Source organism: Gopherus evgoodei, chromosome 6 (assembly GCF_007399415.2).
Source record: "Gopherus evgoodei ecotype Sinaloan lineage chromosome 6, rGopEvg1_v1.p, whole genome shotgun sequence".
In the NCBI taxonomy this organism is placed as follows: Eukaryota; Metazoa; Chordata; order Testudines; family Testudinidae; genus Gopherus; species Gopherus evgoodei.
The window spans coordinates 21,333,551-21,405,639 of record NC_044327.1 but is presented as its reverse complement, the minus strand read 5'-3'; the positions used below and the strand labels follow the sequence as shown (position 1 = coordinate 21,405,639).

The following is a 72,089-nucleotide window of genomic DNA, read 5'->3' as shown; positions in this document are numbered from 1 at the left end:
ATGCAGCAGTGCTTAATTTAACTGTTTTGCATTTGTTAATACATTCCCCTTTTTTTATATTCTTCTGCAGTGAATAGTTTCCTATGAGCATCTGATTTAGTTTTGTCTGCTTGGATGCCCTTTAGGTAAAGGACACCGTTCAGTACTGGAATTAGAAGCATTCTATTCATTTCCCCCCCTCTCCCCAGCAGCCCAAGGAGAAAGAGAAAGAAGAGAGCAAAGAGGCAGAGACTCAAACAAATCTAGATGCAGCAAATTCTCCAGTCGCTGAGCAATGAGGTTTCATACTCTGCTGGAGGACCCATTCATCTTAATCCATCTGGAAATAGGTCTACTTGCAATAGTTCACAATCTAAGTACTTTCTGACAAATCTATTAATTATGCACTCAAACAAATTATTTTCTGCCTGTGGAGAATTGCTACTGGATTTTCTCTTGAGCCAGAATCCTTGTTCTTTTCTCTCCTTTTAACTCATTGCTGTCATCACTGCAGTCAGATTACCATCATCATTTTTTTTCTTAACCTTTAGTTGTTTCAAGTCCAGACTCACGCAGGGGGAGCTAAGCAGATATAATTGCTAGAGCAACACTGGTCCTAGCAAAGGGGAATAAAGGTCTGTTCCCACCAGACGCCACTCTCCTCAATTCAGGGGCTGCTGAGTGCCATTTAAAGTGGGAGAGGGGCCTTAGTGCCACCCTTCCCAGCTATTCTGCTGATGCCCTGCCCCCCATCTGACCCTCCCCCCTCATCATTAGCCTGATCCCAATCCCATGATCCCCCAAACTTACCCTATCCCAGGAGCCTCAGCCCTCAAGGGAGACCCCTCCCATCTCTTCCTAACAGTACCTGACTCCCTACCATGCTCCTTACCTTACCCCTCCCTGATGGTGAACTTTGCCCTTGGGTGTAGGACCTGTCTTGCTTTGCAGCTCATCCCTGAAAGGAGATGCCTCAATTTTGGCAGCCAGTAGGTAAGGGCCCAGCCTGCTGCCCGCTGGGGCCACTTTACCTAAAGCTGTGACCGCATGTGCCAGGTTGCAATGCCACTCACTCAAATTTGCCCCCCCCACAACATCGTTGTGACAATGGAGCACCCAGGCCAAATCTGAGCAGTAATGCAACTCCATGCATCTAGGGTTGCCAAACCCTTTAGGATTGTCCTGGAGTCTCCAGGAATTAAAGATTCATATTGAATTAATGATTGTCATGTGATGAAACCTCCAGGAATACGTCCAACCAAAACTAGGAAACCTACGTGCATCAGCTCCACAATCAGCTGAGCATTTCCACATGGAGCCCTAAGCCAAATTCTGCTCCAATTAATATCTCATGGAATACCCCTGGTTTCAGTGGGACTGCATGAGGTGTATGTCGAGACAGAATCTCATGCCCTATTCCTCTGTTTTCATTGTCCCCTTGAGACTATTCCTCCTCCACAGCTTGAGTAAGATCCTGATCCCACTGAAGTCAAAGCAAAACAGCCACAGGTTCAGGATTTGACCCCTTCTGAATAATTATTTTACATAAAGGGTTTAAAAATGTAATTATTATTGAGATCTCACTGGACCAATGATCCCCCAAGAGCTGGATCTGGTTCTTGATAGACTGAACAGTTCAGTTTGTCTTACATTACTTCAAGTACAACTATCTCCTTAGCTGTCGGGATATCAGAATGTCTCCTGACATGTCAGAATAGATTGAATGCCAAGCTGTAACAGTAGTAACCTGACCTGGGCAGATAGTGGGGTAAATTTTCAATATGATCAGGGATTTATCAATGTGACAGTCTTGGACCTTACTGAGAATTGTTCAGCTAAATCTCCATTCAATGCATTGAAAATTTTACCCTGTATCACCAGATTTTAGCAACAATGCAGTCCTCTGTGGTCATTCTGTTCACTCTCTCTTTTGCACAGCAGCACAACACATGGTATCTAAGCGACAGAGCTATCTTGTCAAGGGCTATTTTATAAGGCAATAGTATTTTGGCATGAAAGTAGAATTGGAAAGCTGCTGTACAGCTAGCACATGATACTTCTTAAGTTTATGGCGCATAGATAAAAATTATCTCAGCACAAACTTCACAATCATCATTCTGCTTCCGGCCCTGCTTACTGTGGAGAGATGATGCCCCCTTTGTACCAGGTAATACTTGAGACTGTAAATATATGATTAAAATTAATACCAGTGTCAACCTACTTGCCCCATCCTCATCCTGTTTGCAACACTCAAAGTATAACTGATGGCATGTGATACTTTCAAATACACTTCAGCAGCAACACCATACACTATGCACAATTGACCTTCATTTAGCTAAAACAGATACAGTACTTGATAATTTGTCACCAAATAAATAAATGAGAACATTAAGTGCATGGATCTATCGTGCTGCTCAGTAGAAAAGGGGATGAATATTCGGTGCTTTTTCCATCATTTATCTGAACTATATAAAACCACATCAATTCTATTTGGACAGCAGTTGGTAATGTCATTTCTTCTTACAAGTTTAATAGGCTTTAGGTAAACTATGTAAGATCAGATCTCACTCTGCAGATTATATCTTATTTGCAACAAGCCAGTGAAAATTAAACATCGGGGCAGGGAGGGGGGAAACAAATGCATAATCTCACTTTCTCAAACCTAGTTTATTCTAAATTTCCATGTTTTCTCATAAATGATGGTAGATATTAATATACTTGGCTATGCTGTGTGGAATCTCCTTTTACAGAATGTTTCATTACTATTGCTATTGATTGTCTATTTGATGATAAAGTAGTAGCTCCCAGAGGCCAAATGCAGGATGTTTGGTGGCCTAGGTGAAATGAGATGGTAGGTTCAGCACAGTTCTCAGTGGACTGATATAAAATCCATTGCAGTTGAACTCATTGTGGTGATGTCAGCAGGTTGAATGAGCATACAGGGTAAGCTATATGTACTTTCTCATTCTAATGATGGTCCTTTCAGGTACGAGAATGAAAATGGGTACTTTCTTCTTTTTAACACCAGATTGACAGTGCTGGAAACTGACATCCTCTATATGTCCAAAAAAACGGAACAGCATGGCAAGCGGAGGAGATCTTTAGAGGTGAAACTCTGCAGAGAGAGACAGAAGGAACTCCAGTGGTGGAAAATCATTTCCATTCTGTTAATGTCACATGGCTCTTCCACAGAAAGCAGGGTCCAAGGTGGGTTATGGAGTATGCCTACATTTTTAGCAGCTGTCAGATCTGCTATAGACTTTGAGGAAAAAGCTTTATGTTGTGAGTGCTTCTATTCCCATGCTCTATAGCAACTCTGTTTGACACAGTTATTGCCTTGTTAAAATGCCCAATGAAGATAGAGAACTTCGATATAATCTGCTATGGTGCTCAGCACAGACTGCTGATGTTGAATGATCTCTCACCTCTGATCACTGCTCTTTGTAAATGCAAAGGATTGCCAGTTGCATGACAGGCACAGGAAAATATCTCTCTTTCACATATGTCCTTATTGTCTGGCTTTCTGCAGGCTTGTCTACTTCCACAAAATATGTAAAGACGATTAGTAGTAACATCAATATCAGGTTTGTCAGTATTTTAATATAAAGTGAGTATTCTACCTCCACAGTTGGAATAAGAAATTTCGCTGTGTTTTCAAAAAGTCATTCACCACTCATTGTGTCAGCATTATCCACAAGCCATGCAAAATCACTAGTACAGATGGATAAACCTCAAGAGGCCATGAAGTTCTAAAAGATTTGGTTTCATTTTTACTTTTCTATACTGCACACTCCTCCTCGCACCTTCACTGGCATCTCTACACTTCTCCATGATTCTCTCCTAAGTCTCTGATTCACCCAAATTCCATATCTTGCCTTCTCCCAGCTGTTCTTCATCTGTATCCCTCCCTGGTAATCATTTCCCTGTCATGGTGTACATCTAGGAGGAGAAACACGGCACATTAGAGCTCCAGAGGATACAGGCTAAGCCAGAGGCAACAGAGGACAGAAGCAGCAACTGAGCATAATTAAAGATAAAGATCAAGAGAAGATCTACAGATAGAAACTTGAGAGAGTCAACTGAGGATCTTTTGGGGAGGCATTGTCACTGGGGTTGCAACCCCGGGTGTGTGGTACAGGATGGAGTCTGAAGGCGTTCGTTGTTCAAAGGATGGTGGATTTTGGGGTCAGTAGCCAAGGTCTGGGAGAGTAGGAAAAGTCATTTAGGGACGAATGTTCACAAAGCAATGCCTGAGTGAGGTCTGTGTGCATTTCTGTGCCCATTTTTATACTCCATTACAGCAGTGAGGGCACACAAACAACATGCATATGTCAACTAAACCCCTTCAACAGCATTTCTAACATAGGCCCATTCTTCTCCAACCCCATTGCAAAACTCCTGGTTCATGGCACAGCTGCGTCTTTCCAGACCGGCTGTAATTTTCCCTCTCCAGATTCTCACTTCTCCCCTCTTCCCTGTTGTGAGGATGCACTATCCCTTCCGAAATACAGAAAGAAAAATTAAGGAAAAATATAACAGGAATTGAAAACACTTACCAGCTGAATGAGAAAGATGCTGCAAACAACAGCCAGTTGCAGAATGATCATGTTAAGGCTGGTTGTCTTTGCCAAATTTAAAGGGCCACACCAGAAAATAATTTGAGCGAAAGTTCCCACAAAGGGGAAAGCCCATAGGCAATCACAAATAGAGATGTGCGACTCCTGAATCCATGCTTATTATACACCTAAACAGAAGTGGCCTGATTTTCAGAAGTGTGGACTATTTGCAGATTCCACTTACACCAATAGAATTTGTGGGTGTCCAGCACTTCTGAAAATCAGACCATTTTATACATGTCTGGGAACCTGCTTGGAACATTTTGGCCCTAATCTTTTCTTGCCTTACTTCTCTGGAAGACAGAGTCCAAATCCAGTTCAAAGACATGTATCTTTCCGGCAAGCATGGCCAAATTCTGTTCACAGTGCTGTCAATAACCACATTCCCATGCTCTTCAATGGAAGCAGGATTAGGTTCAAATTTTGAAAAGCTGATTTTTTTTTTAAAGTCACTGAGTTTAACAAAGGGGAAAACAGAGCCTCCAAATTTGAGTCACCGAATTGGGACAGCAGAAGGGAACTGCTGGGCAACTGTATAAAGCATCTCTACATAGAAGCTCTTTTTATTTAAATGAGGCCCCGTAATCTGTCCAAAGGTCCATTGTTCAGAGATTTCCTTTCCTTAACAATGAAGCAGAATTTTTGATTCTGAAATAGAGATAATTTTTGAATTATCCACACCATTTAGACACGAAAGGGTCCTTGACTTATTAAGAGGACATTGGAAGCAGCAAACACACGAGTATGCATTACGTTCTTTTTACTGCTGAAAGTTTTTTTGTTTGTTTGCTTGTTTTTAAAGCAAAACCCCAAACAAATTACAATATTTTAAAGGAAGAGTCTTCCAACAGGGACACTGAAATAAAAATTGTGCCTAGTAATATTTAAAGCAGAATATGAGGCAAGATCTAAAGTCCTATGAATGCTCCATCTGATTCAACTGCTCCTCTCACATGATTGCTGTGTGACTGGTGTGATGAACTCCCCCTCACTCTTGTTTGTTAGTGCTTTGCCTGCTTGGTAGAGTAACTGGACAACCTGCAAAATCCAGTGGGAATCAGTGAGCCAACACAGCTTTAATTCAATAATCTGCCTGCCATCTAACTCATACTAGGGAGGGGGTAAGAGTAACTGCCTTGTAATGTCAGTACACACTCTAGGCAGACAGCCAGAACAGCGGATTTCAGTGAAGGGGAATCAAATATTTTAATATTTTGCCATAAGCAGTAACAAACAACGGTAACAAGTAACGGTCCGTGCATGGAGGAAAAATGGATTTAGGTGTGGAATTCAATAACACCAAGATCAACCCTCTATAAGACACTCGCATGCTTGTGATTTATGTGACACACAAAACTTACATGGAAATCTCCATATCCAACCTAGTGAGGGTGTGACACAGACAGCCCATTGCATTCCCTGTTCTTTGCAAACAACTCTCACCTCAGACCTGAAAAATTCGTTACACTAAACGCATGTCTTGCAGGATACTTTTTCATAAAGAGTAACATGTGAGGTATTCACAAAAGCTCATAACTTGTCAAGATTCATAATCATTGTGAGATGTATGGATAACATTTAAGGAACAGTATATTTGTGTTGAAAATATGCTTTATGGACTTGGAGTTAAAAGTAAAGATTAGTCTCTGTAATGCCCTATCTGGCCAAGAGGGAGTTGTCACCCCATCCTGTCAGGCCAATGATGCAATGCAAGTCTCAGTTGTTTGGCCTAGTGCACCTAGTGCAATACTAAGGGCTTGTCTACACTTAAAATGCTGCAGCAGAAGAGCTGTACACTTCAGTGCGGACACTACCTAAGCCGACCAGAGGGATTCTACCAATGGCCTAGCTAATCCACCTCCTCAATAGGCAGTAGCGAGGATGGAAGAATTCTTCCACTAAACTAACACTGTCTGCACAGAGACTTAGGGTATGTCTACACTACTCACCGGATTGGTGGGTAGTGATCGGGGATCGATGTATCACGTCTTGTCTAGACGTGATACATCGATCCCCAAATGCGCTCCCCATCAACTCCAGAACTCCACCAGGGTGAGAGGCAGAAGTGGAGTCAACGGGGGAGTGGCGGCCATTGATCCCGCGCCACGAGGACGTGAAGTAAGTCAATCTAAGTCAATCTAAGGAGATGCGTCAACTTCAGCTTCGCTATTCTTGTAGCTGAAGTTGCATATCTTAGATCGATTCCCCCCCACCACACACACACACACAGCGTAGACCAGACCTTAGATCAGTTTAATTACATTGCTCAGGGGTGTGGATTTTTCACACCCCTGAGTGAGGTCATTAACCCAACCTAATTTTCCAGAGTAGACTAGGCCTAAGACTTTGAATTGGAAATTATCATAGGGAATGACAAACAGTTGAAACCACTTAGAAGTGTAAAAGGAACATTATAAAAATGGAGTTTCGCCCTGGCTGTGATTAGAAACAAAAGACCATTTTCAGTATGCAGCGTAGTTGTAACCGTATCAGTCCTTGGGTCTTTTTTCAGCATGACAGAGGCCAGAGAAAGACACTCTTCATCTATTCACTGATGAAATCCCTTGAGGACCTAGGGGCATTCATGAACAGTCAGATCCTGGTTTGTCCAAAACCACCAGCTCTGCAAAAGACTGAGTTTGGTGGAAAATCTACTTTATTATATTGGAAAGGCAATCATTGATTAAGTGTAGACCCCGGTTCCTATTTTATGATTATGTGTTGTATTGTGACCACTTTTTTCCACCACTCCCTCATTTCTAATTAAGTCTTTATTCATACTTAAATAAAACTTCTCTTGTTTTATTATTAATCCTCACAAGTGCTGTAAGGTAAAACTGGGGTAGACTGTTCCATTGGGGGCAGAGGATCTGGAAGTTCTGTAAGTAGCCAGAGTCAGGGGCTGGATATCATAGGGGATGGATGCAAAGGGACTTAGGGATTGAACTGTTCACCTACAAGGTCAAGGAAGAGCAAGCATAAGCCCAGAGGAGAATGGTTGAAAATTTGGCAATGCAAAGGCGCTAACACCCAGCTACCGCAAGAAAGATTCCCTCCCACAGGAGGCAGGAGGTAACTACAGTCCTGGGTACGCTGAGAAGCATCCCTGGGGGCCTTACAGGTCTAAGCCCAAAATATATACACAGTAAAAAAAATGCCATGGGAGACCTAGGATCACCTTTTTCCCAGCTTTTACAAACACCCAGACCCAGTCCTTCCTCGATGTATCCAGTCCCATATCTGTAGTCTGCCTGGGATGGGGTTACAAGGGAATCCAGATCTAATGATCAATACGGGCACTTCCTTTTTTTGTTATTTCCATGCCAATGACAACTGCAACCAGATCCATAACAGTGGGAACTTCCCAAACTAAAAAGATGTGCAGTGAGGCAAAATGTCCACCTTGCCAAGATAGCGCAAATCCAGGAAGACATTTTAAAACCACTACAGGTTAGAGAGGTAACTGGCTCTAGGTGATTTTACCTTCCACCTGCATATGACAGTGCAAGTTCCCATGGTGGTGGGGAACCTTCTACTCTCTTCTTTAAGAGGGTGCAGGAGGGGAAGGCGCGTGATAGAGCTCCATAGGTGGAACTATGCCACTAATATTCACAAAAGGATGTACAGAGTGGACTTCAGGTAATATGCTTCCCATGTTACCAAGGAGATCTGGAAATTTGCAGTGAAGGAAATGGAGATTCCCGATGAACAAAGTGGCCAAGCTTAAAGAAGTAGCAACTTTTTCCTACTGCCTCCAGGTGTTATTATCAAGGAAATGCAGTGAAGGCAAAGAGTCACCCACCAAACTACATACTGGTAGCCTATATACTAATCGTCACTTTCAGACAACAACAAACAATATGAATTAAAACTAAAATTATTTATTGTTACAAACAAGTTTTAACAAGCTGGGACAAAGCCAATCAAAGAAGCTAATGCCAGTCAAATCCCTGATTGGCAGAGGGACAAATGAAACTGCAAATAGCTTTTGGAAAAGAGTTTTTGATCCATTGAGCTGAATAATCCCCACAAGCACTGATCTCTAAAACTGAATTCTACCACAACTACAATTCCCAGGAGTAACTGGGAAATGACATCAGCACTATTCACATTTATTTAAAAGACAATGAAGGCGGGAGGCTGCCAAATTGCAAAGCTGCAAAGATGGCATATAAACACCTCTCAAGACTCACTTATTGCCAATTTCTATACTAGGATGGCAGTTCACAGGCTGTGCTCTGAGGACACCACACCACATGGCAGAAACTTGCCCATAGTGATTACAAACGTGCCAGCCTTTAAAGAGACTTGTGAAAAAGCTGACGAAAGACTGTAATAGGAATAATTTAATTTTGAACCAGTTTGCAGGATTTGGCTATTGGATTAATCATGTGGGCTTTTTGCAGTTTTGTCAAAAGATGATGCTGGAATTTCTGCTGCTGAAGTACTTGCTCTTTTAGCTAATGGGGAACAATAATCACAAGGGAACATTTCCTATTGATAGTCTCACACTCTAAGGGCAGGTCTACACTGTTTTCTTTTGTTTTGGTACTAGAACAGTTACTCCCAGTGGGACCCCTTAGGCAGACATGCTGCATTGATAGATTTACTCTGGATAGAGACCAGTTCAGAGCATCTTCACTCTAATCTTGATACAGCAAGTACTTTGCCACATGCCTAATTAGCAAGACAGGGTTAGTTCTATTGACTTCAGTGTTACTACTCATGTCATAGAATCATAGAATATCAGGGTTGGAAGGGACTTCAGGAGGTCATCTAGTCCAACCCCCTGCTCAAAGCAGGACCAACCCCAACTAAATCATCCCAGCCAGGGCTTGTCAAGCCTGACCTTAAAACGCTCTAAGGATGGAGATTTCACCAACTCCCTGGGTAACCCATTCCAGTGCTTCACCAGCCTCCTAGTGAAATAGTTTTTCCTAATATCCAACCTAGACCTCCCCCACTGCAACTTGAGACCATTGCTCCTTGTCATCTGCCACCACTGAGAACAGCCTACCTCCATCCTCTTTGGATGCCCCCAACCGCTTTAGGTAGTTGAAGGCTGCTATCAAATCCTCCCTCACTCTTCTCTTCTGCAGACTAAACAAGCCCAGTTCCCTCAGCCTTTCCTCATAAGTCATGTGCCTCACTCTCCTAATAATTTTGTTGCTATCCGCTGGACTCTCTCCAATTTGTCCACATCCTTTTGTGGGGGAGGGGGTGCAAAACTGAACACAATGTTTCAGATGTGGCCTCACCAGTGCCGAACAGAGAGGAATAATCACTTCCCTCTATCTGCTAGCAATGCTCCTACTAATGCAGCCCAATATGCCATTAGCCTTCTTGGCAACAAGGGCACAGTGCTGACTCATATCTAGCTTCTCATCCACTGTAATCCCCAGGTCCTCTCCTGAAAAACTGTCGCTTAGCCAGTCAGTCCCCAGCCTGTAGCAGTGCATGGGATTCTTCCGTCCTAAGTGCAGGACTCTATACTTGTCCTTGTTGAATCTCATCAGATTTATTTTGGCCCAATCCTCTAATTTGTCTAGATCACTCTGGACCCTATCCCTACTCTCCAGCGTATCTACCACTCCCCTCAGCTTACTGTCATCTGCAAACTTGTCTTTAAAACCAAACATGTACTTAAGTTCCTTGGTGGACTGGGTGTAGGGGTTTGCACCATACAATTTATATCAGCACAGCCCTACTGCTGAAAAAAAAAGTGTAGAAAAGGCTAGTTCTCGTCTCTCTTCGTTTTTAGAGGGGGCTCCAAATATGAAAATTCTAACTAATGGTTGGGAGAACCAGTTGAAAATAGGAATATTAGACCATTTTGTAAAGGTATTTAAGCACCTAGAGATAGAGATAGGCACCTAGTGGGATTTTTAAAGGCACCAAGACACATTTGAAAAATCCCACTAGGTGCGTAACTTTAGGTGCCCTGCAGGTGCGTGACTTTAGGTACCCTGCAGTCCTGTGATTAGCCTGAGGGTGCCCCAGGAAGTTGTCTGGGCGACCACCAGACTTCAGACCTCACTGCATCACCTGTCTCTGATCTCAGCCTTTCGTCTCTTGACTCCAGTCTGGTACTGTCTCTGGTCTCTGACGCTGGTCTGAATTTGACTCCAGCTCTTGTTTTATTGAACATGGCTCCAGCAATTCCTCCAACCCCTGCTCATCGACTAACATCTCTGACATGTGGACCCCAGCCCAGCTGTGACTGCTAGGCAAGACTGCCAGAGTCCCTTAGAATGCCTAAATACCTTTAAAAATCTGGCTCCTTCCTCCTATAAATACACCCACCACTGGATCTGCTGAACAATCCCCCATATTTTTCAAAACAAACTTGAACTGATCCTTTCCGCAAAGAGTGAATTGTTTTCATACTTCTCCCCACACACATTTTTTGTGCTCTCTCCTCTTCTGGGTTTCAGACAGGACTGGATCCAGAGGTGACAATGTAGCACAAGAAAGGTTTTCCTCCCTTTATTTCTGGCCAGGTCTAGACACAGAAGTGCCAGAAGTTCCACGAGAGGCCTGCGCTCATGACATTTCCAGCCCAGTTTTGTGAATGCAGGAGATTTTCATAGCTCACTTGAGCATCTGAAGTCACTGAGAACTGTAGAGGTTTAGCACTTCTAAAAAATCCAGCTGACCATTTAGGGCTTGTCTACACTGCCCTGCAGTTTGGACTATCGGAGTGTGACTAGCAGTGTGCACTAAAGTGTTGCACTGTATCTCTTCTGAGTGGACGCCACGTCCACCAACTGAACATTTGTAGTTCTTGTTAATGCAGTGGGACTATATTAATGCAAACTAGGAACCTTTTAGTCAGCACCATACTGGGGAGTTACAATGCAGCACTTTAACGCTCACTGCTATTCGCAGCAGAGCAGGTAGATGCAGCCTTAAATTCTTTGTTATGGATTTCAGTGCAAGTAAGGGGTGACTCGGCAGGAATAACACAGTAGTAATCAGCAGAAGCAATTCTTTATCAGCAAAAATTAGCCAGTGTTACAATAAGGAAAATATACGCAACGAAGAGTCCCTAACCTGTAGCTCATTCCATTTCCAGCACCTCTCCCTTCATACTGAGATCCTCCGCTGTCTCTCCGGCAGCCATTTTCTCCTTTTGAAAATGCTGATGTTAATCTCTCTGTGCCTCAGTTTCACCATCTATAAAACAGGAATAATAGCACTCAGCTTGAGAAGGCAAAGATCAAATTAATCCAAAAATTCTGTGGCTCTGTAAGCACAATATTTGAGACACATTCTCCCACAAGATTATGGGACCAGCTGGGCAAACAAAACTTGCCAGGGCCAGGATTTACAAGCTTCAGTCTCACACATCCACAGTCACTTCTGTGGAGACTCTCTCTCTCTCTCTCTCTTTCTCTCTTCTATGCCCATCTTCATCCCCCTCAATCCATGGCATTCCTCTATAACCATTGAGTGCACCAGGCTATGGCTGTATTCTGTGACTGTGCTCTGATGGGAGTCGGAAAGCATACAGGAAGAGATAATGCTTCTCCAGGCAGCAATTCATATGTAAGACACACAGCTTTTCAAAAGGAACATATTGTGCAGAGCAGCTGCTTCCTATCTTATCTGACCACACCTCCTTTCTCCACATGGATAACTGGTCAGGTAGATATTTTGTGAAGAGCTCAGAAGCGACCTTTCAGAGAAGAGGATCATACATCCTCTACAGCTGATGTTCTGCTCTTCATGGCCCTGTATATGCCTCCTCAATTCCACTTGTTGTGTACTTATTTGCACTCTAGAGAACAGCAGTGAGCATAAGGGTAATTGGACTGAAACTTGACACTCAAGTTGTTACCCTGCATGCAATTCATTCCATTTCTTTCTTTTAAAAAAGGAATACGAGCAGTCAGCTAGTAAAAATGGATATTTTCGGGATATTCTTTACGCTGAGCTGAGCTCAGTCCATTAATAACTTAAAAAATATCAATCAAAAAGAACTTAAAAGAATGAATACTTCAAAACAAAACAAAACTGGCCACAAATAACCCTTGAAAAGAAGTAGCTAATAAGACATACAGATAAAGGAGCTGCAGAGGAAAAATGTTCTTGCGTCAACACTGGTGGGATAATGGGAAATATAGGATGAAATTTCCCCCTGTGCAGAGGGCCAGTACAAGGTTTAAGTGACACATAGGCTGGCACTCTGCAGAGGGGTTAATTTCATGCAGAAACTTGTTCTAGGTAGGAAGAGGAACTGATAAAGAATAGAAAGTCTATGAGATAGACTAGAGTAAGGTTATGTAAGGTTTTAGCAAGAAAGGCAATTTTGAACTGGCTCCTGAAAACACATCTATACTTCATGAACGAGTCTGACTTCATAATTCCTATCCTTTAGCGTACTGTGCACATAATAAGTGGCCAGACAAGATTGGAGCATGTAACTGAAATCCAGACAGTTTGAAATATTTAGCACACTAGTGAGCTCAGCTAACATAATGTAAAGCACACATTTATGTCAAATAGCAGGACATTTTACAGTAAGGAACAGTGTTTCCTGGAAAGTTTGAACTAATGCAGAGATCAGCAGTACAAACCAGGAAGCAACATGGTACTAAAAGCATGATACAGTTCATGTCAGTCAGATGGAGCTCAGAGAGAGTTATTTTGCTCTGTCATTTCTGTGTGTAAAAATTCGTATGATTTAGAAAAGTTTTGAGAAAAAACTCTAAAACACTTCTGTCTTAATCTGGTTGTACAGGTTCTGAGATTACTGTGATGTGTTATATCTGAGCATTACATCGCTCTGATGAGTGATATCACAGGTATAGTTGAGGCACAAAGAACACATACCGGATGTTACAAAAGAATTAGCACATATTTTGGAGAGCCGAATGAATGCTGTGTAAATAGGTAGTCAATCTAGATGTATCTAAACAGGACCCAACCCTGTAACCTTTATCCAATTAAACCATAACCTAAACACCTTAAGTAATAGAGGTGGCTGAAAAATGAAAATATAATTGAATTTAAAAATTCAAAATTTTGAAGTTGTTTCCAAAGTGGAACAATTGTTTGTTGTTATAAAAGTTTTTGCAAAATATTTGTTTGTAGTTGTTTTACATTTTTGAAATTTAGAAATCTTTGTTTTTTCTCCACTTTATTCCTCTTTTTCCAAACTGACTGTATTAAAATGAAGTAGGGCCAGGAGGTGGTTTCCCACCTTTTCATTGCTTCCTTTTACTAATCCGTAACTTTCCCAAATCTCTTCAACTTTTGATAAGCTACAGCATAGCACATTCACAAAGTTACATTTTTCTTCTTGCCACTCCGTAACTTTTCCAAAGTTGAGAAAGTTTGAAAAGTCAGACAGTGGCAAAAGAAAAATGAAAAAAGAAAAATGAAAAATAGGAAAAACCCACTCCAAAAGCCATCAGCATAATTCATTCTCTTGAATCCAGTGGCAAAAAAAAAAAAAAAAAAAAGGAGGCAGAGGGGGAAGGAGAAAAACTGAAATGTCAGCATTTTTATTTTCAGGGAGAAAGTGAAAACTTTTGGAAATAATAAAAAAGATTTTCACTAAAGTTTCCAGTTTTGAAAAAAAAAGCTTGTTTTTTCATTGAAAAACTTTGAATGAAAAATTTCAACTAGCCCTACTAAGTCCTATCAAGTAAAATTCATAACACATAAGGCCCTATGCACTGCTTACAAAACCACATGTATGCCCAGGCCTAAGGTGACTATTCACTTTAGAGCAGAGGGCTGTTCCAAGACCTTCTGCACCAGGAATGCCCCATGTAAGTGATCTGGGGCCTGACCCTACATCCATTGAAATCAATAGTAAAGTTCCCATTGATTTCATTCATGCAGCATCAGGGCCTTGAAGAGGAAGATCTTGTGGAAGTATTGAGACAATTGACTTGACAATACCATTGCCATTTTGTGCACTTAGCTACCATTAACTGGAGGCAAAAACACCATGGGGTCAGGAATATCTTGAGCTTTGTATAGGCATAATAAATAGTTGCAGTTTTGTTAATATAAAAAAAATTAAAAACTATGAAAATGGGCAAAAATATAAATAGCTCCCCAGCAATAGATTATTGCTATTTTAAATGCATGCTGTAAACCTCATAAAAATGTAAGTGAAAGCACTAAACTTTGTGCCAATAATAATCAAGCTACAAGCTGTGTCCTCATCAATTTTTACCTCATCAAAAAATTACCTTAGTGTGTGGTTCAAAAAACCTTGGGTAATAGTTAAGGCACTGGATAGGGAGGAAGAGATCTAGGTTCTATACTTAACTCTGCCACAGACTTTGAGTAACACGTTATTTCTATGCCTCAGTTCCCCATCTGGACAATACTTCCTACCATCAATGTGTCATATGGATACATTCATAAAAGTCTGTGAAGTGCCCAGATATTATGGTGAGGCATATTACAGGAAATATATATTCAAATAATATATATTACATAAAAAGTGAAAACAAAAATAAATGACGTACAAGGCCTTGGCCTGGCCCTCTATGTAACGTGAATTTCAGCTATACTCCTTGAAATGAATGGGAATATTTGCATGAGTCAGATTGTTCATATGAGTAAGTGTTGCAGGACCAACTGCATACAATTCTTTATATTAATGGTACTAAGACTTAGAGATAAATTGAGCTTGCAAATACACACACATGACTGCCATGAATTGCAAGAGTATCCATACATTCATCTGAAGGATCGTCTATAGGTTCCTCAGTGTATTAATTCCAGGCTGAAAGTCTTGTGGAGCACAACACAATGAAGAACTCACAATCAGGACCCAGCCATTAGTACACACCTGAGGTATTCTCACACCATTCCATCATTGTATTGTACCTCTGAATAGGAGGATATTTGCTGAACCACATAAAGGTATTGACATAATCTTTTTTGGTGCATGATCAATATTACTCCTTATAACGGTTTTGTGACTACCATCTCCAAAAGGCGGAAGCAAAAATAAATTGGAATAAAAACACAATATAACTTTTCTCAGACACTGTCTTTTGTTTAATAGTATATAAATTGTGTGTGCATGTGTGACTTATTATGAGCTGGGTGAAGCTTTGTATGGGGTGAGTTAAAACCTCTCTGAGACTGACGGTGTGAATTCACTCTTCAATTAACATAACTATTGGGATAAGTTAATCACCAGCCCCAACCTAGGACAAAAAGGTTATGTGAACCTGCCCGGGGGGGTTTAGCGTGTGAGTGGAGGGGCTTTACTGAGCACTGACTGGGATAAAGGTGTGTAAATAAAAAGGCAGAACATAGAGGACTAGAGAGTCAAAAAGCCTGAAGAAGCAGCTGAAAGCACAGGAGCTGACCCTGGAAGAAACCTTAGGAGAGATTTTTGGGTCAGGGTGCAGGTTGAGAAGAGTGTTGTTGGTGCTGTGAGCAAAAGAACTATTAACTACTATTTGATTTGTTCTCTGTTCACAAACACAGATCTTTATACACTCTTTGTAAATAAACACAACTGAAGCAAAGAATTATCTATCACCAATTTCTCCTTTTAACTGGAACCTCCTAGACCCTCAGTTTTTGACTGTCTGTTCAGGTCACAAAGGGCAGGGGCGGCTCCAGGCACCAGCACACCAAGCGCATGCCTGGGGCGGCAAGCCATGGGGGACGCTCTGCCGGTTGCCGCGAGGGCGGCAGGCAGGTTGCTTTCGGCAGCATGCCTGCGGAGGGTCCGTTAGTCCTGCAGCTTCGGCGGACCTCCCGCAGGCGTGCGCCGAATCTGCAGGACCGGGGACCTCCCGCAGGCAAGTCACCGAAGGCAGCCTGCCTGCTGTGCTTGGGGCAGCAAAATACCTAGAGCCGCCCCGACAAAGGGTAATATATAGTGAAAAGTTACCAGTTTAGGCACAAGATTTACTCGCCTGCTCCTCATAGTGAAAAAAATATAAATATTTTACATGTACACGCAAAGTACTCACCCGGGTGAATAGATGAGTAAAATTTTGTAAGGCCAATTGTGTGTGTGTGTGTGTGTGTGTGTGTGTGTGTGTGTGTGTGTGTGTGTGTGTGTGTGTTGCTCGTTTGGAGTTGCTGGGGTTTTATTATTTTTTATTATAAATTATTTATTATTTATTGAATCTCAACCACTCTCTGCAGTTTCCTTTCCCAACGCAATGGCTTCCTCTCTACTCTCTCCCCTGAAAATTCCATTCACCTCACCCCACATCAGTGGAAGAACCCAGTGGCCACTTTGAAAAAATATCAGATCAAGTGGGAAAAAATCTGTCTCGGCTACTAGATTCAAAAGGCTTCCCTATTCTCTTTGGCTCCAACTCCAGTTACTGTTTGTGTCCACTTGTAGCAAGGATGGATTCAGTATCTAAAGAAGCCACTTTATATATATAGTATCAGCAAACACCTTATGCAAGCTGTCAAGACCAAAAAATAATGACATATACAGAATACTAATAAGATTCACTAGGTTAGCAGACCCCATGGGATGAATTCCCAGATGCACTCCTTTGGGGCTCAAGTGCCCCCTCTTTTTATGGTTGACATTAAACAGTTCATGCAAAAATAATGACCCTGTAACGTCGCTCTTCCACCCCTTAAGAAATGGAAAGCAGTTTAGATCCAGGCAAGAAACGGTCTACAACTGGCAGAAAGAGGAGGAGAATGAAAACTTGCACTGGAAACACTTTCATGCACCCTCTCAAGGTTTTAATCATGTGACGGTCATCTACATAGCTGAGATTTTATTTTTCTCCCTTCTCCAACATATTTAGATTTGGCTGGTATTCCTGTCTACCTTTCCCAGCTCTGCTGTGAACTCTGAAATGAAAATGGTTATGTAAAGACGACAAGTGAGGAAAGGCAAGCAGCTTAAACATGAAGGAACTCAGTATTTCTGCCCACTTCTCTGCTCTTCCCCTGGTTGAATTCCCAGAGGACTCTATTCTAGCTATACCTTTGGATCTCTATAGTGCTTTCTCAAGTCCTTTCAGATGGGATTATTTCTCCTCCTGATAACTTAATTTTCATTAGATCATGGGAACGGAGTCTGTAAATCTAAAGATACTTACAAAGAAAGGGAACATTTTCTAAGCAGCCCCCAGATGCATCTATTGGAGGGGGAAAAAACTTTAAAAAGAAAAGGAATTTTGTTGTACAGCTTGCGTATCTCCTGATGTGAAATATTCATGAATTCTGCAGCTACTGTACAGTACATTAGATACAATCAAAAGCTCTTGCACAGAGCAGAAATCATTGAAAAGAGTCTTGTTACCTTACAATACCCCAAAGCAAATCCATGAAATCTGCATTTCAATGCATTGTTTCTCATTGCAATAACCTTACTACCTGCAGTGCGGGGAGAGGAAGCAACGGCCTCCATTTTCTGTAATAATATTCTTAACAGGAGGCCACATCTAGGAGTCTATTTTAACATGTCCTGTGTGTCATTAACACCGGTTCTCAAAGCCTTGGCTAAAATCTAAAATCACATTTCTGACCTACTAGATAGTGGGTACATCTTATGTAACATTTTAAATACAACAAGAAGAAAATCTCCAAAGGAAAATTAGAATACACCAAAAGGGCCTGATCAGTTCCAAATATGCAGGACTTTGCAGGATCAAACTGATCATTCTTGCTGCTGCTATTTTGAGTCTGAAACACTGGAGTTCCCCCTCAAATGCACAACGGTACCAGAGGAGCCCTAGAGCATGTGACATGTACAGCTCATCCCAGGAGTATTGGGTATTCTGGGGCAGGGTTACCAGGGAAAACCCAGAGAGAAACTGTAGGAGCCAACGAAAGTAAAGTAACGAGAAGGAGAAAGGAAAGAGGAGTTAATTGATTTTCTCCTAAACTCTACCAAAGATTTGTGCTTGGGCAAAGCATTGGGCTCTTCTGTTGGCTCAACCAGTTTTGGAAATCCCTGCTACAAAAGATGGTAAGAAACCAGAGAACAGGTTGATTCCCTCACAGCTCTGAACTGGAGAGAGACCTGCCTCAGCACAGTTTTCTCATACTGTCCCTCTGATGCCCTTGAAATGGTATATGCCCAAATGTCATGCTATTGTATGCATCAGGGTAATGAACAAAAGCACACATCCCAAGGAAAATTATAGCATACCACTGCACAAGCTTAGTAAGTGAGAAAGAGTGTTCTCCAGCCCTGAAGTTTTGAAATGAAATCCTTCATAACAGGACATAGTTGAGTAAACAGATATTGTGTCTTCTGGGATCCTTGCAGAGAATAAACTTAGGATATTACGTAACACCATGGCAAAGTCAAGCATAAATGGCATATATGCTTTTTCTCTGTTTTTGTAATATTAATTATATTTGTTTAGGACACAATGGGTGGTAAAAATGTCAACATCTGCAGCCAAAATATGCTTGTGTTGGATATTTTGGGACACTGAGACAAATCATTCTTGTAGCTATACTGTGTGTTCAGCTGAATAGCTCTGGTGTAACTGAAAAAAGAATTTGTTCCATTTCTCACAGAAAGTGAAATTTGCCCCCATCCTAGGAGTCACCCAAGGTTTGAACCACTTAAGTTCCACTGAAGTCCTATATTGAAGATGTAAGTAGGATTTAAGTAGAACATTGATCTCATGCTGATCCACAGCAGAGGGGTGCATTTCACCTAGAGAACTTATCCAAGTGAACCCACTGAAATCAAGAGTTACCCAGTGTATGTGTTTGTCCCATCATGGAAATAACGGGTACACCATATCCAAGGATTCTAGAAAATTGTGCAGAGACAACTAATGGAATTTTATGCTAGCATTATAAATATGTACGTTGCTAAAAGAAAGTGTCAAATATTTTCTCAACATTGTGTTGTGCCATTTACATCAGCCTGGAAGTTTTAGAGTACGCACAGATTTTGAGCCAGACCCTCAACTGGTATAAACTGGCCTAGTTTCATTTATTTACAACACCAGATGAGGATTTGGCCCCTTGTGTATAGTTTTTTTGGCTAGTCACCTAATTTAAATGGATTTATCTTTCACATCTATAAATCATTTAATAACCAATGTGCAATCACCAGTAATATTCTGGGCCAACTGGAAAAGTGATTTTCAAATCTCCTATGCATCTGTACTGTCTCCTAAATGTGCTTGTATGAATTTCCAATGCTTACACAATAGGTACACATACGCCTATCAGATACTACAGGGTGACCGGAGATGAATACTAACAATTCATTGTGCCATAACTGCTCGAGCTGGAACTAAAGCTACATTACAGAGCCAAATTGCAATGTGTTTCAGAGATCAGATGTGTGGAAGTCAACTAGTTGAGTGAGAAGAATGAAGATACATGCATCCAGCAGGCTTTATGAAAAGGGAAGTTATTCATTGGCTACACATGCCTGTTGTCAACTTCTGTCTGGACTACGGCGATGCAGTATGGGCACAAAGCCATCAGCCTTTAGAAAATTCAAGATAGTACAGAGTACTGCATCTTGTCTGCATGCAGAACACAGGCTCACTACACTAGCTTCCCACAAAATATAGTCACTTCAAGGTCTTTGTCATTATTCAACTTGGTCAATGGCATAGACCCTAAAGCACCCTGAATAAGTTCTGCTCATCAGGTACAATGGAATTTTCTACCACACAGGAAAATGTATCTGTGCAGGAGACAGAGCTTTCTTTGGGTCCCGTCCTGTGGAACGAAATCACACAAAAAACTAAGACCACCATATACATCCCCAGTTTCCTGTCCAAATGCAAGGACGCTTCTTCATTTTTGCCTTCTCCAACATAAACACCACATGTATATTAAAAAAACACCCAAATCCCTCCCAAAACAAACCACTACTCTGCACATGCAATTCTCCCTCTGAGGGAGAGGATAAGACGAAGAATGAACTACACCTGACAGTGAGTAATCATTGCACTTGATGCAGTACTGGAAGGCACTCAGATGACACACCAAGGAGGGCAGAATAACAACTATATAGAATAGAATAGAATAGAATAGAATAGAATAGAAATGTTATGTGATCGCAAATGGGAGCAGAGATGGCCAGAGCAACTGGGAATGGAAGGGAAGGTGGCTCACTGATCAGTCTTTCTGTTAATGTGTGGATGATAGGGAAAAGTTTGAGAGCCCTTGACTTAATCCAACTATCTATTACAGAATTATCTAAGTTCTCTTCATGTATTTAAACATATGTATGATTTCTGGGGGGAAAAACTGTTAATTCAACATAACATTTCTACTGAAAAATCTAAAAATAAATCAAAAAAGCAAGAGCTGAGACTTGTACAGCAAAGTCCACCTTTTTCATACCTAGCATTTTACAGTGTGCATATAACAAGAACATCAGGAAAAGAAAAGTATTCAGAGTATGAGCTGCGTACCCACAGTTACATTGCTGTAGCAGGTTAATTGATGCATTTCCAGACTTTATTTGATGTTCAGTTTGCAACCGAAGGGCTAGATTGTGACTGGCCCCTGTGTGGGTGCACACGGCAGGAGGAAGGTGAAACTAAATTCCCCTCCTTTCTGCCCCTTGTGCGGTGCTAGGCGTAACTGCAGTACCTGCGCTTTCCCAAGGATTGCAGGCCAACTCACCAAACTGAGTGCTGTTGCAAGCTAAGTTGCAAAGCTGGAAAAGAGAGACATTACAAACCAAAATCCATCTTCACTTAATCTACATGACGGTGCATTGACGACACAGCCATCATCAGCTCCTTTCGTTGCCCACTTCTAGGTCTCTGTAGACAGCGGAGCTGGATGCACTGCAGCAGCCTCACAGGCCAGTGGATGTTTAGATTCCCTTCCACTTCCTCTCCCCACCCAGGAAAAGCTAGAAAAACAGCAAATGGTTTCCAACAAATCCTCACAGTGCTTGATCTGCAGAGTGTGATTACTGAGAGTGAAAGCTGCATGAACATTCCAGGCACAAAGTGCACGGAAGCTCTCTGCACACCACAGAGGGAGGTCTCAGTGCATGGACAGCCTGGCATGGAGGAGGTATTTGGGGAGGTGGCTGCTGGATCTACAACTGTGCTGGTCCAGTGACTCAGAACCCCCACTTAGGGGCCATGGTGTCTATTAAACCTCGTATTCTGGAGCAGCAGCTACAGAGGGGCTGTGCTGCAGCCATGTAGAACTGGCCATGGAACAGAGGGGTGAATTTCATTCCTGCTCCACTGCAGGATATGACAGCTTTTCTCTGGTGTAAACTATGTCCTTAAATTAAATCCCCTATTTCTACCAGTGGTACCTACCACTCGTCATATTAGACATGATCTTAACCATTAAGACTTCTAATCATTTTATTCCTGCAAGTGGATTTTATCTCCTGCTCAGTGTTAACCAAACTAGTTCTACAGATTAAATCCAATCAGTCACATCACTAGAACAATTTATATCTTTTCATGTAGCTAAGAACATGGAGGATAGGTACAATCAGTCACTATTAGCAAGATGGTCAGGGTCTCAACCCCATGCTCTGGGTGTTCCTAAACCTCTGACTGCCAGAAACTGGGTCTGGACAGCAGGGGAGGGATCACTCATAACTGCCCTGTTCTATTCATTCTCTCTGAAACATCTGGCACCTGGCCGCTGTTAGAAGACAGGATACTGGAGCTAGATGGACCATTGCTCTGACCCAGTATGGCCATTCCTTATGTTCTTATTCAGGGTGAATGAGTAGTCCTGATTTATGGATTCTCTACTGAATTAATATTGAGATATAAAACTTAAAAAAATCATCTATATCATTAGACAACTTGAAAAGTTCTGCTGTAAATGAGATTTCAGCAAGATTCATCAACTGGCTATTATTATATACATTGCAGAATTGTACACGAGCCCATTTAACATCTGAAGAGCTCATGTAGATTCCTAAACTGCAATACAACAGCTTTGGTTTTGCAGCATGCATCAGAGATCAGAAGAACCATTTTGAAACTGAAGCAGTGAATTAGATTTCTCCAGAGGACTGAAGACCAGGAAGACCAGGAACTGAAATGTCCTGATTTTTGCTGCTGTCAGGATGCCCCCTCCTTTCTTACCACCTGCTGATTCTGAAGACTGGCTGGTCTCCTCTACATTTTTGTGGCTACATAGTACAGCAACACAGATGCAAGAACTTACCATATCTGCATCCTTCAGAAACCTAAAGAACCACTGTCATTTATCATGGAAAAATTCCATGAATACCTCTTTATCTCGGCATTTTGTTGCTCAATTACTTTATTTAAAAACTTTCTTTGATGTGAATTTCACCATACTCTTCTCTCTCTTTCTCTCTCTCTCTCTCTCTCTCACACACACACAACACACACACACACACACTGGCATGCAGTCCCAGTTTTCAGAACTTATATGAAGGCAGAACTGTGCTGTTTGATTTGTATGCTACAGAATTTAAATCGAAAGCTTAGATTCATCCTAGCTCTGTAAAATGAATCTGCAATAGAAGAAGAAAAGCTTTAATTGTGACAAAGTATACTGACAGCACAGTAATAACCTTATCTCAATTCACCTGCGCAAAATAAGTTGTATAGCAAGCCACCAGATGACAATTTAATTGTTATTAAAATATGCACAGGCTAATTCAAAAAATTTTAGGACATTTCTGACTATAAAATCCTTCTTCGCCTAAACTCAATTTAAATTGAAAATAAGCACTTGTACAGCAGAACCATTGATCTAGCTGAGGGAATTTATTGTCCGAAACGTCCTAAAATTTGTTTTGAATTACCTTGTGTGGATTATACACATTAAAATTATCATCTGAGAATTTCATGCATATTGATGGTGCCCTGTTGTTAAGTTAACCTGTTAGGGATGAAAAATTCTTCCATGGGAAAATTGGTGTCCTTTTTGAGTGCTAGAATAACAATTCTTGAGCCCCATATTTAAGCACATGGATATGTATAGCAGCTATAACGGTTATGAAAATAATAAGATTTTCAAAGACAATTGTAATTCAGTTGAACTTGGGCACCTAAATCCTTTGATAAGTCCCCACCGAGTATGTCGTGAGCTCCTAAAGGTGAAGTAAAGCAGGGAGCTTTCTGAGAGCCTAATCCTGCAGTCTTGGCCAGGCAAAACTCTCATGGATTTCAACAGGAGTTACCTGAAGGAAGACAGCAATACTGACTCCAATTGGTTTATGCCAGGGATGAATTTAGCCCAGTGTTATTGATTTTGAAATGCTTTTTCTCCATCAATTTTTCCAGGCTTCAGGTAATATAATGTACCTGGGTGCAGAGCATTATAAAAGCAAAAATCCTTGTCTAAACTACCACTTTCCCTAAGGTAGGCATCTATTCCACTGTTCAGGCATATTTCTAATGCATGAGGTCCTAAAAAGGTTAAAACGTCAGGCCATAAAAGAACGGTCAGCTTTCATATAGAGATACTTCACAGGGAATGACACACAGCAATATATAAGCACCATTTTTTTCATGGTGGGCAGGTACTGTGCAGCTTTTATAGAGACTTTTTTTTAATTTGGAACATAAATTAAATTAAATATTTATGCCAGCGCTGCCAAAAGGAAGACAAATTGTGCAGGCAAACAATTCTCTTAATAAAATTCAATCCCTGTAATACAAACTGTTGTCAAAGGGTAAGTGCAAGTTAACTTTTTCTTTAAAAAGTTTTCTTTATGATTCCTGGCATTCAGGATGGAAGGGGCTGAGACGAATATTGAATCCTGTTCCCATTGAAGTAAATGTGATTTTTTTTTTTCCTGCTGGCTTGTATGGGAGCAGGTCAGGTCCTTTTTCTATTTGATTTTTGAAATGTGTGTTTTTGTGGGGTAGGTCGGGGGGTTGTTTTTGTTTATGTTATGAGGGAAGTAGATGATGTTTTGCAAAACTGGTCTATGGCAGGTGGGAAAGAAATAACTGGGGGAGGTTATTTTGGTATAATGGATGGACGGATTGCCACAAAAATCAGCATGTTGTAACTTCTCGGCACATATCGTCTTGACATCCTGCTGACAATACTCTGACACAGGAAATTATTTGAGTCATAAACAGCTGGAAACAAAGATGTTATGTCTCTATGAAAATAAGGTATTTTAAAATACATGAAAAAATATAAAATCTTACACCAACCACAGCTGATGAGTATCTCCACCTCATTTACACCCCTCCTGCCTCTTCATACAGTTTTAATGTTTACTGGAGACTGGAATTTGTGGAAAGAAAAAAAGCCCTCTCTCGAGGAGGAAATCTGTTCTAGACTTTGTTTCAACTCTCTCTCAGTTTGAGAGAGCTGCTCCCTTAGGTGATGTTTTTGTGTTGAATTCCATAGTTGGGCCAGGGACTGTGGCTGCCTGAAAGCAAATCACCTTCTCTCCTCCCATTTTGATCCAATGTCTATGCCAAATGCCTGAAGTCCTTGCTCAACATCAAATTCCTCATATTCTGTGTGGGAGAGCAGAATCCTAGTGTGGTTTAATTCAGTGTCCTGGTAAAAGAAGAAGGACCTATGTAAGCATCCTGCTGAATCAGAGCCTCTCTTACCTCAGTGGGAGAACTCCCATGAACAGGGACTGCTTCAGTGTTTAAGGGTTGCGGCATTGGATTCTCTATAGCTAAAAAAAGTCTTTGAGCCTAGTATTAAAATGGCCTACCTAAGGAGGTGGTGTAGCCTTGTGGAGAAGACTACACCAGCTTAGGACTCAGAAGACTTGGGTTTAATTCCTGTATCTACCACTGGGCTATTTTAGGCATATGTCAGCTCTCTATGCTTCAGTTTCCCTATCAGTAAAATGAGGACAATGTTACTGACCTCTGTAAAACACTTTGAGATCTATGGGTAAAAAGACCAGGTTGCTATCATTATTGTTACTTGACACTATGTAAGATTCAATTACAAACTTTAAAGCCCAAATTATCTCTGGGCAATGTCTGTCTCTTACTAGGGGCTTCCCTATGGGAACATTTGGTCTGTGGCAAGCTGGGTTGTTAATCTCCCACCCTAGCCTGCTGCGTTCTAAGTGTCCATGGGGACCATTCTGCCCACACACTACAAGTTCCCTAGCACGCGTTAGACAACTCCTGTTTCAAAGTGAGGGAGCTCAAAGCAGACTATAGAACTTGTTCACATGGACATTTAGTGTGCTGCAGGCTAGGGCTGAGGAGAGTAACATCCCATATTGCCGCATACTAAGTGTTCATGTAGACAATGCCTGTGTGTCCGTACATTCACCTAGCACAGTGTTTCTCAAACTAGGGTCACCGCTTGTGTAGGGAAAGCCCCTGGTGGGTCGGGCCAGTTTGTTTACCTGCCCCGTCCACAGGTCCAGCCAATCGTGGCTTCCACTGGCTGCGGCTCGTTGCTCCAGGCCAATGGGAGCTGCGGGAAGTGGTGCGGGCCGAGGGGCTAACTGGCTGCCGCTTCCAGCAGCCCCCATTGGCCTGCAGTGTCGAACCGTGGCCAGTGGGAGCTGCGATTAGCTGGACCTGCAGACAAGGCCGGTAAACAAACCAGCCTGGCCTGCCAGGGGCTTTCCCTACACAAGTGGCGACCCCCGTTTGAGAAGCACTGATCTAGCACAATGGGGCCCTGTTCTCAGCTGGGGCCTCTAGATACTACTGTCATACAAATAATAATAACCCCATCAAAGCCAGGCATGAATTTGGTGCCTAGAATCTGTGGAGCAGATCCTCAGCTGGTGTAAATTGTCAAAGCTCCACAATGGAGCTATAAAAATTGACACCAGCTAAGGCTCTGCTCCTATGACTCATCTGCCCTCAAGGTCCATCTTTGTAATCTGTTGCATGACCAGGTCTACCATTTCTGCAATCTCTGTCCGCTCTGGGCTTTTCTCTGATGTTCACCTTATACAGAGTACTTTGCACTGTCTAGCTGCTATAAATTATGAGCCCTGGCCCCGCGCATTATTTGTAACTCACAGAATACTCCAGTCCTCTGCTCACTCAGGACATTCCTTTCTGTCTTTTCCATAGAAAAATGTTCTCTACAGAAAATACTTAAAAGGTATATCTAGTGCTCAGGCCTGGTGCTGTAATGATAGTCCTGAAAAAATCCTCCATGGCCACACAACTAGTGCTGAATGGATCTTAGCAGTGTGAGCTTCCCACAACACATTGCCAGTTTTTCCTGGAGGGGTCACCTTCAAGGTTGAAAAGGTATCTTACTCTAAATGTATATTGGATTCTTGATCTTTCTGCTGAAGTTGTGAGCCTGGGTGCTAGTTGTGCCAGAGGGAGAGGGAATGTTGTGTCTTCTGAGTCACATCTGCACTTCAACCATCCACTCATTTCATAAATGCCAATGAAAGCAAAGATACCCCATTAGAAAAACACTCCAAAAAGAAAGTCTTTATATTTCAATACTATGATCTTCTTGTTCCACAACCATCCAGTGATATATATTAATATAAGGCAGACTCCAGTAGGGTCAGCATCAGATGATTGTTATACCAGGGTAGGCATCTGAAAATAAAATTATTGTGTTCATCTATTGAGTCATATATCATGCTGGCTGAGAACACATTGGCTAATGATTCAATAAGTTTCAATGCTCACCTCATTTGATATCACAGTTCAATAAGTGGAGCTATTACTCACCTCTGATGTCAAATGCCTTCCCCTCTAGCAAGCAGAAAGTTTGAAGGGATTGGAAATACCATTTAGAAATTCAGTATCAAATGAAATATGTATTTTTTCCCTTCTGGCGTATTGATTTCTTCATTGACTGTGATGAGATTTGATTATCTAATCTGATTTCTGACTTGTGCAGTAGCAGTTCATAGCAGTGACATTGGGACTGCTTTGCAACTTCATCTTTTATATTTTTTTTCCTTTTCATAATAAAATGTATAGAACAGAACCCTTCTATTGGCTTCTTTTATGATCTCTCTCTAGATATTTTGCCTTGAGGTATATCTTGATATTGAGCTCGACGTGCATCAGCATCTGCTTTTTATCGGCCAGTCAAGCAATTTTTAAAAACAGGCTGTAGAAGGCGGCTCAAATTCTCGTTCAGTGAAGGGAGTTCTTAAAGGTACCCAAGCCAGGAATCACATTCCTCCTTGGCTGATTTCTATATTGCTATCAGCTCTCCAAAGAGGGCTTCTATAACGTTCTGTGTAGCAGATATTTTAATGATGACATTCTTATTTAAAGCATATCAGATTTCTTAATCCCTGGATTGAGGCCTCAATTCTGAACACGAGTCATGCAAGCTCCTGGTCAGCCAGCTAATCAGCAGCAGACCAATCTATTCTGGAGAAACTTAGCTTGGTGCATAAGGAAATAGGAGGGAAAGCCACACTTGCTGTATAGGAGTGTGCTGCAGAGCTGCCCGTGAGTTAGCAGCTCATATAAATTATCTATCTGTCCCTAAGAAACACTGTTCATTGCCCTAACCCTAACCTCTACTGAGGTTATCCAAGAAGCAGAAGTTACTAAAACCTTATGGCTGCAGTAACGTGTATATGTGGGTGCAACTGCAGTGAAGAGGAAAATAAATGGATCAGGGAAAGAGACCACTACGTGGTATAAAAATATCAACGGTATCTTGCAGATGGGTTGAATGCGTCTTCCTGCCCCTGTCTAGCCCCAGATTACCACAGGGCCAGAGAATATCTTTCACCAATAGGCTGCTTGGAATGACTTCCTGGCTAAGTTCCATTTTGGAGACATCAGCTGGGACAAGGGTCTTTGGAGCCACATAGCCAGTCCTCCGGGAACTTACTCTCCTCTGCAAAATTCGAGTAGCATTAAGCATGCTTTGTGCCTCCCGTGACATCATTCTCCAGTATGGTATATTAGTAAGACAGTATCGCATACATTAATATGACTCTGGGCAAGTTAGACTTGGGTGTAGGTCTTTTGTTGTTTTAATTCATTTTCTCTTAAATAATTTGTTCCTCAAAAACCCACACCTTTATTTAAGAAGGCTGCGCTGGTCACTGAAACCCACTGGTCACAAGTCCCAGAAAGGAACAGGAACTGAAGGTATCCAAACCCAGACAAGTATCCAAACCCAGAGTAAGAATGGCTGGTACACAGGGTGCCACAGCGCCCCAGTTTGAGTATGGAATTGAAGAGTGACAAAAGGTTTAATTTGTGGGAGCTAACATGGTAGAAGTGGAGAGTTTAGGTAAACTTACATAGCCACCTCGCTAGGGAGCTTCCTTTGTGAAGGTCTGGAGTGTCCTGTGAAAATGCAGAGCCCAGAGAGGCCCTACACATTTTGAACTTCCAAAGGTTTTTTTTCCTGACACTTTGGACCCTGGAGAAATCCGAGACAGAGGGCCTGCTTCTCCTCTCTCAGTGTAATGCCACTGACCTCACTTGAATCACTTTTGATTGGCTTTACTGTTCCCATACACTACAACCTCTCTTGAATATGATGTGTCACACTCACTTGTTTGTTGTCTACTCCTCTTTGATACAAGCACCACATCTTTCTGTGCTTTTAGGGAATGCCTAATGTAGCCTGATCTATATATTATGAATAAGAATTCCGAGTTATCACGCTAAGGGTAGACAGGTTCTTGTCCAGAGATCAGGCCCAGTATTATTAAAATTGTTATTAAATAGTTGGGAACTCTGATGTGCACAGGGGTAACACTCAAATTATAGGAACTCTTTTACATTTACAAATAAATGTATTGATACATTTAGCAAAGTCACGCACACCCTAACTCAGTAAGGTAGATAAAGATACTACAGAAAGTACATCTGCACATCCATACTCACACCATCCCTTGCGGAACAACCTAAAAAGTTACCCAATATCTTCCTCATTACCGTCACCTTCCTCATCTTCACCATCATTCTGCCCCCTCCCAAGGGCTACATCTCTCTCTCCCCCTGCCCACAGGCTGGGATGCCACTTTTATAATGTTACACTGATGTTACCATGTCTAATGCATATTCATTAGGGGTTTCTCCCCTCTTCCTTATTTGTATTTCATCCCCTTACCAACATAAAGGTGACCTTTTTCTATAGGTTAGTATATTTATGGTTTTAACTCATTATCATATACATCACTTTGTTGCCATGGCACTCTTGCGGTCATATGTTCCAGCCAAAACCTTCCGGAAGCTGGTGTTAGTTCATGTTTCTGTAGTTGGCTGATGTCATTATGGACAAAATTCCCCTCTACAGTCTACTTCCCGTTCCCCTAAACATATGGATTATCACAGTTTATCTATGCCAAAGTTCACAGGCCTCAAGCCTCATGCTAACTGCTGAAGCCAGTGACTTATAGGATGCAGGCTCATAGGTTCCTTGCATTATTGCTGAAAAAATAAAGCAGAATATAATGCAAAGCAGTGAATATAATAGAGGTAACCTAGCCCACTACACTAGCCCACTGGGGCCCAGCCTCTCATTGAGGTCTTTGTGACACATCACCATACAAATAATTAATAATTTACTATTATTATAATTATCAGATAATCAGGCCCATTGAGTACATAATCCTTACTAGTGTCCAAAGGGCTATATTCTGCTGTTATTCACACTGGTGTAAATCCACCATAAATTAATTTACTTCATTGGAATTTATGATGGATTTGGAGTTGGCTGGTGCAGCCTGCAAATGTTATGTGCTCTATTGTATGCTTGTCTATGTATTATAAAGATATTTAACGAGTGCATGTTTTGAGTCAATCCAGTATAGGACTGTAAATAAATGCATACCCTAAACACTGAAGGTGGATCCAGATACCAATCCATCTACCAGTGCTCAAGAGACAGACCATTAGCTCAGCCTCCTGGTGTGCTTGTTAGATGAGTTTGTCAAATGAATAGACACAAGTTTGTGGATTCAGAGAACAAAAGGCTTGGCCTGTTTCAAAAGGGACACTCCCTGATGCAGCGGGATACAGGTTTTGTAGGAGACTGAGATGGGTTCTAAGACAAAAGTTGAGAGTGCTAAAATGAAAAGAAACTGAGATCTGCTGGGGTGCCTGAAGAAGTGGGTCTGCCTTGGTCAGTCACATTAGAAGAACTTAAGGCAAGCTAGACATGCATGTGGACCTCTTGTTGTTTTTATTATTTTTCTCTGAAATAATTTGTTGCTCAAGAAACAATATGTTTGTTTTAAGAAGGCTGCACTGGTCACTGAAACCCACTGTTCAGAAGTTCCAGGGGAGAATAAAAAATCAAAGATATCTGCACCCATTCAGACCGGTCGGGTAAGAATGGGTAGTACACAAGCTACTGAAGCCCAGATACCAAGTGTGAGAGGAACCAGAGAATCAGGTGATTCCACACAGAGAGGTAACAGGCATGAGGCCTAATATGAGAGGATGTACTTGGAGAGATCACAAAGGGGACAGAAGGACATCTCACCCTGAAACATGACATTCTGGCTTTGCACCACTGTACATGGGAGCCAAATTTGTTTCAAAAGACCTTAAAGTCCAGTCCTACAGAAACATTAATGTAAGAAACATCCGTTTGCAGACATTAAAACCTGATTTAATGAGCAGCACTAGGAAGAAATATCCAGAGCTGTCAGGAGGCAGATTGAAAGACTGAAAACTAAACGTGTATAAATGGGTTACAAGGGATTCTTCATATCTCCATACATTAAACTCGAAGGTAACAAGACAGCTTTGAAAGATGTGTAAAAAATCACTGTAGGTGCAATCCAGAGAGTGGAGAAAAGAGTGCTGACAGAATGAAAATGCAAAGAGAAGATAGATGAGAAGATGGTGACAGGGTTTGTTTGTCTGGAGTTTTTAATAACACTTGCTTATTTATTTTACAAGTACATTGGCAATCCAGTTGAAATGCTAGAGTCTGAATAAATCTTCAATCATGCAAGTTTTAATTAACTTCAATTACAGAAACAATTGTACATTCAGGAAGTGGGGGGGAATCAACACTAAAATCAACTTTTAATAAAACGACAATTGTAGAGTGGGTGGAAAATGAATCTTTGAAAAAAAAATTGGCCAAGATGCAGAGTAATCTATCTGATCAATGTTTGATGATTGTCAGAAGTACAGAGATACATTTCCTGGCTGCATTTCATCATTAGAAATGATGCATATGCTCTCAGGAAACCATCCTTCCCATTACATTAGCAGAACCCATTTTCAGTAACTTTTACAAACGCAATAAAGTTCTCAAGAATTAAGTTGAAGAAATCATATATTTATACTCTGATAGGAAGCTTTGTCATAAACAGATGGTTAAGGGTTAATGTCTCTTTTACCTGTAAAGGGATAAGAAGCTCAGTAAACCTGGCTGACACCTGACCAGAGGACCAATAGGGGGACAAGATACTTTCAAATCTTAGTGGAGGGAAGTCTTTCTTTGTGCTTTTTGTTTTGTTCACTGTTCGCTTTTGGGACAAAGAGGGAGACCAGACGTACACCCAGGCTCTCCCAATCAACCTTGACAGGCTTAATTTTATTTGATCTTTTTCTGAGTCATTTTAAAAAAAAATGTTATAAATTAATTGAACTCTGCAATTCCATTCTTATTTCTCTCCAACAATCCATATTTATATTGCACTAATACCAAGAGGCTTCATTGTGCTAGTTGGTATGCACCCCTATATGGAGATATAAAATACATAATATTTACTGTTAAATAAATTATTTATGAATCAGGGTCACAATCTTGCAATGCAGTGCCTGGGCAGACAACTGCAGAGCCCCACTGACTTTTACTAATATGTAATATATACACACACACTCCTATATACATTTAATACATTTTATACAGGTATACTATTGTACAAGGCAATGTATAAATACATTAAAAGAAATATATATAAGTAAAAATAAATTAATAAGCCAAATTTATAATTTTCCTCTAGTACTATAGTACTTCCACATAGAAGATTATTGTAAATCTCTAACATTTGGACAATGATCTAACTGAGTCTTGAACTTTGGAATATCTTGGTTTTTGAGTGTTTGACTTCTCACCCTTAACATTACATTAATGATTATGTTTCCCCGCCCTCCTCCCCCCATCAAATATTAATTGACGTGGAGATTTTCAACAGAAGCCTAAGGGGGTTAGGTGCCAAAATCCCTTTGAAACTGAATGAGATTTGGGAACCTAACTTGCTGAGCCTCCTTTGAAAAGCTCAGCCTCAACCTCTGAGTCAGTGACTAAAAGCCAAGTTGCATTGCCTTGATTAGATTTTGAAAAGTCCTACCAGCAGAGAGCATTAACAGCCAAAGAGACTATACACTAATACGTTGTCTGTGGCCCTTTAGTGTATAGTTGTGGCTGAATGTATGCTGATAACAGCTGTTATGGTAGATAACAAATACCAGAAGGTAGGAGGGAATCTGCTGTTAGAAAGCCAACTCATAGGGCCAAAATCAATTCCACCAAGTAAAAAGGTTTTGCTATGTCCCCTTTACGCCTCTCATCCCCAATATCCTGGTACAGAGGTGGAGCCTGGCTGCTTTTTCCTTTCAAACAGTTATCGTTTTACACCTGTTTATATTCTCAAAGCCATCTCCACAAGAAAGAGGCTAGGGATAAAATCTTGGCAAATTTAGTGTTTTGGGGTTGGTTTCTTTTTTTTGGATGACAGCGAAAATTGTTATTTCTAGTTCCTTCAAATCCGGAAGCCCTCATACATAGGCTTCACAGGGCCACAGAAATCATCTCTGTTCCTAATACATGGAAAAATACTGGTTAAGAAATATGTTGATGATTGGACAGTTCAAGGGATTGCTAATGTCACCCATAGTCTTTTGTCTGCAGAACATGGGTTAAAATATAACACAGGTGGCTATAGCGACTGAGAATCCAGTGCTGAACTCCTGGCTCTGGCAACATCCTATTGAAGTTAACAGGAATGCTGCCTGAATCTGGAGTCCACAATCAAATCCTCTAAACCATTGCTAGTGAACAGCTGTTCAGTTGTTTACACAAAATTAATCCATGATCTCAGTTCAGTTCCTAGTGGGCAGGTCTGATATCACAAAAATCACTTCTAGAATTGGCACTAATTGGCATCTTTGCTGGCAACCCTGATGCCCGTGGCATGTTGGAGGGTTGGTTATTCTAGGATTGCCCCATCTCTGATAAAGCATCCGCAGCATTCCTGTTTATAAACTAAGGAACGTTAGCAAAGGAGAGACTCTTCTGCAGAGCTATGATTGCCAAGAGAAGAAGAATACAACTGCCTTGGCAATTGTGGGCTGAAGTTTGTGTTCAGACATCTGTGAAAAACTAAGCTCTAAATGTAAATATCATATGGCTGCTTTGTTTTCCATTTCTTAACTAAAAATATGCATTTTTCCTGGATTTCAATAAACACTGCATTTTTAATCTGCATGTACAGAGTGCAACAGAGACCAGAATTGATGAATATGAAGTAAACAAAAGGGGTTGGTTAGCGGGCATGCATACACCAGATAAGGAATTAATGATCCCAGGAAATATGGCATTTCTCCCATTAAGATTTTGAAACATGTTGTTCATTGCTCTCAACACTGCAGACATTTGAATGTAATGCCTTGCTTTCTCATCAAGGGGAAAGTGAGATTGTATTTGCTAATGAAGTAGCACACCCCATAGTGCTTAGCTGCCCAGAACATAGTCCAGACAAATGATGCAAACTCAGAAGCCCAGTATCCAAACTTATTAACCTCACTTGTAACAAATGAATATGTACTTTAGCTTTTCTTTGTTTTCCTCTTCCACTAAGCCTGCATCTTCTAAGACTATGGAGACTAATCCGAATACCTGATGTTCAAAACTAGTTAGCAATTTCCATCTGATGCCAAACTTTCTCTTTCACTAAATTCTCTTTAGAATGGCCAGGCATAGCTTCTCCTCTATGAAAAATACAGTAAATTATATCTCTGTGATTGTTTTATTAAAACGTAAGGAATATCATTGGAGCATTCATTAAGAACTAGTGTAATACACTGTAACTACAGTGCTGTCACTTTACAATCTAGATAACAAAAGGCAATTTGCAGAGGGTAAAAGTGAGATTGTAAGCACAGGAGATAATAATCAAATAAGCCATTTTTATTACTACTATGATGCTTTAAAATACTTTAATATTATGGCCACCCTGATGGTTTGTTTGACAATTCTGTGAAACACCATGCTGATAACCTGGATTTCAAAGCTACTATGGGATTTCTTAGTCTTGGGATGGTTGAGGGCAAGAACAGGCATGATGTTCTCAGCTACTAGGGTATAGGAGGATGCAGACTGCCATGCTGCTTTTTAAGCCTTTGTCCTGATGCTCTCTAAGTTTCTCATTCTCTGGGCCACTTTGTAAGAGAGCTGTCCTCATCATGGAACCACCCCAATGCTGCTAGGGATGTCTAGGGAATGCTCCAGGAATCCCAGCTGGAGATGCTGTCATGGTATAATTCCCCACTCTGAACCTTAGCATCCAAAAGATGGGGTACCAGCATGAATTCCTCTAAGCTCAATTACCAGCTTAGAACCTGTAGCGCTGCCACCAACCAGGAATTCCAGTGCCTGGTACACTCTGGTCCCCCCAAAACCTTGCCCGGGGACCCCCAAGACCCAGACCCTCTGGATCTTACATAAGGAAAGTAAACCCTTTCCCTCACCGTTGCCTCTCCCAGGCTTCCCCTCCCTGGGTTACCCTGGAAGATCACTGTGATTCAAACTCCTTGAATCTTAAAACAGAGAAGAAAATTCACCTTCCCCCCTCCTTCTCTCTCTCCCTCCCAGACTCCCCCTGAGAGAGACAGTAATCCTAACACAGAGAGAAAATTAACCTTTCTCCCTCCCTTCCCTCCTTTCTCCCCACCAAGTCCCTGGTGAATCCAGACCCAGTCCCCTGGGGTCTCACCAGAATTAAAAAAAAAACAATCAGGTTCTTAAACAAGAAAAGCTTTTAATTAAAGAAAGAACAAAGGTAAAAATTATCTTTGTAAATTTAAGATGGAATATGTTACAGGGTCTTTCAGCTATAGACACTGGGAATACCCTCCCAGCCTAAGTATACAAGTACCAAATTAAAATCCTTTCAGCCAAATACACATTTGAACTCTTCCCAGCCAAATACACATTTGCAAATAAAGAAAACAAACATAAGCTTAACTCGCCTTATCTATCCAGTACTCACTATTTCAAACTTATAAGAGCCTGTATCGGAGAGATTGGAGAGAAACCTGGTTGCACATCCGGTCCCTTTGAGCCCCCAGAGAGAACAACCAAAAACTAACAGCACACACAAAGACTTCCCTCCCTCAAGATTTGAAAGTATCCTGTCCCCTGATTGGTCCTCTGGTCAGGTGACAGCCAGGCCCACAGATCTTGTTAACCCTTTACAGGCAAAAGAGATATGAAGTAGTTCTGTTCTATTAACTCTTACTTATCTGTTTATGACAGATGCACTCTGTTACCTGTCAGAATGCAGTTGACAGCTACTGAGTACAATCACAGTATTTACACCAACAGCTCTTCTGTATCAGGAGGAGAAGAAAAAAGAGGATGGAGAAAGACAAGATGGGGATGTGAGGGTTATGTATGGATAGGGCACACTAGTAAGACACATGAAGGTGGCTGTTTTCCTTGAAGGATTTAAATGAACAGTTCAGCACTAACATACATTGGCAAGTTGGCAAAACTTTCCCCCTCCACCCCAGCTATTTTGCTGTAGAAGAGAGGGTTTTATTTTTTAGTTTTTCACCTTTTTTTTCATTTCTCCTCTTCCTTTTCACCCCTTTAGATTCACAGATTCTAGGATTCAAGAACTGGAAGGGACCTCGAGAGGTCATCAAGTCCAGTCCCCTGCCCTCATGGCAGGACCAAATACTGTCTAGACCATCCCTGATAGACATTTACCTAACCTACTCTTAAATATCTCCAGAGATAGAGATTCCACAACCTCCCTAGGCAATTAATTCCAGTGCTTAACCACCCTGAGAGTTAGGAACTTTTTCCTAATGTCCAACCTAAACCTCCCTTGCTGCAGTTTAAGCCCATTGCTTCTTGTTCTATCCTTAGAGGTTAAGATGAACAAGTTTTCTCCCTCCTCCTTACGACACCCTTTTAGATACCTGAAAACTGCTATCGTGTCCCCTCTCAGTCTTCTCTTCTCCAAACTAAACAAACCCAATTCTTTCAGCTTTCCTTCATAGGTCATGTTTCTAGACCTAGTTTTGGCTTATTATAATAAAAAAATCAAAAAGTAATAAGTTCAAGGGACAACTGTTCAAGAGTGTTGCTCCAGTGTAGCTAGGCAGAATTTGAACCAAAATCCACAAGAGTTGTGCCTAGTTTTGAGATATTTAGCAGAAGGAAGTTGAAACTATGCCACAAGGTTATTTAGTGAAGACAAGCAGAGAGGGGGCAATAGAGAGGTTATAAAAACATATACAAAATCTGCACAGCTGACTATTATCATCCTGAAAGTGACAAGTAAGTAATGTCGAGATGCTGTAAGAAGGCAGAAGGAAAAAGAAAAGATCAGCAGAAAAGAGAAAAAAGGCTGAGACATAACACTTGTAGGAGGAGTGAAAGCATAGATTCAGAGAAAGCATTAAGATTGAAGTAAAACCATGACAGGGAGGAAACCAGACCTGCCTCCAGAGCTCTGAAGATGTTTCAGGAAGACAGACTATGGCATAAAAGGCTGCTTTGAGATCAAGGAAAAAATGAGAAAGGAGAGAAAGGCATCCTCATCAGAGAGAGAAGGGTGGTTAATTACACAGAAGAGAATAGCTTTTGTGCTGCACCAAGAATGATATCAGCTGTGTGATTGGAGAGATGAAATAAGGTAATTTTCCCAAGGACTCTGTTGAATGTGATGGATTTTCTTACTTTGCAGTCTTTTGCCGCAGTGTTCACAAACTGTACCCTCACTTTCCCTCCAACGTGAGGCTCCTCATTTCACTTCCTTACTGAAAACCAGTAAACGGGAAGCCACTTACATTTTACCTTTTTCCTTTTGTGGACATAAGCTGCAGCATCCCTTCAAATTAACAACAATACTTTGCACCTTCCCTCAGAGGATCTCAAAGTGCTCTGCAACCATTAACAAATTAAACCTCATTACACTCCTATGAGGTAAGTAGTATAATCACCATTTTACAAATGGGGACACAGAGTAAATGCCATGTCCTGAAAAAGTTTATTCTTAGGGGATATCTGCTGATGTCAAGAAGACTACTTACATGAGTAAGGGTTTGCAGAACTGGTGCTAAGTCAGTTAGCTATGATCGTATAGAGCCTGGCAAAACAAAAAAAGAAACACCAGCCCTCTTGACTCCTTCTCCTGTGCTTTAGGCATGAGGCCACCTACTTTCCAAAGGCTATCCTGTTCAACAGGCAATTTCACCATTGCTGTCTAAAAGCGGAATCTATAAGGAAGACGTAAAATTATAATGGAGAAAATACAAACACAATAAAACAGTAAAATAGATTGCAATATTGTGTATGTGCCTTGCTAACCAGATACACGCTTGCCTGATTCTTCAGTTACATATGAAAGATTAACCACTGGGAAAGTGTATGGAACTTATGATTTCCTTTTTGGAAAGAAGCCATGTCTTACAGCAACTTGTTATTACCTGGCCAGTCACACTAGTCTGTTACAGAAGAGAGTGTCTTCTCAAGAATCATGTGGGCTTCATAGATTTCAGCATGAGAGGAATCCAATAGATTGTCCTAACTAGAGCTGTGTGAATAATGGATTTTTCAGTTCACTAGCAATTCAAAAAAAGGAAAAAAAATTCTTTCATGACAATCCAAAAATGATTTTTTAAAATATTCAGTGCATAAAAAGTTTAAAAAAAATTGTTTCATGTTGAGCAAAACCTTTCATCTGAGCCAAAGTAAAATGTGTATCATTTTGATTGAGCAATTTTTAAAAACATTTTGCCTGTTTTAACTAAAATTGAAGGTATTGAAACAAAAAAAGGCATTTTTGAACCCCCAAAACAAACCTTTTGTTTCAAAAAGGTCAAAATGTAACATTTTGGAATTTTGGGGGTGGAGGGCGAGAGTTGACATGAACAATTCAGCAAAACTGTCAAACATTTTGGTGTTGTTGAATCTACATTGTTTTGCCAAACAACCTTGACTGAAATATTTCACCCAATAGCCAGATTGACCTTTGCCTAAATGTTTCCCTCTTGCTTTTCAGTTTCTCTTATATGTTATCATACTAGACATTATGTTTTATACACCGTGGTTGGTTGGAATCCATTTACTAACAGGAAGGCTTATTCATTGCCTTTTTTAGAAGAAGTCCCTTTCATGATCTGTAAGGGAAACATAAAACTCTTTTCTCCTCTTCCTCAAGACTCCCAAGGTACTGAATTAACCAGCTGCTCTTTCCCTTCCTCTAGATTAGATACTTCCGTTTACTTTTTGGTTGGGATTCAAAATTCAGAGAGACTCTTCTTAGCTTCCAGTCAGATGACCTGGGGAGTAAAAGCCCGCAGGGAACGGGAGCCTAGAATGTGAGGAGCATAACTGGAGGATAACTTCTCCAGGAGTTATGAATGAGCAGGGGTTTGTTTCCATTTGAAATTTAAATTAACAAACCAGACCCAAGAAGGATTTTATTTGACACATTAAAGTGAAATTACTGGGGATCCCAAGTCTGAGAAACTGAGGCAGTCAGTGGTCCTGAAGCCAGACCAGGTAGTGCCCTGCTGCAAGTTAATACAGTACCATCCAATGGGCTTGGAAAATAAAGGGAAAAATACATACTACTAAATACATGCAGCTGGTAGAGCATCTCCTCTATTTGTCTGTGTATTTATTTTTGGTCAAACACTTTTGTTTCCTTCCATGACTCTGGGAATCCAGGTCTCCTCAGAGCCATCGTATGAGACTTTTTTAAGATTAGTGGAAAACATCAGGTTGACTAGAACAGTGCTGATGCTTCTGTGTTACTGGTTCAATACTAGCCCCTTGTTCTATCCTTCCTCCCTCCTTTCATTAGCAGGGGGAACACATGGAAACTTTAGAGAGTGACTCAGCAGTCATGCAGTCTAATTCAGTCTGATGATACCATCAGTCCATGGTATTTCTAGTGCCAGGAGTTCCCATTTTACTATGCTTAACCTGGTGAGTATTATTTAAACCATCCACTCCCAGTGATGGTCTACATACTACTCATGCCTCTTGCTATGCTCGGGCCCATGGAAGACAAGGCAATATTTTGTTTGAATGTCATTATAAACTGGTTTTGAAGAACTTACCCATCCGACAGTTTATCTCAGTTGTTGACTAAGGTGAAGGATTGTTTTATAAAGGCACGGACTCTATTGCAGCTCCTTGGTGTGCAGGGCGATTGTGCCTGCTACATCACTGTATAATAGGGTGGTTGTAGGGTGCAACATTTGCTCCTTCCTTCAATGGCCAGCTCTAGTGGCCAGTGCTGTAGAGAAGTGGGATCATGGCCCCGTTTTTTCCCCATTCCACTCCACACCTTCCCCCAAAGCCTTACCCCCAGCCCTGCCTCCTCCCCCTCCCATTCCACTCTTCCTCTGAGCACGCCCCACCATCGTGCCTCCTCATGATCGCAGCAGGTGGGAAGTGCTGGAAGGGAGGAGGAGGCACTGATCGGCTGGGCCCCCAGCAGCCTGGAGACGCTGGGGGCAAAGGCGAGAAGCTGATCAGTGGGGCTGCCGATATGTGCTGAGCACCCACTATTTTTTTCCCAGACAGCCCCACTGATCAGCTTCTCCCTTGTGTGCCTCAGTTTTCCCATATGCCAAATAGGAATATGGATTTACCCTCCTTCATAAACCACTTTGAGACCTACTGATAAAAAGTACTATATAAGAACTATGTATTATTAACTAACTTTCACAACAGTTGTTTCACTATGATAATTAGGTTTCTTTACTGTGGGTGCTTTATGTGCCAGTAGGAAGTGAGGCCATCAACCACTTCACATAAGCCACTGAAAACTCCCTAGGTGCTAACCTGGGCTAGATTTGAACCAATGACATGGATGTGAGAGGATCTGTTTATCAGCAACCAAGCATAGTATCCATCCCCAGATATAGCTGTATGAATACAAGTTGTGTGTCAACATCTCAAAGAAAATTACAGAAACGCTTCTCAGAAGTTCAGGTCAGGACATGTCATGTTTTTATATGAAACAGCCTAGTTATAAAAGAAAAGTGCTACATGGGGACAGTATTTTATCTGTGGTCATATTGGTTTATTCATTGTTACTTTTGATAATAAGACCCAGTCAAAATGTTCAAAAGAGGACTTATGTGCATGAATACCAAAGCAAACAAGCTCAGCAGAATGGTTATGACATGGAGCTTGTATTAATGAAATACAGAACAAACCATATGTTTACTAAAATGAAATGTTTAATTCTTTAACTCCATAGGTTAAACTATAGAAAGCCAAGGACACAGTAGAGACAAATTAAGATATAGCTGAAGGCCCAAATAAACCCAGATCCATGTAATATGATCCTCTCTAAAAAGAGACTTCTGTAAGCTATCATTGCATAAAAGCAAACCAGGCATCTGGCACTTCTTAACACAACTAGGTCCAGACAAATTGCATCCTCCATCTTCGGGTAAAAAGGAAAACCCTTAGCAAGGGTTTTTTAATAGCTCATGAAGGCCCTGATCCAGCAAAGCATTTCAGCACGTTCTTAGCTTTAGGCTCATGAGTAGTCCTATTGAAGTCACTCATAAAGGCCCTGTCAATGGGTCTTCTCATGATCTTAAAGTTAAGCATAATTGCTTTGTTGGACAAGGGCATAAGAAAGAGTGTTACCACAAGCCTAGAGGGAAGTTAATAGAGTTCCTAGTGCTTAAAAAAGACACAAAGAGCATCTAGTAATCTACTCCACATCTTACAAACCTGATTTCAGTTGCAGGGAAGATGCTGACGACATTGGCAAAAGACAAGAGATTACATAACTTGTAGGGTCTATATTATAGCTGGAGACAGCATAGATTCATAAAAGGGAGATTATGTGTGACAAATGTGCTTGAATGCTTTGAGTACATTACCAGATTGGTAGGCAAGGGTGAAACCATAAACATAATGTAGCTGGATTTCAAGAGTGCATTTGATAAATTGTCATATTAAAAAGAGAGAGTAGTAATGCTGGGCTATTGGGGATGAGTACTGACATCCATTGCAAGTGGGCTTCAGGATAGGCAACAGAATCTCAAGGAAAGGAAAGAGGTCAGTATTAGTAAGTGATACAGTCAATGCAATGTTTTGCAGAATACGCCTCATGGCATTAGAGCCATTCTTCTTCACAGGGTATGGAGTGATTGATCTATATGTCCAGGTGTTTAGAATGGACCTATCCCTGTGGTAACAGAACAAGTCAAGAAGAGTCCAGTATCAAAGTAACTGCACAGTCAGAAGAGTGCGAGCAGATAGAGTGGAGATGGGAGGCAGCAGCAATTGCAGAAGAATAGGAGTGAAAAAAAAACCCAAATAATGTATCTCATATTATAAATTTACAGATCCAGCAGTCAACTGGAGACAGTGTCCTTTAGTTTGTACGGGTCTGTGTGTTTGCAAAGTCCATTTTTTCCCCTGTATCACCACCCTCCAAGTGGAGAACAGATATTTTGTGGTCTAAGAAAAATGGGATCCAAAACCTTGGAACTCTGCTGTTCAGAGCGGGACTCAGGCCACCATTCACACTGTGTAACAACAATTTCAATGAACTGACAGCTTAGGAACAATACAACATTTTCTTATGTGTCGGTACATGGAATTCTGTATACTACACACCAATCATCTTTATATAGGACTCCCAGAACACCCACAGCAGAGGCAATACAACAGCCCAAGGTAGCCACAGGAAAGTTAAACCTTTGTGGGAAAATTGCCCTATTGCTCATGCTGGCTTTATAATATTTGGAAGCCTCTTCTCCTGTCTCCTATCTCATGGCCAGGAGGGCAGATATGGTGGTTGCTCTTTCACTCCACATGGCCACGGTGTATGTTGCATATTCTTTCCATGTTTACCATGGGTCACCTATCTACCAAATGACAACAGATGTCTGGGGCTTGCAGACTGGTTTCACAGTGGAGAAGAAATCAGTGATGTGGAATCTTGGTATATTATAAATGTAATTTCTTTTATGTATACATATACACCAGTCCTGGAACAGAGGTGGCTACAAACAGGCAGATAGTGTCCTCTCCTACAAATCGCAGCCCACCACCAATGTCCAGTTCCCAGAGAGCAACTCTGCCTCAAGAATTGACTCTAATCAGAATCCAAGGCACAGAGCAAACTCCACCGCTGCTCATACATCTCCTTCTACTGAGAACTTGGCATAGCAACAACAGTAATCCCACGGCATGTCTTTCCATGACTAAATATTTGCACTCACATGAAGAAAAAGAACTTGCAAGGTTGTGCAATAGTGCCAACTGGTGACGCCTGCCATAACTTTCTCATGCCACTTACTCATCAGGAAGAGGACAGGGGCCTGCTTAGCTGAATTTTCCCCCAGAGCAGGAAAGCAGGGAGTGCACTGATTTTTACTGGGCCTAAAAATTAGGCATAGCTAACAAAACAAAAATCAATGAATTCAGTTTTCCAAGGTAAATACAGACTCTGTGTCAAAAATTGTGTGTGTTGGGGGGGGGTCTCAGCCATGAGTTTCAGGGGTCTAACACAAGCTGGCTCTGGTTATTCCTGGGGGTGGGCTTGCAGACATGATATTCGATAAAGAACAAGCACTCTATCTAAAATTCAAGCAAAAGACATGGTGATAAACCAATTTCTACTGAAAGGAGCTGACTGCTTTTCATTTTATATAAATTATAAATTCTGACCTTATTAATTTTTAAAAAATCAATTCAGAAAAATGGGCATTACCAAACTAAAAGAAAGCCCCAAGAAATAGTACAAAAAAATTAGTCTCTCTCCTGGATAAATCTGGCCCATTACTTGTAAATCTGAATACATGGGGATAAAAAACAGGATATTGCAGAGAATAGGAAGGAGCAGTAGAAGGCAGCTCAAATGATTTGGAACTTCAGGGGTATGAATTATATTGGAAAGATTATCTAATTGACTTAGTCTTCTTATCTTTGAAATAAGAATCAGCTCTCAGAGACAATATATTTAAGATCCTGGAAAAAGCAGATTGACTGCAATAAGACATTTATGATCTGGCAGAGTAACTAATTCCAGAACAAGAGGTCATTGATTGAAGTTGACAGGGAACTAGCATAGGAACTATTCACACAGGATAGTGATATATGAAAAGCCTAGAATGGAGCACAAACTAGAAAAAGCAGCAGTAGGGAGTGAGTAGTACCATCTAAAGGAGGAGCTGGATGTATTTTTGGAAAGGAGAGGATTTCTGGGCTACAGCTACAAAGCCCTTGCCCATACTGGGGAATAATCCCCAGTTTCAGCAATTGGTGGCTAGCAACCGGTGCAGCTGTGCCAATGTAAATGCCTAGTGTACACAAGGAAAACTAATTTCCAGTAGCGTAATATAGATCTGCTAACATAATCCCATGTGATGCTAAAATAAGAACTAATCATATGTAAAAATGGTTGGGATTATGATGGTGGAATATAGTGTATGATAATTCATTTCTTCTGGATTTGCAAGGCAGAACCTTAAAAGACCATGGATGGTCCCTAAAGTAGATTTAAATTTGTAATTAAAAGCTAAATATCAGTTAAAGACCTAGTTATGTTGTCAACAAACTAATATTACATCAGAGGGGAAAAATACTAAAAACAACTGATTCTGATTTTGTAAGACAAACTCACATTCTGCACTGTCTCTGCCGGCTCCTCAACTTTGCTCATAGAACTAAGCAGAGATCACAGATGAAGAGCTGGTACGAACAAAGAGATATTGATACTGGATGTTGATGTTAAAAATCACAGCCATGTTAGGGCTAGATCAGGAGTTCGCAAACTGGGGGTTGGAACTCCTCAGGGGGTATCAAGGTTATTACATGGGGGGCCGCAAGCTGTCAGCCTCCACCTCAAACTCTGCTTTGCTTCCAGCATTTATAATGGTGTTAAATATAGAAAGAAGTGTTTATATAAAAAAATTATAATGGGGGTCGCACTCTGAGGCTTGCTATGTGAAAGAGGTCACCAGTAAAAAAGTTTGAGCCCCACTGGGCTAGATTATCCCTGACTCTTGAAGTGGAAGGTGCAAGATGCCTTCCCCCTCAGGCACCTTCTTTTCAGCAAGCCAGATACATCATCAGTCCCTACACTAGCCTAATTTCCGAGATGGCCTGATGCTAATGAGGCACAACCCACACCAAAGGGGATAGTACTATGGCCCCATCTCTCATCCACACCACCAGTGGAGCTGACTGGACATGCAGGTTGCAGCATGAGCTCAGGAATCCCCACTGGGATGAGGAGGGGAAATGAAAATAAACTGGATGCCTCCCTAAGAAATTCTCACACAAAAAGCAGAACTGGAGAAAGAAGATTGAAGCACCTTCTAAATCATCGACCGGTAAGGAAATATCGAGGTAAGACTCAAGTTTGCCAGCTGAACTCCCAACGGCCACTGAAATGGTTATGTCTTTCCATGATGCTCCCTATGTCTCGCATGTCCACAGCTGTCAAACAACCGTGGAGATTAGTAATCTCCTGAAGTGGAGGTATCTTAGAGCTGCAGGAAACACTCCTGAAAGGGAAGGAACATGGTAGGTAGGGCCACAAGATAAACTGGCAGCTGGCACAGTCATGCTTCAGAGCCACAATCATTATTCCATAGTATGCGGTGAATCTACCTGCCCTATCACAGCACTGAGACTGGCAGGGCTAGACTGGCTGACATTGCCATAATAGAAACTTGAGAGGATGAGAGACTGGGCTCCCTCCATCCAGGTCCAATGACTGTGGAAAACTCTGCCATTCAACATATATAAGAGTCCAGCTGTGACATGACATCTTTCATGATGAGGCTAAATCTTGCGTTTTCATATCCTTCATCCTGTTACTGTGCAGGTGTTAAGGCAATGAATGGGAAGAGGTTTTATTAAAAAAACATGTTTACAACAGTTTCGGGATTTGTTGATTAGCATATCATGTTGCTGTTGAGAAAGAATTATTGGGTTTAGTTATATCTGTATTAGTAAGCATGACATCTTATAAGCATGAATGTATGATTCAATACTATTTTATTTTTCATATTTTATACCACAAATTAAGCTAAGTGAACCTGAAAACAAAAGCTCTAGCATGCCCAGGGCAACAATCAGGTTTCATTTTTGTTTAACTTCCATCTCTCTGCTGTGTGGTTTTGATGGATGATATGACTAAAGAATCCTCACTAAAATGCCCCATTCAGCATTCCAAATAAATGCAACAGCAGAAGTGCCACTATATAACATACACCTTCCACAGTGCTATCTCTGCTGCTCTTAATGGAAATGGCTTCTTTCCTTTTGTCATTATTCATATTCAATACAGACACACAGGAGATGACCATAAAGAAATTATTTGTAGCAGTCACATTATTATGATATCACCTTCAGGCCCCAAACAAGATTGGGCCCATTATGCTAGGCACTGTTCATACACATTACGAGACAGTTTCTTCCCCCAAAAGTCTAAACAGACAAGACAGAGAAATGGTGGGAGGGAAAACAGAAGCAGAGAGAGGTGACTTAGGTAACTTGCCTAAAGCAATAATAGCAGGCCAGTGGCAAAGCTACACGTAAATCTCAGGTGTCTTGGGTCCCAGTTCAGTGCCCTTTCCACTGGACCACACTGCCTCTACAATTGGCAACAGCAGAACATGCTGATGATTCATCTTGGTGCATATGCTGGGATCGCACAGTGAAGATGCTACTAAAACACGACACTGGAACTTTACAAAGTATTTACAGTCACATTCAATACATTCAATTTTTTCTTCCTTTTCAAGTTGTCAGAACATTTGAGATGACATGTTCCCTCTGTAGCAATTTTTCATTGCTGAAAAAATGTTGCCACAGTTTGCTTTACAGATTCTCAGTGGTAGCTATCCTGAGTGCATTTCTGATTCTGAAGCTGGGTTCCCTGAGATTGATCATGAGGCTGAAGTCACATAGCATTTCTTCTGTCTCCCTGATTGGCTCAGACCAACCGTATTTTGCTTTAAAGGGTCAGCAGGACCCATTTTGACTGATTCTTAAAAATAGACGTCACTACTTTAGCGTAGCCTAGACAAAGTACTATAATAATTAATAATGATGCAGTTGGAATCTTCCTATATTTACAATTATAATATAGTCTCACATGACTGGTGTACCTTTCATAAGGAAAACACAGCCTCATGAGAATCTGGTCATTTGTGCCAGTGGCAACATAGGCCCATGTGTCTCTTAATTAACTGAGGCTTTCAGTCCTCTAGACTACTCCTTTATTTAATCCCCTAATTTATATAGCCAGGGAACTGCTTGCATTTTCCTATATTTGAGATTATAATATAGCCTCATTATGATCCTTACAAAATTGCAACAGTAGTCTATAATCATAGCCCAAAACACTGCAGGGTCATTATCAAATCCTCTATATACTTTCCGCCAGTACATCTGAAGGAAGGTATATAGGAAAGTTGTGGAACCTCCATCATTGGAGATTTTTAAGAGAAGGTTAGACAAACACCTCTCAGGAATGGTCTCGATAATACTTAGCTCTGCCATGAGTGCAGAGGACTGGATTAGATGACCTCTCGATGTCCCTTCCATTCATATGATTCTGTGATCTGCTATACCAGATTTAGATCAAAGTGATGTTTGTGGAACAAGTCCTTATTAAACTATTATACCACCTGTTACACTTGTTATGTTGCTTCTTTGTGATGTGGAACCCACCAGTGACCATTCCACACCTAGTAGTCCTTGCTATTCCTCTTTACAGAATAATGTTTCACATTGCAGTACGTCTTCATGCTCGGTATTTCAGATTCTTACCATGTTATCTGTAGTGTACAGTTGATTCTCTAACACCCTGCACCTTGTGTGATCATTCACATCCGTGCAAAATGAGTGTAGAATGCTACCAAACCCAGAGCGTGCAAGACATGTGAGAACCATCACAAAAGCATATGTTGCAGGCCAGAAAATACTCCTCTAGGAACATCGTCCCTCCAACGCCAATTAAAAACCTGCCATTCAATATGGAGCTCTCATGACGAACACAGTAATAAAGAGTGTGTCCCTGCAGACAACAATAGTGAGATGGTTAGAGCTGGCAGCAGTATTTGGTGTAAAAAACATTTTGTAGCTCTTCCTCCACTTGCACCATTTCGCTCTCCTGTCTGAACCCCTCTTACAACTCACCTTTTTCATCAAGTGTAAACTGCTACCCTTACGTGCAATGCTCTGCTCAGCTCTGCCCTGCTTCCATCTCTGCTTCCATTTCTATCTACGCCCTTCCCACTAACTGAGCTCTTTGCAAGCCTCTAACCGACCCATGCCCTTCCCACTCTCAGCCTTCGTGCTTTCCTTCTCTCTAAACACTATGCGTGGTACAATCTGTCACTTCTGATGCCACATACCAGTTGGCCACTCTTTGCTCAAATTCTCCTTAATGAACGCTTTGAAAGTCCATTCTCCCAAAGAAAGACAGTTTCACTATTTAACTGGCTAAACTTTATTAAATATAACTAACAAGAAATATACAAAACCCAATAATTATGCTACCATGGAAAAAACCAACCCCCCCACAAATTCTCCTTCCTTCATCCTCTCCCCTAAACAGCATCTTCCTCCCCATGCATACACACTGCCTCTGCTGCCTCCTGCACTCTCTCCTGTGATCAAACCTTATCCATGCCAGCCTTCCTCCTCTTATACTCTGCTTCCCCAGAAAGGTATCCACTCCACAAAACAAGTTCCCTCTTCTGTTCCCTTTGCCTCGCAGCAGGACCCAGAACAACTTCTTTTTCTACCCTTCCTGAATCCAGTAAGATCCATCTGCCTTCCCTGCCTTGAACAACAATTCTTTTAGGGGGTCAACAAGCAGATGGACAAGGGGGATCCAGTAGATATAGTGTATTTAGATTTTCTGAAAGCCTTTGACAAGGTCCCTCATGAAAGGTTCTTAAGCAAAGTAAACTGTCATGGGACAAGAGGGAAGGTGCTCTCATGGATTGGTAACTGGTTAAAAGAGAGGAAACAAAGGGTGGGAATAAATGGTCAGTTTTCCGAATATATAGAGTCCAGGGGTCTGTCCTGGGACCAGTCCTATTCAACATATTCATAAATGAACTGGAAAAAGGGGTAAACAGTGAGGTTGCAAAATTTGCAGATTATACAGAACTACTCAAGATAGTTAAGTCCCAGGCACACTGCGAAGAGCTACAAAAGGATCTCTCGAAACCCCCGGGCAACAAAATGGCAGATGAAAATAATTTGTTGATAAATACAAAGGAATGCACATTGGAAAACATAATCCCAACAATACATATAAAATGATGGGGGTCTAAACTGGGTGTTACAACTTAAGAAAGAGATCTTGGAGTCATTGTGGATAGTTCTCTGAAAACATCCACTCAATGTGCAGTGGCGGTCAAAAAAGTGAACAGAATGTAGGGAATCATTAAGAAAGGGATAAATAATACAACAGAAAATATTATGTTGCCTCTATATAAATCCATGGTATGCCCACACCTTGAATACTATGTGTAGATGTGATCACTCCATCTCAAAAAAAAAGATATCTTGGAATTGGAAAAGGTTCAGAAAAAGGCAACAAAAATGATAAGGGGTATAGAACAGCTTCCATATGAGGAGAGATTAATAAGACTGGGACTTTTCAGCTTGGAAAAGAGATGACTAAGGGGAGATAGGATTGAGATCTATAAAATCATCACTGATATGGAGAAAGTAAATAAGGAAGTGTTATTTACTCCTTCTCACAACACAAGAACTAGGGGTCACCCAATGAAATTAATAGGCAGCCGGTTTAAAACAAACAAAATGAAGTATTTCTTCACACAATGCACAGTCAACTTGTGAAACTCTTTGCCACAGGATGTTGTGAAGGCCAAGATTATAACAGGGTTCAAAAAAGCACTAGATAAATTCATGGAGGATAGGTCAATCAATGGCTATTAGCCAAGAAGACTGGGGATGGAGTCCCTAGAATCTGTTTGCCAGAAGCTGGGAATGAACGACAGAGAATGGATCACTTGATGATTACCTGTTCTATTCATTCCCTCCAGGGCACCTGGCATTGGCCACTGTCAAAAGACAGGATACTGGGCTAGATGGACCTTTGGTCTGACCCAGTATGGCTGTTCTTAGGAAAGCAGGAAAGAAATAGCAAGCTATTACTCTACTCCAGTACAGCCCATAGAGTAACACCTTCTACCTCAACTCCTTTCCACTGTATTTCCACCTGACTGGAATCCTCCCCATCTACTCACCCACTGCCTCCTTCTCTTCCCAGCAGCAGTATATCAAGTGCTAAAGGAAAGCCAACATGCTTTCGATAAGCCTTCAGTGATATCTGTTGCAAATACAATGAACATTTTACTGCTGTAAAATGGCACAAGGCAAATCTACAGATACAGAAATATCTTATCTGAAATGATTTTAGCATTTAATCCATGTTTGAGTAGTTCATCCATGCCTGTGAGTATAATTCCATAAGGCATTGCAGGTTCTGTTCAGACAAACGTCCAGAAATTGAGATGTTTATTAAAATGTTAATCACATTACTGCAGGATTTTCATTTTCTCCACACATCATCATTGGCTTCCCTTTGTCCATAACATCAAACCACATCTTCCCAAGAGACCTTCCACTCCCTGCCTTTCTGCAGGATTGTCAGTAACCAACATAGCCCTTTCCTTCTCTGATTAATTCTGTCTCTTCTTGGGGGCAGCCAAACCACCTCTCCTACTTTTATAGCAAGTCCTGTTTTCTGCCCAAGGCTTCATTGTCCCACTCTTTCATAATGCCATGGTAAGACCCAGTGGTTGCTCTATAGAACATTGGTGCTGCACTTCTGTCCAGATAACTGTATATGTGCAGCTACTAGATATCTGTTACTATTACCCTAAAATTCACTGGGAACTTCAGCCCCCGAGTCCTTTCCTCTGAGTGCATTTGCTAGAGAAAGGCCATTGGGTCGACCAGTGAAAAGAGGGAGTGAATACTCGGGGTACTTATGAAGTTCTGACCTAATACTAGGAGGAAAGGAAAAGAGAAGAGAGATTTCCCAAACCTGAAAAGACTTTCATGTTCACTATGAAGGATGGGCAAAATTTTGAACCTGTTCTTATTTTTCCAGAACAAACTTTGTTCTGTTCTGTTTGTGAGTTGTCCCACAGAGAAAGCAGCTCTGTAGAGTTATTTGTTTTATAGATGGCTATAGTGAGAAGTTCTGGACTGAATAATGTTTTGCAAGCTTTTGTATTCATGTCAGCTTCTGAAAGACTTTTATTGTCCATTTCATTCAGGCAGTTGAAATTGATAGTAAAGTTTATTGGTGGTATTATGTTGTTGGAAGAAGTGCTGGGAGTTTGAATTAAGTTTCCTCTGTTTCATATGTGGTCTACAGCACTGATCATCAGATGTTACTAAAATTCCACCTCCGGTGTGAATTTGTTCTCTTGGTGCAGCTTCTTATACCAGAGTCAATTTTATGACTGGCAACTTTCATAATCATTTTTGTTTCAATAGTATTTTAATTGTTTGTAGTGGCTGCTGTTGGCTTTAGACAGTGATTTGGATGTATTTTGCAGACTTCTGCTTTTTTCTTTTTTGAATTTCACAAGGGTATTTGTTTATTTATTTATTTTTGTCATCCTGAATCCAAATGAGATTTTGGTTTCACCTTTGCCAACAAGTCTTCTGAGTTGGAGATGCATGGTTCATAATTAGCTACTGGGTTTGTTCAGTATTAGTCTTGCTTGAAGAATATGATCTATACTTAATTTATGTGGTTTTGGATGAATTAGAAATGTTTCTATATTTCCTCTTATGATCTTGAGATGTATGGAAGATAGAATTAGTTCCAAGGTGTCGGTTATGATTCAGATTAATCCACAATGTAACTTCACTGACTTGCCAAGTTTAGAATGCCACATTCACTCAAGCTAGTCTTTCTAGTCATTTTGGATTATGCAAGTCCTGATATTTGAGTTTCAAATCATTTTTTACTTGCTGGGGAGAAGGAGGGTGTGATTGACTATGGATGCACTAAATGGCGATCCCTAAGTGGGGAATATTCCCTCAGAATATGCACAGGCTTGTATGATTGCAAAGCTCACCTGGGCTGAGTGCTGCACCATGCACAATACAAGGCAAGCGTTGATCTCTGTATATCCAGGAATGATTAAACGAAACCAGTAAAGCAGGTAAGATACATTCTTAGCTACATGACAAACTATATGCTATAAGATAACATGGAACACTTCCACTTTTCAGAGGCATTTGTCCTGATGAAATGTTTTCATGAACAGAGTCAAGCACCATTACCTTGTGCCAAGATCTGTCCGGGCAACACAATGTGGCACATGAACTCTGACCTCTTCATTGCACCCAGAATACAGACTTGTCCCATCAGCTGTTCTTCCTAAAGAGTGCGCTACCCATTAGATTGACTGGAAGATCACAGTACATATTGCCCAATCCCTCTCTCTACACCACAGAAGCAGGGATCTCCTGTAGAGTCCTAGACTGGCAGATAGCCCTGAAACAGTCTTTGATAACATTTTGTATTGTATGGCATCCTGCATTTGAGGCATTACAAGTATCTTACAAACATTACAGCACCCTGATAAGACAGGTGACATACTCACTTCACAGATGGGCATGAGGACGCTCAGTAAGGTCCTACATCACATAGTGAGACAGTATCAGGAATTGAACCCTGCCACTCAGATCTCTTCTCTAACCACAAGACCACACAATAAAATGTGAGTGGAAATCAGTGACCAGATTCTCAGCTGATGTAAATCTGCAGAGGCCTATTGACTTCAGCTGAGCCATGCCGATTTATAGCAGCTGAGGTCTTAGCTTCAGAACTATAAATAGAACTGGTTGAAATTTTTCAAATAAACATGTGTCCTTCCTGTCCAAAAATGGGGATTCATTGAACAAATGCTTTCACTGGGAAATGTCAATTTTGAACATGCTTTCTGATTTTTTTAGAGGAAATTTCTAAAAGATACACTAACTGGAATTTAGATTTTGTTTTGGGTTTTGAAAACCATTTTTAATTGAAATTTTTGTTGCCTCCCCTCCCATCCATTTCTTCACCTCTGAATGTAACAGAAATAATGGTAACAAGGGGTTCAGTTCTGTTCTCCTTTCCCTGTCCCCCCCTCACTTTCTATTTTCCTCTCTCGTTTTTCTACTTTATAACTTCTTAAAAGATCCTCAACTATGGAAAAGTAACAGAGTGGCAAAAGGAAAAGAGATGAAACACGGTCAGTTTACCAGTGTAAACTTTCAAAACTTGAGGAAGCTTGGAATAATTAAAAGCAGCAGTTATCAACTTTCATTTTTCATTTTGCCACTCTGTAACTTTCCTAAAGTTGGAGAAGACTTCAAAACTTACAGAGTGGAAAAACAAGTAGAAAAAACACTTGGATATGATTCATTTATTGACATAGCAGCAAAAAAAATAGAGGAGAAAATGAAAATTCAAAAGTTTGCAATTTTGAAAATTCAAAATATTTCATGAAAATTCAAAAAAATGAAAATGCTCATTTTCAAACCTGCAAAATTTTCAATTTTTTCATGACATTTTTTGCTTTTTGTTTTGTGTTTGTTTGGTTTTTTGTTTGCTTGTTTTATTTGTTTATTTTTCAGCAAGTTTTATTATTTAAACAGTAGCATTCAAAGTTCTGGGAATTTCCTGCAAGTACAGCCAAGGTTTACTAACTTTCAATAATTAATACCAGTGAAATATCCTGCACCAAGGACATTCTAGCTAGTATACGTATAGGGTTTCTTATAGCTGATACAATTTCAAGTGGAATGTAATACACTGTTTTTCTAGAGCATTAATGCACTGTACCTAAAACACATCAATAGACTTCTCTCACAACAGTCTGTGCACCTTACAACTACTGTACTATGATGCATTACCATCACCACAATTTGACTTCTGGGGATGCTATATTCAAGCATTGGATCAGACTGTAAACCTCGCGTGTACAATGAACACAGTCTCATATGGTTAATGTGCCCTATACATCTGAGATTATGCAATCTGAGTTAGGGTAGTCTGAACCCAATTATAAAAAGCAAAAGCTCTGCAAGCAAAGCAACTAACCACTGTATGTAGTCACTAGTGGATGCCATAATGTTCACCAGATTATTTAGTGTGTGTTTGGGGAGGGGGGGGAATAGAATTTCTAAATCTCTCTATACGTTTCAGGGCAGTATGTTATATATTCATCCTGTGAAGCTGTTCCTTCCACTTGGTCTCCAATTCCTTGATGTGAAAAAAATGCAGATTTTCTTTTAATGTTCATAAAAAGGCATTTATGCTCAGAGCTACAATAATGAAACAGAGAAAGCACCGATGGGAGGATTGTTTTGTAGTGTCCTTTTTCTGTTCTTCACCTACCAAAAGGAAAAATCGTAGAACTGAAAGGCAAACTGTTTAGCAAATAAACACTGCCCTCTGTTGGAAAAATGTCCCATCTCCACCACAGCCTTCAGCAGGTCCTCATGCTAAATGCTTCCATACTAAAAGGTACAATACTAAAATGGTATTTAAGTATTTTAGGATTGTAATAAAATGCATTTATAAAAGGAGCTAAACTGGCTGTAAATGTCAAATTTGCAGTATAATCTACTTATATTGTTCCATTCAGAGAAGAGGAATGTACATAAAATAATCACGATACTGTTTGATATAACTTGTAGAGTGTAAATAATACAGTATCACAAATGCAGTCTTTTTGAGGACAAAAGGAAAAGTGAGACATTTTATTTGATCAAAAGACTGTTTTGTAATGCATGATTACACAGGAAGCTGGGTGTATTGTTGAAACATAGGAAAACACATTATATATTTCCTTCCACAGTGGGTTCTTGGAAACTTCTCTGAATGTAAACTCTAAATCCCTGCAAGGAGGAGGTTACAAATTGTCAGCTGGATGTTAATTCGTGACCACAAAGAAAAACTTCCAGTTTTAGTAGTGGCAATGTTTCTGAGGTGGTGAATGCTGGGATAGGCCTGCACATACACTGCTACTCACATGGAAAACACCAAAGGAGAGAGAAAATGTAGGACAGCAAGAGAGAGACAGACACACGCACAGACCTTTGGTGGTGTACATCAGCTCCACAGCAGCAAGGTCATGCAATCACACACAGAAGCACTGTATAAAGCACTCCAATAGACTGGCATGCACGTGGGTGTCATCAAACCTCAGTGATTCAGTTCATTGTGTCACATCCCAATTTGGATTATATATATATATATAAAGACCAAAACCCTAAAAGATTAAATTGCAGCATTAAGCCGCCTGGGGGTGGTGCAGAGACTCATTGCCCTGGGGGGATTTCCATGAGGCAAACCTCCTCTGAAAGCATCTGTTGTGTCATCCTAAAGCAGCAGCTCTAATCCAAGCCCAGCCAGCTCTATTGGCTTGTTAGAAGGAGCTGGGTGACGGCCCTGTGCCCTCCTTCACTCTTGCCCCTCCTTACAGAGGCTAACTCTGTAGAGTGCTTGCATGTTCTGAAACATAGTTTCCTCCCCTTTCCTTCTTTCAGACAGGAGTCCTCTAGAAATATTAACCTGTGGGTCCCATGTATTTCTGTCTGCTTGATTTCTGCTCAAGCAGGAGGCTTTTGGAGATCTATTCAGAACAGTCTATTCCCTCATCTCCCCTTGCTGTCGATCAAACAATGATATCCTGGAAGCAGCTGTAGTCTCAGAGCAGATACCAGGCCCAAAGAGGTGGATTAGCAAACCTGACTTAGTCCTTGATTCAAAGGTGTAAATGTAAGATGCTTCATTTCGGACTGGATTTCTGAAGGAAGCTGTAAAGAGTAATTAGGAAGTCTGAAAAGAAGTTGGACTTGTAAAGACTAGCAGGCCCATTAGATGGCATGCTGTTTGAAGAGATGCAGATTTCTTTAGTAGATTTTCCTCTACTCAAGGGATGAGGCTGTGAGTCACTGGAATCACACAACTAGAACGTGGGCAACTCTTTGGAATGATCTAGATCACCATCTATACCGGCCCTTTGCTAGGTCATTCATTGATAGATGGATAAATAGATAACAAGGCCAGGAGGGACCACTGTGATTGTCTAGTCTGACCTCCTGCATAGCAAAGGCTACAGAGTTTCCCTGATTTAAGTGCTGTTTGAACTAGAGCAGATATTTTAGAAAAAAAAATCCTATATTTATTTGTGTAATTGCCATTAATGGAGAATCCATCCCATCACTGGTGAATTGTTCCAATGGATACTCTCTTAAAAATTTGCATCTTATTTCCAGTTTGATTTTTTCTTTCTTCAGCTTCCAGCCATCAGATCCTATCATATCTTTGCAAGATTATCAACTTTCCCCCATGTAGGTATTTATAAATTGTGACCAACTCATCCCTTAACCTTCTCCTGGTTAAGGGAAATAGGTTGAGCTCCTTTCACTCCAAGACATGTTCTCTAATCCTTTAATCATTTTTGTGGCTCTTCTCTGAACCCTCTCCATATTATCAAGATTCGTATTGAACCGTGGACACCAAAACTGGCAAGATATTCCAGTAGTGGTTACACTCAGGCCAAATACAGAGGTAATATAACCTCCCTACTCTGACTCAAGATTTCCTGTTTATGCATCCAATGATCACATTAGCCCTTTTGGCCACAGTGTCATACTGGGTGTTCACATGCAGCTGATTATCCACCATGATCCCCAAGTCCTTTACAGAGTTACTGTTTCCCATGATAGAGCCCCCCATGCCTTAAATATTACCTACATTCTTTGTTCCTAGAGGTATAACTTTACATTTGGCCATATTAAAATGCACCAGCTTACCAACCTATCCAAGACTGTTCTGCAGTAATGACCTGTCCTCTTCAGTATTTACCAGTCTTTGTGTCACCTGCAAACTTGATCAGTGATGATTTTATGTTTTCTGCGAAGTTGTTGATAATGTTAATTAGTGTATAGACAAGAACTGATGCCTATAGGACCCCACTAGAAACACACTTACTTGATGATAATTCCCTATTTACAGTTACATTTTGAGACCTGTCAGCCAGGTTTTAGTCCATTTAATGTGTGTCATGTTAATTTCAGTAATTTTGCCATAAATTTGGCTAAGAAAAAGGTGTCAATGCTGTCAAAGCATTGAGGGTGTTTTTGGTACTGAGTTGGTTTCTGGGTCATAGTATTTCACCTCCCTTTGAATCCTCTCCGAAGTCACAAATGGTTGATGGTCCAGGCAGTTCTTGCCCAGAAAACATAATCACAAGACATCACAAGAAATGTTTTTTAACATCTCATAAGACTGCTGCAACAGGTTATAGATTTAATCCACCACTTGATGTTTTCATCAAAAATCATGCAAAATTTAATTATAATGGTAAGGATATTTTCCCCTTGCATCTCACTGCCTTGACCACAAGCCATGCTGTAGCTTCATTTGGGATCTGACAGAGTTCCTCTACTTACTGGCTTTGTCATGAAAGGAAAGATTTTGGAACTTACATTTCCTATTTTGCTGGTGTGTGGAAAAGTGGCTAAAATTTTTGAGGTGGGATGGTATAGTCTTAAATGTGACATTCACATTTTTGATCCTATAGGACAGGTGCCATAAGTGTAGCAGGGTGGTCTTTTACAAGACTCAATTGTTGTGGAATTTAGAAACTTGCCACATGTTCAGAGTTACTAAATAAAACTGCTTCGAGGCAGTTTGTGAGCAGTTAATATAGAAACACAGAAAGGGTATTTTTATCACTAGTCACTTTGCAATGGTGACTCCAGGACAAAAACTTCCCTCAAAACCTTCTCTCTCCTCTAAGGGTATGTCTACGCTACGGGATTATTCCGATTTTACATAAACTGGCTTTGTAAAACAGATTGTATAAAGTCGAGTGCACGTGGCCACATAAAGCATAATAATTCGGAGGTGTGTGTCCATGTACTGAGGCTAGCGCCGATTTCTGGTGCTTTGCACTCTGGGTAGCTATCCCGCAGCTATCCCATAGTTCCTGCAGTCTCCCCCACCCATTGGAATTCTGGGTTGAGATCCCAATGCATGATGGTGCAAAAACAGTGTCACGGGTGATTCTGAGTAAATGTCGTCACTCATTCCTTCCTCCGTGAAAGCACCGGCAGACAATCATTTTGCGCCCTTTTACCCTGGATTGCCCTGGCAGACGCCATAGCATGGCAACCATGGAGCCCGTTTTGCCTTTTGTCACTGTCACCGTATGTGTACTGGATGCCGCTGACAGAGGCGGTACTGCAGTGCTACACAGCAGCATTCATTTGCCTTTGCAAGGTAGCAGAGACGGTTATCAGTCGTTCTGTACCGTCTGTCGTGCCAGTGTAAATTGGCAATGAGATAATGGTTATCAGTCGTTCTGTACCGTCTGCTGCTGTCATGGGTGCTCCTGGCTGACCTTCACTGAGGTCAGCCGGGGGCACAATGACAAAAATGTTTTATCTAAAAATAGAGTCAGTCCTGCCTAGAATATGGGGCAAGTGTACTAGAGTACCAGTGTACCAGAGAACCAGAGAGCACAGCCGCTCCGTGTCAGATCCCACAGAAATGATGAGCTGCATGCCATTCTAGGGGGTGCCCCTGCAACAAACCCACTCATTGCTTTCCTCCTCCCCCAACCCTCCTAGGCTACAGTTGCAGTGTCCCCCCATTTGTGTGATGAAGTAATAAAGAATGCAGGAATAAGAAACACTGACTTTTTAGTGAGATAAAATGAGGGGGAGGCAGCCTCCATCTGCTATGATAGTCCAGGCAGGACATTAAAGGGTGGCGGGGGAGAGGAGCCCAGCATCCCGCTGCTATGATAGTCCAGGCAGCACAGAATCTTTTCTTTAGACATGAAAGGGGGGGGCTGATGGAGATCAGCCCCCAGTTGCTGTGATGAAGACGGTCACCAGCCATTCTGTACCATCTGCCAGAAATGACCGGGAGTCATTCCTATTTTTACCCAGGTGCCCCCGGCCGACCTCACCTGAGGCCAGCCAGGAGCACTCATGGGAGGATGATGAAGACAGCTACCAGTCATTCTGCACTGTACCGTCTGCCACCGGGAAGGGAGAGGAGAGAATGCTGCTGTTCAATGCCGCAGCACCGCGTCTACCAGCAGCATGCAGTAGACATACGGTGACATTGAAAAAAGTCAAAAAACAATTTTTTTCCCTTTTCTTTCACGGGGCGGGGAGGGAGTAAATTGACGAGATATACCCTGAACCACCCCGGACAATGTGTTTGACCCTACAGGCATTGGGAGCTCAGCCAAGAATGCAAATGTTTTTCGGAGATTGCGGGGACTGTGGGATAGCTGGAGTCTTCAGTGCCCCCTCCCTCCCTTCATGAGCATCCATTTGATTCTTTGGCTTTCCGTTACGCTTGTCACACAGCACTGTGCTGTGGACTTTGTTCATAGCCTGGAGATTTTTTCCAAATGCTTTGGCATTTCGTCTACTGTAACGGAGCTCTGATAGAACAGATTTGTCTCCCCATACAGAGATCAGATCCAATATCTCCCGTACGGTCCATGCTGGAGCTATTTTTGGATTTGGGACTGCATCACCACCTGTGCTGATCAGAGCTCCACGCTGGGCAAACAGGAAATGAAATTCAAAAGGTCGTGGGGCTTTTCCTGTCTACTTGGCCAGTGCATCTAAGTTCAGATTGCTTTCCAGAGTGGTCACAATGGTACACTGTGGGATACCGCCCGGAGGCCAATACCGTCGATTTGCGGCCACACTAACCCTAATCCAACATGGCAATATCAATTTCAGCACTACTCCTGTCATCGGGGAGGAGTACAGAAACAGGTTTAAAGAGTCCTTTACATTGATATAAAGGGCCTCGTTGTGTGGACGAGTGCAGGGTTAAATCGGTTTAACGCTGCTAAATTCGGTTTAAACACGTAGTGTAGACCAGGCCTAAATGTAGAATTTCCTTCTAAAATTGAATTGGTCTTGGCAATATTCAGTCCTGCAGTGGAGACAATTTTAAGGTTTGATATCTTACAACCCTGCTTTACACATGGCAAAGGGGAGATTCCAACCTTTCCAACAGGGCACACAGAACTTGCTATTTGTCCTGAAGGTCCTGAAATATCAGACTTTAAACTCATCTAGAAAAGTTGTATTAGATCATTTTTAGTGTTTTTTAAGAATGTATTAGTCATGTTTTCATTTCACGCTCTGAAGTGTGTATTTGACTTATGGTACTACGGATGCCGGAGCTTCACAAGTGGAGGGATACAAAAATAGTCTCACTTTTTTTTTTTAAATAGCTACAGAGAACATTTCAATTATTTTTTAAATAACATTGTTTTCTGGTAAATTTGTGGCATATACAGAACATGTGACTGATTATATTATATATAGATATATACATATTAATACCATCTATATATTGCATACATAATACACACACTCTCTCTTTGTACTGTGAGATGCATAGGAAATAATTGTAAACTAAACAAATTTTCATGTGTTGTCCTCTGACTGATCCTCTTCTCAATTTCTGTGAACTGGCCATTTGCTAGAGCTGAGTAACACTCTAAGGGCATGAGTTTTGCTCACACAATATGCACAGAATTTTCAAACAAGTAGTTGTACAGAGAGAACATAAATTTAATCACAGAGAACCATAATGGCCAGCACATGTGCTGTACTTATTTTATGTGTTATGGATGTGCAAATACACATTTTTCTTGTTTGCATACGCACTTTGTACATGTATATATCTGCCTATTTTATGAGCACAATTTAGACACCAATACACCTCCACCCTGATATAACATGACCCGATATAACACAAATTCGGATATAACACGGTAAAGCAGCGCTCCAGCAGGGCAGGGCTGCACGCTCCGGCAGATGAAAGCAAGTGCAATATAACACGGTTTCACCTATAAGGCAGTAAGATTTTGTTGGCTCCCGACAGCGTTATATTGGGGTAGAGGTGTGTTTGGAAATGTTTCCCTAATGCAGGACCAGCCATGAACTGCCAGAAATTTACACTGGGCTCCCTCAGAGCTTTTCCAGCTCAGTTAATCATATTTATGGGTCTGTCCAGACTGTAGTCATTGGGTGTGATTTCAGCTTGAGCTGACATACACAAGTTAGTTTTAAACTCACTAGCCTAGGTCCAAGAATAGCGAGCGAGCAACAGAAGTGCAGATTATACAAGTCTGCCTGAAACCCAGGATAATTACTCGTGGGGCCTAGCCCATGCTGATGTTTGCTCTGGCATAGCTTCATTGTTTTGTGACCTGAACTAGAGAGATTAAAGCTAGTTTAGGTATGTCATCTGAAGCTGCCATCACACTCAATGATTGCAATTTAGACATACCTTATGATTCCAAAGGTTCAATGCTGCAGGGTTCATCCCCCACATGGTTCAGGTGGAATAGTTAGTAGGGGAGTTTCCAATATAACGGATTCATTTTACATGAAAACATACATGAGAGAGAGAGGATGGGGCAAATCTTAAGGTCACACGGTGCAGAAACAGAAGCCAGTTAATTGCTCCTTTCCTGTTTGGTTCATATTGATTTATGTTTTCAAATCTATCTTCACATGGAAAAGATCTAGAAATTTGGGATGAAATCCTGGCTCCATTGAAGTCAATGGCAAAGCACCCTTTGACTTCAGTAGGCCAGGATTTCACCCCTGCTTTTTATTAAATTAAAAGTGGAGGTTCTTCTTGTCTCTCAGATGCCAGCTCTGCTAACAAGGGGCCCAGCAAGCCCCATCCAGCCTGTCACTGAGCAAGACCATCAGGGAGGTTCTTTGTTTGCCTATCTTTCCTGTTAGGTTTTGATGGGTAGAAGAAATTGTGAAAAATCAGATATCATTGGTAATTAGCATATCCAATTTCTTAACCACCTTCACAGAAATTATTAGGAAGAAATTCTAGAGAACCACCAAATATGCCATGTCTGACTCCAACATTGCGGCAAACACATTTCTGGATTAGACTCTTGCTTCTTGCCTCTGATGAGAATAATCAATATTTCCTCCCCTCAAACAATCCCCCAACTGGTGATAAAAGAATGTGGTCGGAACAGCCTGCTTGCATTTGCTCTGTGTGAGTGTGGATGTGCATATTTTAAGCATCTCTCTGATACAGCGGGCAAGTCTGGAAGGAACAGAGAATGGTAACTAGCCAGCACCAAAGGGACATCAGTTTGTGCATTCACAGAATAACACCTCAAACCAGATCTCTGATATCCCATATACTCTTCACATAAATACATAAATAAAATCCTTTAATAAATCCTTATTATACTATTATAATCTGCACAGAAAATTTCTTCAGAAACAGTATGAAATCTTTCAAATGATTCCAAGTAGCAAGAGACTAAATGGAATGGTAAGAGAGTGCTGTTTTATTTTATATTTTTTCCAGGTAGATGTAAAACTGTTCAACCAGAAGCTATACCAAACGTTTTGGAGATTCTTCATATCTCGCTTTAGTATTTATAATTTTGAAGACTCCATGCTGTTTCTACCATTGGGTTGAGGGGGACTGGGTTGGGGGTGGCAATTTTGTAGGAAAAAGAGGGATCTTGACTTTCTGTTGTCATGGTAACCCATGTATTCAGGTTAGGAAACTTTATTGAATGTTTTGGCTATTTCTTTATCCCTGCCTTCATTTAATAGATCTTGGGATTCAAATATTTAATTCACCTCTTCATCCGCATTAGAGTGGTTTGCCTTTTAATAATTTTTTTAAAAGCTCTGCTACCTACAGGAAGAAATTGGATAGTGAAGGGTTGTTTCCTCTTCCCACACCAAATTCTTCCTTAGACATAATCCTTCATGTGCAACTTCCTCTTCTGCTCCTTAAGGATAAGGGGAACAACATTCTCAAACAAGATCTTCCACCTCCAAAGCTTTTCATTTGCCAAACAGTTCTTATCTGTGATAGCACCACATTACTATGGCTCCTTCATATAAGAGGCCAAATTCTGTCCTCAACTTCTTATGCACAACAAAGGTTCTGTTTACCAGACGGAAAATCCTAGGGAAACAATGTTCTGCATCTCAAACATGACCTGGAAGAATGAACACAGGGTGAGGAATCAGAAAGGTCAGAGTTCTAATCCCAGTTCCATTACTCTCTCACTCCATCGGCAAGTTATTTCATCTTTCAAGCTCAGTTTTTCCATGTGAAAAATTTTACTCGCCTTTCCCAGAGGGATGTGGTGAGGATTAGATCATTTGTACACTCCATTGAACAGATAATGTACTAAAAATGCTGAAGTGCTACCCTTCAGAGATTCTACATAGCTTTAATCACAGCCTTCCCCTCATTTAAATCTAGTACCTGTTGTACTAGAGATGGACTAGAACCAGTACCATGGCTATGATACCTCCTCCCCCCGGGTTCAGAATCCAAATCTGGAAACAGAACCAAATTTCATGCCTGGCTCTTACCACATTAATGGGTCAGGCACAAGGCCCTGAAACATAACACTCCAAACTCTGAGGGCCAAAAATTATAGTTCTAGACCTAACTTTTCAAAAAGTGACTATTGACTTGGAAGTCAGTGGAGTTACACCAATTTACACAAGCTCAGAATCTGGCCCTATACTGGTCTGTGCTTCCATTTCACCATGCATAAAATGGAGATAATTATATTTAGGGAGGCAGTAGGGACTAGTAGCTAGTGCCTGGGCTTAGGACCCAGGTTCTATTCCCAGCTCTGCCATTTATCTCCTGGGTGAACCTAGACAAGTCACTTCACCTCTCTGTAAAACAATGATATTGATGTCCTTTGTAAACCACTCTGAGATCTACTAATGAAAAGCTCTAGAAGACTCGGTATTATCCATCTTTGTAAAGAATTTTGGGTGAAAAGTGCAAAATAAATTGTATTTATTATTCTTTGCCTTCCCAAGCTAAACAATTCTAGTCTTTGTAATGTTAAAATAGCATGCACACACCACCATACCACTAACTATTTTGTTGCCCTTCCCTGGATATTTTAATCTATTTTCATTTCTTTTTATTGATTTGAATATTTTACAATGCCCACAGAACGGTTTCAAAGGAAACATTCCCATTGATCCCCAAAGTTCAATAACATTTCAAATAACAAAACATAAATATCCCCTAAGAAGCTCCTTTTTAGGAACAAATCCCAAGATCTTCAAATGGTGGGAAAGAAAATTAAGCTTATAAAGAGTAAATCCCAATCTTCCAACTTGGATAATCAGCAGGTAATGTAATGGATTGAGTCTCAGAGCTGATTTGCTGTAGCTCTGTGGATTTTAATGGAGCTATAAACCAGATCAGAATCTGGCCCTTATCTCTGTATAACAGTATTAAACAAAACAGGCCAATTTCAGGTTTGGTGTATATAAGTGCAACTCCAAGTGTGAATGACTCCCAGCTAGAGCTGATCTGCAAGATACTCCTTGAAATATATCTCTGATGAAAAACCAGAAATATTTCTGACAAAAAAAAATCATGATTCCACTTCTGACATCTTTATCAAAAAGCTCTTGAGACATTTCTTCAACAGTACACAGGCAAGCCATCTCTCCAAAGAGATTTAAGCCATTATTAGCTTTATTGTTCACAGAATTGCCAATTCACCTATTATAGTTTTTACACAAGTGTAGAGTATCTCTATGATATAGATGATCCTTATCCTCATGTATTTAGCATTGCTTTCATCCATTTTTCTTTCTGCTGTTCACTTTTAATGTACATAATATACACACACAGAGATCATCTTCATTGGCATTCACATAGGCAGCCATGTTTATGCTGCTCAATTTCTTCTCCTCTACAGCATCCTGCCGATATATACAGAGACTGATACCATTTCCATAGAATTCAATGGGAGTTTTTCTATTGACTTCTATGGTCTATTGACCACCAACACCTATTTCCTTTTTAGAGAAAATGAACCCAATGATCTTGACACTGGCATATTAGTGATTTCTATAAATGCTCTTATAAATGCCTTTGTACTATTTTCTAACCTCTTTTGTAGATGCTTTTAAACATCATATTTAATTTCCTATTTTCTTGACCATTGCAGAGTATTCTGTAACCATCTTCACTAAGTTCTCTCTGCTAGGACACCTCAACCTTTTCCTGGGAGTATCTGAGTAATTCAGAGCCCATCAGAGAACATGACGGTGCTCAGTATTTATTATTTACGTTTTTTTCTCTTGATAGCTGCGGTAACAGAAAAATGGAAGTCACGTGCAAGCCCATTCACGAATGCCTAATTGACTAATGGGACATTAAGAGAGATGCTGACAAGGAGTTGGCAGTGGAATAGGTGTGACAATCAGTGACATGTCAAAGGCATGAGAGAATAAGTATTTATGCGTGCTGTGTCAATCATTTTCTGTATGCCATTGCAAATGTCTATCCCTTTCAGGCTGGCATCCAAAATATAGCAATTAGTATCTGAAAAAAATGCTTCAGACGTTTTATGGAAATGAAAGTAAATGGGTGAAAGACCCAATGGAAATAGCAGTATATGACACAGACATCATTAAATGTCACCATGCTGCAACAGTGCATTCGGCTACTGACATGAGCCGTGGATAGCAGTTATATCCTTAAATGAAAACAATGGTAACAGCAGATTCCGGTAGAGCTGGTCGAATAATATGTGTATGAATTGACAAATTTTGCCTTTTTCCCCTAAATTTACATTTTTTCCATTATTGTACAGCAGGGCAAATAATTCACAAATAAATACAATTCTGTGATTTTATTATTTATTATTATTTGCCCTAGTCACTCAGAGGTGGCTAATCATTAGTATAAAATAGATTTTAAATCTGAAGCAATTTTTAATTACCCAAGATGTTATTAATATAAGCAAAGGGAATGTTCATTTTTTTCTAAATTGCATGCAGTTTTTAACTTGACAGTGTAACTTTAAGTCCATGTAAAAACAAACAATAACAAAAAACCCACAATCAATTTTTGTCCCTATTTATGGGGGGAGAGACTGGAAATGTCATCAATGATAGATCTAGTCATGACCCTGTCAGTCATATCAAGTCATATGTCTAGACACCTGTCCCCCATGAATGCACTCCTAAACCCGGGAAGATACTTGGTCATTGGACTCAAGCACACTGTCACCCTGATTTAACAGCAGACCTTGTTGTGTGTCATGCTTACAAAGGTTCAACAGGAGTTCTGAGAACTAGCCATTAGACTACCTGGAATGGATCACAAAACATATTAATAATATGACCTTGACCTCTTTTCTTATTTGTATCCCTCTCTGTTTCATATGATATTTCACTGATGATTAAAGCAATTAGAATCTGCAAATTAATTTTACATTGTGGTGATGTCTTTTGCTGAGCTGGTGATTTTAACAGTCTTGTTTGGTCCTCGAACCAGAACTGCGGTATAGTCCTGAAGATCTGTCTCACCATTCACATCCAGCCTCAACCTTTCAAATCAACTTTTAAATTAGTATCCAAATGAGTTTAAGAAAAATAATTTTACAAATTGGGATCATCCTTTTTAGTTCATGCATAATACTGCTGAGTGAAGAACTGATTTTTAGTTTCTCTGGCCAAACTAAAGAACTCTCCAAAAATTCATGTTGGGTCAACCCCTAACGGAACTTTTTATTTTTTTCTCCCAAAAATGAAATAGTGAAAACAAAAAAAAATGTTTTAGGTCAAGCAAAGTCTTCTGATTGAGTTAAAACTATTTGTTTTTCAGTTTTTCATTTTGTTTAATTTTTGGGTGTTTACCACTTTTTTTTTAAATATATATATATATTTATGCCTAGCTACATTTTGAAAGAAAAGTCATTTTGAAAGAAAAGTCAAAATGTTTCATTTGTTTTGAAATTTTTATTTTTATTTTTTTTTCAGCTGAAACCATTTGCCATATCTGTGAATAGTTTTGGTCAGCCTGAAATAGCATTTTTTTGGTGAATAAACTATTTGTCTGAAAAATTGCACCCAGCTCTCATCCATAAGTCACTACAACTGACAGAAGAATATCCAATAATAAAATAATAATACCTAACTGTTATCTAGTACTTTTCATCAGTAGATCTCAAAGCACTTCACACTAGTGGAACTTAAATGGAGAACTATTTTAGGCTTTCACTTATGTTATGAGAGAAACTTTTCTGCTAACTAATGAGAAAAAATCTGCCGTATCTGAATGATGATCATCCTTAGCATTTAGAGACCATGCTTCTGTAACTTTCATTTCTTTGTCTATATTTTGAAACTTATCTAACATCTTCCCAGAACACTTTTGTTCACACCTCACTCACCTTTGCATAGCTTGTAGTACAGAGATGTTGCATTAGAAAATCTTATCCAATCCTATGATCTGTGATGCTAAGGTAGCTTGAAATGTCCCCGCATCTGAACCTGATATTATGCTGATTGCATTCTATTAACAGGTAGGTTTCCTTTAATTGTGTGTTCCTCAGGAAAAATTCCTGCATGCCTCAATAGCCTTTTAATACTGAGGAGAAACTGTTCAACCAGATAAAAACATCTGAGATTTTTTTTAACCAAAATAAAAGGCCATCTTTATGAATTGTTAATGGATTTAAGCCCAGTGTCATGCTATCACAGAAAAACCTGCTGTTTACCTTGCGCAGTGGTACAAAAATGGAAATGCAGTTGACTAGATTCTGTTAGATCATTGTAGTTTAGATTTTAAGGGTATCAGGTTTTTACATTCATGTATTCACTTCATCTAGCTTCTTGCTAGATTTTCAGCAGCTGTGCCCAGGGCTGGCTCCAGGGTTTTTGCTGCCTCATATGGCAAGGGGAAAAAAAAAGCTGCTATTGCGATCGGCGGCAGCTCCACCATGCCGCTTTCTTCTTCGACAGCAGGTTCTTCCCTCCGAGAGGGACCCACCACTGAATTGCCGCTGATGAGCCCAACGTGCTGCCCCTTCCCCTTGATTGCCCCAAGCACCTGCTTGCTGGGCTGGTGCCTGGAGCCAGCCCTGGCTGTGCCTGCTCAATCAAACTATTCCAATTAAAGATTTCCTTCCAGATGATATTGTAAGGGCTAGACTGTGGTTTGGTCTACACCCCTGTGTTGAAGAATAATGAGCAGCTAGTCCCCCCACACACACACACACACATCCTTTTGCACCCTGAGAGGCCTTCTGAATCCTTGGTCCAGGTTCACAGAAGTAAGCATGGCTATAAACTGGCTTATTTTCTCCCTGAAGCTGAGAAGCTTTGGTTCCTCCCATCTTCACACCAGCCACCCCCTCAGAGCAAGTAGGGAAGTGGGACTTAGATATACCTCTGAGACATGATGTCTCTTAGGGCTACTTCTGAGGTGGTAAAGCTTGGCTATGCTAATACAGAACCATAGATAATATAGGACCCATTCTGCAGGATGCAAATATTGGTAGAATATGCTGTTTAGCCTTATACTAGTTGTCCATTCCCCAAGTGGATGCACTCATGTGCCACTTATTTATATGTTGCCCAGGTGCTCTATTTAACTATAATAGTCATATCTCTGTTGCTTTCCATTATAGAAAACCATCTTTCATCATTTTTTCATCATTGTCCTTTATTTCTTATTACTATATATAATATTTGGGGCCTGACTTTCCAAGTGTTGAACACTACCACATGTCTGATACCTAGAATTTAGGCAACATACCAGCTCACAAATAAGAGAAATGACCATTCCTTTAAAAAAAAAAAGAGATACTTCAAACAATATATTACCTGAAGCTGACCCTTGAGGACCTGTCACGTGCAGGTTATCAAATGCAAAAAACTAAGCAAAAATGTTATCTTGCACCAGCTTAACGGCTATCGTCCAGTCTTCAGACAACGTACTCTTAGCATCTGTAATTGCTGAGGTATGTCTCTGATATGTATTTTATTAGGTCACAAGGTATATTATACATTTCCAAGAAATGCATGCACGCTCTCTTTTTTTAATTTTGGCTCCCCAACATTACAAGTCACTTGTTCAGCAGTAGCTTCAATTTCTTCCTTCACAAGTCAATCACATAGCTTTTGATAGATGCTCTCACTACACTTTTAAGACTATTATTCTCTGGTTATCAGATGCGTAGACTTGATGGTGGCCATTAATGCCTTGAGATATTATGTAATCGTCAAATAGTCCTTGAGCTTTCCCAGTTGCTGCTGGTATTTAAGCTCATAAGACTCCTTCTCATAGCTAACCAGCCTTTGTGGGTTTATTCACATGCATACTAACCTCAGGCTATGACTCAGGTTTGAGCCCAAGCCCTGTTTCTGTCCACCCGCAAGTCAGTCTGACTCAGGTCAGCAAGAACTCAGGACTCTGTTGGCAGAGTGGGTCAGAGCCCAATTCCCACCAAGACACAGATCAAGCCCCAGACTGGAGTCAGATCTGTGTAGTGCAATACGGACTCATTACCACAGCTCTGAGATATGAATCCAGCAACTGTAATCCCAGGTTTACAATGCAGTGTGGACGCTCAAGCATGAGCTCAGAAATACCAAGTCCGCAGGCCAGGTTTACAATGCAGTGTAGACATTCCCTGTATGTCTTTGCTCTCTTTAATGTATTCCAGTCAAGCTGCAGTACTATGGTAGCTCTCTACTTTGGTAGATCTATTCTTTTCTGCAGGCTTTCATACCACTTCTTGAAAACCAGCTTCCTCTTTGAACATTAGTACGTTCAGTTGATATACTACCACATATCTGAAAAATGAGTGGTTATCTTTTCTCAGCTCATTTACTATTGTTATGTCCACATTCATGCAATACTTCAGAACAGTTTGTTAATGTCAACCACACATTCATCTCAGATAGCATCCAGAGTGACAATGAATAGTTGACATTATCATTATGTTTAAGATGCCGTTCATTCTCTTTAAAAAGTAACTGGTGATCTAAACCAAAGCAAAGAATCATAGGACTGGAAGGGACCTCGAGAGGTCAGTAATAATGGCTTTTCAAAGTTAATCTCACTGGTTTCCTTTCTCTTTGGTTTCTGGTAAACGTCATATTTGCTTTCATTAAATGCCAAAGTAATAACAACAACTAACTTTTTATCCAAGTGGGCAAATGAATTCCTGGTTTAAGCCCAATAACACAGTGGATTGACATCAGGCATGAATTTGCCCCCAAAAGCCTGGGCTCAGGTTTACTGATTTATCCTAGTTGCTGTCAGCCCTAGATTTTGATCCGTAAGCTTCCTGTTCTCCCTCAAACATTAAAACCTTCAGTGACACATTTACTAAATGACATACATAGGTAACTAGTAAGGAGCCACACCTCTAGTTTAATCATTCTTTTTGCTATGCCAGTGTACACCACTAAGCTCTAAATCCTGCTCAATTTATCCAGCTAAGTCGCCTAACTGGTTTCCACAGGTCTATTCATTTGAGTAAGGAGAACCAGATTTGCCTCTAATACAGCCTTATTGGAAAATTTTGGGAAGCGGGTGGATGCAAGCCCATTTGCTTCTAGAAGTCTCTCCCCCAGCCTTGTGGGAGGAACCAACTGGACCCAGAACCCAGCTGAATTCGGGAGGACAACTAAGGAAAAATAGAGATGGGAGTAAGGGTCATACATTCAGAACTAGTGATCTAGAGGGGGACACTGAGCAGAGGACCCTGGACAGTGCCCACTGCTCGTCAAAGCTGTCTAGAGAGCCAGCGGATGCCTCCCAGAGGAACTCTGCCCAGATGCATAAGACCAGTGAGGAGCGGAAATAGGCCCCACAGTCGCAGAGCACCTCCTCATTCAGCATCCTCCTCCTGGTGTTGTAGATGGCACTTTGGCTAATGCCAGGAGAAAATTGACGAGGAGGTCTTGCAACTTCATGGGGCCACAGACAGGGTGTGTGAATATGAAAAGGTGTGAGGAAAAGTGCAGCCAGATCCTCAACAGGAGGTTCTGGAGGAGCTGGAATAGGGGCTGCAACCTGGCACATTCTAAATAGGCATGCACTAGGGTCTCCCTCATGCTGCAAAAAGGGTAGGCATCAGGAATGGAGGTGAACTGCGCCCAGGGCTGGCGCTACCATTTAGGCAGCCTAGGCAATCGCCTAGGGTGCCAGAATAAATGGTGGGTGCCGTTTTGCCGGAGGGGGCGGCAGCAGCTCCGGTGGAGCTGCCGCAGTGGTGCCTGCGGAGGGTCCGGTGCTCCGCGGCTCCGGTGGACCTCCCGCAGGCACGACTGCGGCAGCTCCACCGGAGCCGCAGAGCACCAGACCCTCCGCAGGCACCACTGCGGCAGCTCCAGAAGAGCCGCGGGATCAGCGCCGGGGGTGGCGAAATTACCATCTCCCTAGGGTGCTCAAACCCCTACCGCCAGTCCTGACTGCGCCTGGTACACGCCCATGCTCATGGCTCCAAGAAGGAGCTGCCAAAAATATCCCCGGAGGGCTGTGGGACCAGGGTGGAATATACATTAGCCCACCGGGGTTCCTCACCCTCTACAGGTGGCAGAAAGTACCGCCAATTGGTATTGGGGCGGGACATGAGGGTGAGGAAGTGAAACGTGTGGAGCACGAGCGTGTAAAATTGTTCCCTTGACACGGTTCGGAAGCAAACCAGCTGCAGGGCATGCAGCCGGCTCCGGTTATGGAAGGGAGGGAGCCGGGGTGAGGGCTCATGGGGCAGGGCCTGATGACAAAGTCCAGAGGGCCTGGGGAAAGGGACGGGCAGGGAGCAATTCTCGCAGGACCCTCTGAAGGCTGTCCCCACCTCCTGGAGTATGTGCAGGGGGGTCTGAAGTGTTGAAAGCCCCATGTGCCAACCGAGCACTCGGGGACACACCTAGCCTTCCCGGTCATAGTCTAGGAGGTGTCCAATTCTGTTGGTTTCTGCCAGGTCCAGCTTCCAGCAGCACTGGAAAGGGAATCAGGAGACCTGCATTCTATTATTGGTTCTACAACTGGCCATCTGGCTGACCTTGGATAAGTCACTTCCTTTCTGTGCCTCAGTTTCCCTATCTGTAAAAAGACAATCATGCTTAACTCATTTTTAAAGCACTTTGAGATTTAGAGAATAAAAGTACTATAACAGAGCAATGTATTCATCATTGTAACAACATCTAGCAAGGGCCTCTTTAAACATGCAGTGACACTATAAAAATATGCATATCCTTTTTTTAGGATTAAGAACACAGGTAAAAAAATAACTGTATATGGAGTATTTTTAAGTTCTCCTAAGTAACCTATGCCATTGCCTGATGCTTAGTGTCTAGGGTCTGCTTTGCCTTTCAGTGGGCAAGCCACAAAGAAAGGGGGAGACCAGAAACAGCAAACAAATTAATGTTTCCCATACGACTGTGAGTACTGGGATAGATGTGATATGAACAGCTCAGAAAAATGTCAGACTTATTGAGAGACCATCGTGACTAAAGAAACAACTCTCTGCACATTGACTGTGTCTAATCTGACACGTGGTGGGTAAATAC

At 41.1% G+C, this 72,089-nt stretch overlaps 1 long non-coding RNA gene across 1 annotated transcript; it reads right to left on the bottom strand.

Annotated features, from left to right (window-relative positions):
- Positions 1-27,812: 27,812 nt before the first annotated feature.
- On the bottom strand, positions 27,813-48,578 carry LOC115653036. Its single transcript, XR_004000823.1, has 3 exons — positions 48,476-48,578; positions 45,103-45,104; positions 27,813-27,823 (listed from the first exon to the last, which is right to left on the bottom strand). It is a non-coding gene; the product is annotated as an uncharacterized LOC115653036 (long non-coding RNA).
- Between the last annotated feature and the right edge of the window lie 23,511 nt (positions 48,579-72,089).